The 72,089-nt window shown below is 40.8% G+C and overlaps 1 long non-coding RNA gene across 1 annotated transcript; it reads left to right on the top strand.

Moving 5' to 3' along the window:
• Positions 1-32,972: 32,972 nt before the first annotated feature.
• On the top strand, positions 32,973-53,034 carry LOC125691228 (uncharacterized). Its single transcript, XR_007376048.1, has 6 exons — positions 32,973-33,025; positions 40,795-40,897; positions 43,497-43,571; positions 45,007-45,210; positions 46,080-46,123; positions 52,394-53,034. It is a non-coding gene; the product is annotated as an uncharacterized LOC125691228 (long non-coding RNA).
• Positions 53,035-72,089: the final 19,055 nt, after the last annotated feature.

Here is a 72,089-nt window from a genome sequence, read left to right as displayed (position 1 = left end):
AGAGTCAATGATCTAGAAACAGAAAAAGATGTGGAGAAGGCCTCTGTGAAGAGCATCCTCATCAGTTAAAAGGTCAAATGTGAGCATGTGGCTGACATGATTAAAATCAGAACTTTCTTTTTTTTTTCCCCTAGAAATGGATATTTATTTAAGTTCATTTTTAAAAAAACCCTTTGGGTCTGATGAATTCTGTGTAGGACATTTAAAGAACTGGCTGAAACTGTCTCAAAGTCATTAGTAGCTTTTCTAGGAACTTGTGGACAGGGAATGAAGTACTGGATAACTAGAACAGCACAACATTGTGCTTTTATTTAATCAAAAGAAGGAACTGAGGAGTTATTAAAGAAGTCAAACTAATTTCAATCCTCAGGAAAAAAAAAAAAAGAAAAAAAGGAAGAAGTAAAGTATTTGGAAATCAATATTTCTTCATCATACTATGTGAAATTGACCTTATTGTCTTTTCTGTCTACGTAATGCACTTTTTTGGATAATGAGAGTTAACAGATTACATGTATTTTGACTTTAGTAAGATTTTGACACCATTCTACCTGATATGTTCATAAGAGATTATAGGGAAGACAAAAAATATTTTGGGTTGTAATTACTATTGTTTATGAACAAAACAAAAGTATGTTTCATCAAATGCTGTAAACATCTGATCCATCTGGGCTCCAGAGGGACTGGGGTTTCCCTGTTTCCATCCCATTCATATTAGGGGTGTGCAAATGCATGCTTTGGCATTCTACTGAAACAGGATGTTGTTCATTCTCAAGGGACTATACGTAGAATCAACAAACATGTTCCCTGCCCCCAAGCCTGTGCAAGTTCAGTGGACTACTGCCCTTGAGCAACCCAGCTGCACAGTGCTGGAGCAGAGGCCCTTCCAGAGCATGGAAGACCCTTTTGACCTGTATTAGGACTGTACAGCCTTTCCCTAGCTGATTCAGTAATAGTATGCTATGTTAGAGAAGACCTATTTAGATGTTATTAGCTAATGTGGCTTATTTGGGCTGAGGCAAGTCAGAGAACTGGAAAAGCAGATTTGCTGGCAGAGCCCTAAGGACAGAAGCTTCAGTTCTGGGCAGGCTGGATAGAGGAAGGGACAGTACCTGGTCTAGAAGTAAAATAAATCACTTTTCAAAAGAAGTCACACAGGTATCCTTTAACTCCTCTGGCAAATTACTATCTTAGCAACTGCAACTGGAATATTCAGTTTTTAGAAATTTCTGCTAAAACTTTTAGATAAGAGTTTGGTTAGAGCTACTTTTAACTAGAGTTTGCAGTATGCAACTCTAATTAAAACCCGGAACTGCAACAAGGGAATTACCAGTATGTATCTCTCCAAGCATATTGGCTAAACTTATGCATACTCCAGGCTGGGGCCTTTTAGGAAGTTTCTGTTCCATCAGAAAAGCAGTGCAGTGCAACTCAGTGATTGTCCTTTGGTCTTCAGGCATTACTGAACACATACATCTCATGGTACAAGTGCACAACGGCAGTGCAAGCAGTTAGCAAGCGTGACACAGAAAAGACAGATGTTGGGAAAAGACAGGCCTGAATGTATTTGACTTCTCTTCAAAAATGAAGTGTTTCACAAGGCACATTATCATTGCTCTATCAAAGCCTGCAGTTACACAAAATTTTTTCTTGGTATTATTGCTTTGGTAAGCAGCTCCTCCTTCTTCCTTCGACATGCTGCCCCTTTCTTTAATCTGTTTGCAAATCCCAGGAGTTGACCTGAGTTAAAAACAACTTTAGAATACAAAAGGGCATTGAGGCTGAGCCAAATGCCCACGAAAGCACAACCTAGTATGATATTCTTTACAAAATGGTGCTTGAGAACATAGACCTGGAGTAATTAAGAAGATGTGACAAAACATTCAAGAAGGCAGTTTTCTGCAAAAAATAAAAATAAAATAAAATAAAATAAAATAAAATAAAATAAAATAAAATAAAATAAAATAAAATAAAATAAAACAAAATAAGGAAATGTATAAATTTCAGTAAAATATGAATGGGAAAAATATTTTGGAAAGAGGAGAAGCAGAAGATAGAGAGGAACATTATGCCTGTCCATATATCCATATAACAGAATAAAGGCCATCTCATACGCAGTAACTCCCAGGTGGATATCATCAAAACAAAATAAGGACTGATTTGAATTGAAGTCAATCACAAAAAAAAAAAAAAAAAAAAAAAAAAAAAAAAAAAAAAAACAGAGAAGAGCATCATTTTCTTTGCTGCCAAATAAAATAAAAATTCAAATTTGAAATCTTCACATTTTTTCATAAATAATCCACAATTTTTTTATTAAGTCCAAAACATCCCTTACATGACCAAACTCAGCAAAGTGATTTTTTTATTTCAATGGCAGGAGATACACACATATAAGGTGAACTAGTCATAAAGGGTTTTTCATTCAGTCTGATAGGTATCAGTATTCAGAGGCTTTCCAGATTTGGTGATTTTACCATATTATTTGACAAATTAACAAATATCTAAATATTGTTAATGTGTAAAACCATGCACAGACTTGTGAAATACTTGAATGGTACAGTAAATTAGACATCATCTGATAAATCTGAAGATGACTTTGGGAAATCTTGTCCTTAAAAGTTATTTTGATTAAAAGCTGTTTTACTTTTTACTGTACTAAAAATATATAGCTGGTTGCTTGTTTCTTTTTAATTGAAGGACAGTAATTAATGCTTGCGATAAAAGGTACTGATTTGTAATTGCTGACATGAGGGGACAGCAGCTAAATGAAGTGCAATAACTTACAACATGTTTTGAGCTGGCATGAAAGCATTCATCTAATTATACCATTAATTTGCAAGAGTTTTTGTAGCATCATGTTATACTGTTGGGGGGGGGGGGGGGGTGAATTATTTAAGAATTATTAATATTTTATTAATTTTTGTTTCTGTTTTTCCCAACCTTTTTTCCATTTCTTTGCACAGAATTTCTTTCTAGAGAATTTCATGTAAGAATGAATTCATTTAAAGTTTCTTTCACATAACCTCCTACCTAGAGATTGTCATTTTCAGTGTCTCCTTGATTTTCCTACATAATTAGGAAACATTTTCATTTACTTTAAATTCTGGCAGCAACCTTCGGAAACCTGGAGTATCATTTTTCCTTTCCCTGACAATTCCATTGCCTGCATTCCAAGTCCATTTCTTATCGTTTTTATTCTTGTGTTTTTGTCATGATTTTACAGTTAGCCATTTTAAAAATATATAATTAAAATGCCAAAGCACCTGCTAGCCTCATGCATATGCATAAAATAGAATTATGTCCCCTCCGGGACACTGGTGTTGTGACTCTGGGGAAATGGCTAAGTAACCATGACAACGTGTCTCCACCACATCTTACTTCTAGTGAGGAAAGCATGATTTACCCTGTTAAACAAACCATATTACAACTTGCCCACAGCAAGTGGTGTCAGCTTTCCAGTAGAGGCAGCAGGTCAGGAGGGAGAGCAGCCCAGAACCATCCATCCAAGCCTCTCCAACTTTTCACTGCTTCATGGTTATGTTGATGTTCAGAGGCAAGATGAGATTCAGTGTGCAGTGTTCGCATTCCCATCTTGATAAGTGAGATAAAATGAGAGTAAGAAATGCAGTATTCATCAGCTGCAGGCTCCATCCCAATCCACAGCACTGCAGTGATGGACGGTGCAGGAGAACCCAAGGGTAGGATGTAAAGATTGGTGGAGCCAATGTGCAGTGATTCAGACATTTGAATGAGGTATTTTCTGCATCCTCCTTCCTGACAGTTTGCCAAGGCTGCCAATGCTCATTGAATGTCAGAGGAGGCTACCAGAAGTGGTTTTTCAAAGGCTGCTGCCAGAACAAAAGTTAAATATGATTTTTTTTATAATCTTGCTTATGATACTGATTATGTATTATCATATTTAAAGTGATTTTTTTCAATCGAATGTACTTTTCATTGCATATTTTTTTTACTTACACCTTACCTAATTAGAGAAGACACCTTGCTAATGCACTTTCTATAAGAATTTTATAGGAAAATTCCCATAATTGGACCTTTTCTTCTAGCATAATACAGCAACATTTGAATTGTAAGCGCTTTGCAGAAATGTTTAAATCAATCAAACTACTCATTAAAATTTTAAAATACTGCCATGAAAGTGTTTATGTTAACCCTCTTCTCACTATCAAATACTTACAGAAAAGCTTGAAAACTTAATTTGAATTCTTAATCACTTGAGGGCACAATTTGATTAAGAACAATAAACAGAGAGGTGAAAAAATTAAAAATATAAAAGTCTCCTAGAGAAAACAAAACTGGTGTTTAAAGGTCAAGTGCATACACATAATTAGTTCTACTTACATGAAGAATTGCAATTAGCTTTATGGATTGCATTTTGAAATTGCCGGGTGTTGTGAATCCTGGAGCCTTCTTTAGGTATCATCTGTCAGAGGCATGTGATTAGATCAGATTCTTAGTTAAGAATGAAAAAAAGCTAGATTATGCTTCCAGTGCAAAAAACTGCAAAGGCAAATCTGTCTTGAGCCTACCAAGAGGTGTCTATCAAATAACAACCCAGTACTCCTCAAATTATTTGAGGAGCTAACTTAAAATCATGAAATACTTGAGACTGCCCCTTTTCCAATTCCATGTACATGTACAATTCCAAATAGAGCGATTCTCTATTTACATTCTATGGTCTGATTATTTTATCTTCAGAAACAGCTCAGATCAGAAGTCACAGAATCAGAATCATTAACATTGGAAAAGATGACTAAGGTAGAACATCTAGTCCAACTAGACCTAGTCCAACTCCAAGGTCAAAGTCCTACCAGTGAGAAATTATTCACGGAAATACCACTCACAGAATCAAGTAATTCCAAATATCTGAATCCTTGAGCATGTTTTTATCACTCAGTATTTTGGACTATTTTCATTAGAATACCAATATATGCTTCATCAGGTAGACTTGACATTTGGACCATTTTCGTCAGTGATATAACAGTATTGGAGGTAAACCAGCTAAAGACAACTTACAGCTCTCACATTTCAGATTCTTTTGTTTTTAGAAAATAATTTAGTGAGTACTCTCTGTATGAGTCTCACCTTATTGCTCTCGGCTGTAATTGCAATAATATATAGAAGACAACCCAGTCCTTCTTGCAGGGTTTAGATTGAAGGCTTTTACTTCATAAAGAACATCCAGAACTCAGAGATATGAGCTCAGAAAATTAAACTGAATACACCAGCAGACTGAAAGGAGAAGGCAGTGGCTTCTGAAAGACACAAATTTTACTGATGAAGAGATTTGGTGGCTTTGTAAACACCAAAACTTTTCGACTTATGCCAATGATGTCATGTTTTCAGACACCTGAGAACATTCTTGGCTTAAAAATGCAGTGCAGACACAACAAGAGGCCACATCTCCAAGTGCTAGCAAATGATAGCTATTCCCCACCACTGCTAACATCTGGTTTTGAGCAATAAAGTTAGTGTTTGGCCTTTAGGGCTACTTAGCAGTGTTTTATGTTCTGAAAGATACGACACTCTGGAAAACTTTCAGAATTAGTTAGTTTTCCAGTATCCCAGTACCATCGTGGCTCTGAGCTTCCTGAGCAGCAGGTCAGCCAAGAAGCACAGCTACTGTTTCTTACTAGGCTCTCCAGTTGCCTCTGGATGCTTATTCAAAACTCACTGCACATTTACTTTGTTTCTTTTTTTTGATGACAAACCTGTAGTAGAGGTAGCAGTGTACCATGGCCTGGATCTCTGAACAAAGCTCTGGGTTTGGGTCTGGTTTGTTTGCTGTTTTCACGTGATTGCTGCCACATAACTGTCTCCTTAATATTCAGAGACAGGCTGTGGATGATGAGTGGAGGAATGAGAAGCAGACAAAGAAACAGAAGCCCAATTTGTAATACTGCCTAGGCCCGCAACTTAAGTAGTGGCTTTGGGCAAGTAACTTGCAGCAAACTCCTATGGAGGGTGTCTGGGGTTTTACAGAATGCAGCAGGAAAATAAAAGGGGAAAACACTGCATCTCAGTTTTCCTATCTGTAACATGGGACTAATACTTACCAACCAACCCACCTCACAAGGGAAATGCAATAATTAATTAGCTAATGCTCATACAGCACTTTAACTCTGTAAAGTGTAAAATAAATGTTAAGCATTATTGGCACTTAGATTCTGCAGTGATTGGTGCCCTACAATTCCCTAAGCCAGACAGCTAGTTATTGCTGCTCAGAGCAATGGTAGCTTACAACGCATCCTGCATTATCAGCTAGTTTCTAGACAGTTACATGCCAGTGGGCTGTACATACACCCTCTCACACATGCCAGCTGTCACAAAGGGGCAGGATGTGATTCTGCAGCACAGAAAGTGCACTCTGTAGCCACTCTGCATCTGAACATGTCTTTTTGCTGTGGCTTTTTTTCCTCCTCTCTGAAGCAGGGTTTAAGTTATTAATCGTTACATGCAAGCCACCTTTCCACTATGGAGATGGTATTTTACGTAATTTTGTGAAACAGTTCATCAATATTGCTGAAAATATCCAGAATTCCTGTAGATTCAGGGTCAAATGAACTAATTGGTGAAACACATAAAGGAAAAAAAGAAAGAAAAAGACTGCTCCTCTGTATTATTTTGTTTTAAAATTCTTTTCTGTGCTATGTTTTCTAGTGAACATGAAAACAGCAGCGTCTAAAATTATGTCTGAGAGATGGAGGTGTAAGTAATATTGTTTCATACTAACTGCTGCTTCATAAATCAGAGAATAACAGAATCATACAATATCCTGAGTTGGAACCTGCAAGGATTATTGAGTCCAACTCCTGGACTCTCCCAGAATACAAACCCTGTATCTGATAGCGCTGTTCAAAAGCTCCTTGAACTCCAGCAGCTCAGTGCCATGCCCACCATCCTGTGCAGCCTGCTTCATGCCCACCTCCCTGTGGTGCAGCACCTGTCCCCAGCCCCCAGCTGCCCTTCCCTGACAGCTCCATGCCGTTCCCTCGGGTCCTGTTGCTGTCCCACAACAGAGCTCAGCGCTGCCCCTCCGCTCCCTGCAAGGAGCTGCAGCTGCCATCAGGCCTCCCCTCAGCTCCTCTGCTCCGCGCTGAGCAAATCCAGGGACCTCAGCCGCACCTCACACACCTTGCCCTACAGACCCATCACCATCTTCATAGCCCTCCTTTGGATGCTTGGTAATATTTTTTATGTCCTTCTTATATTGTGGCGCCCAGAAGTGCACACAGTACTCAAGGCAATGCCAAAGTTCATGAATTTCCATCAGTCATGGGTTTTATGGGATTTCTAATGTTAAAGCATGGCACAGATAGCAGGAAGAGATTGAAAGAGATTGGTCTTGCAGCTCTGTAGTCCAAAAAAAGAGCTTTGCCCTCTCAGATATAGCCAGAGAGGTTATTACTGAAGCTTCTACGTTTACACTATATGCACTTGCAGGATTTTATTTCAAGTGAGATTCAACGTGATCCTCTGGGTTAAACATCATTACTATGCGTATGTTTCAAAGTTATTCAAAACACTGGTCAGTTATTCGTATCTTTAAGGTTTCATCTGAATTTCGAGCACATCTAGCACAAAACAAGTGGAGAGTTCCTTATTTAATATCATCCCAAAGAAATGTTACTCACATGAACCAAAGGCACCCACCGAACCACATCAAAACAGAGTAAAAGAGGACAGTTGTAAATTCTTGTAACAATTTACATACTGTTTTGAACCAGAACACGAGGGTAGATTTGTCTTCATATCTTTCTTTCTTCAGATTTTGTAAGAAGCAATCTGGACCATAAGCAAAGAAATAACTGGACTTTGGAGTTTAAAAGTGTATCCCAGTGCAAAAGGTGCTTGATTCTTTCTAAGTTTCAAATACTGTTTCCCCAAGCATCTCCTATTTAGTTTTGTCAGCCATCAGTTTGCAGACATTCAATCTGAGCCAGTCATTATGGTATTCTGATACCTGCAGCAGCATGAAAACTGTTCAAATATTAACACATATTTACACACTGAAGACAATTCCAGCAATCCAGTACTTTATTATGGGATATTGTACACCATGTTATTTAATTAGTAGTATCCATGGGAACCGCATGTTAATTTAATTAGTGAACAGGATCAAATTGTCTGGTTTTGTCGTCAGTCCTATGGAAGTAAGCAAGAGTACTTTGTGTAAGGCTTAGCTGGTTATCATAAGCACTGTATCAGTCTCATTTGAAGTTACTGAGAGTGAATGACTTAATTTATCTTTTTCCATTTACCATTCCAGCATCTGGGGCAATGCAAAACAAAAATATAAAATGTTTGTATGCCAGGGTAAAAATCAATTACAGTGATTTTTTGCTTTATTTCAGATGAGAAGATACATGAATCCACCCTTTCAAAAACTTGCTGAGCTTTAAGGCATGTTGCAAGCAATTTCTGTTTTTGATTTGCCCCTGCCCATGGAGAGAACGTTTATAAGCCAATACAATCTCTTTAGAAAACACTTCTCATCAAAATCCATGATACCGATCTTTGCAAGTTTCTCTCAGAAATGTCAGCACTGTCAGTACGTCTCTATTGCAATGTTCTTGAACTCTGGGACTAATATTCGTTTATGAATCATCAAGGTCAAGCAAAGTCAGACAAAAAACATATGGTTTTGTTTGTTTGTTTGTTTGCTTGCTTGCTTGCTTTATTCTTCAGTGAATGAATACCTGAGATATTTCTTGACTGGTAAACAAGCTAACTTGTCACTCAGTCCAGGACGTTTTAAAACAAGCCTAGCTCTTGTTTCCTTCCTTTTCAGCAAAAACTTTTGTTTTCCCATTTTGGCAAGCAAGTAAGTCTGCTGAGGAAGAAACTGAGTTTGTCTTTTTAGATAATACTGTACAAGTTCTAAATGTTGTGGTTTTGTACCTGGGGGATGCAGACTTTCTTCTCCGAAGATAATAACTCAGTAATGTCACGTCTGCAAAAACTTTAACAGGGAAGTAACAGATGCCAGAAAAATGCATAAGAAGATGCTGTTGCTGGAGGATAATATTAGAAAAACAGCAACCTAGAAATGAGAAATACTTTTTAATTAGGTGTTATTACATAACAATAACGATTGTCATGAAGTAAGGAAACATGCATTATAGGAACTGACTATGTCCAGTAAAAGCTGAAATTTTACTTCAACACTCCTCATCTCAATTATTGGTATCTGCTTTTCCTACTGAATCTTACAGTATGTGATAATTTCCGAAAACCATCTATACCAGGGCCAAATGATAACAGTAAGGTCTCAGTTCTAATTTAAAAAGAAAGATTTTAACTTACAGCTACAGAGGAAGACTTCATGTACACACCGTGTATTTTTTAAGTTTTATATTAAATACATACAGGGATCGGACATTTATTGTTATTATAATTGTATTATTTACATATTTCAGGATTCTAAGATTAACTGCATCTCTTGAGAGAGCACTGCTTGATGGTTTCTGGACACTCATGTAGGCAATTGCCATTTTACAGTGAAAACAAAAGTGAAGTTACAAAATCCTCTTAGAAGATCCTGACTTTGTCAATCTTCTTTGCTCTTTTCTGGGACACAAAGCATTGACTAGCAGGACCGATATACCTCTCATCTATTACTGAGGTGGTTGTCAAGGAAAAAACACTCTTTTTTTTTTTTATAATATCATGAGAACTTGACTTCTTGTAATTCCAGTCCTTTGTGACCTGTGCAACAACTGCTGTGCAATGTGCAGGGTCAAGGACCTGGAAGCAGGATACTTGGTAAGTACTGATGGAGTGATCTTGGGTAAAGTCTTTATCTCTTGACATGCTTTGTTTATCTCTCAGAATGGCAGGCTCTTCAGGGCAAGGCGTGTTGCTCACTGTGGCATTGTTCCTTGCCTCCTGCAAAAGATCCTCCATCTTCAAATTTTTAAGGCAAGTCGGTAATGTGTATAATAAATATTAACAGGAACATATTCTCTTCTTCCTATCCGTTTATGGCCCCCTTTACAATTTAATTATCAACGCCAAATGTTTAAAGTCATTAGAGACTTTTATTACGAATTTATGTCTGTAAATCAAAACTGGGCAATTTTAGAGTCTATTATCTCTAAATGAAAGTAAGTACTCGGTATAGCCCACCTTAAAAAGAACAGCATCCCAGTGACTTCTTGCAGTGCAGTGCTGCCCTTCTCTTACTGCAAATACTAAAAACACACACATACAAAAATTAAGCAATGGTTGTATCATTTATTCCCACTTATCCATATCAAGAAGCTGTCTGATTGCACAGCCAGGGAGGAAACAGAGCTCCATGAACATGACTTTGACTTTGCCTCAGAGAGTGCCTGGTACGATGCAGGGGCTGTGTGCTCCTCCCCAGCCCCACATGCCCTTGCAGTGTGGGCTTGTGTCCACACGGCACCTGCTTCTCACACTCCTGGCATCATAATAGCAGCACTTACTGACATCAAGGGAAAGACATGAGAGATGACAACAACTCAGCCTTCCTGTCACTAGATCAAGGCAAAGGTCTTCTGACCCGCTACAAGAGGCAAACTGCTTACTGAAACATCACCTCAAACAAGCATTTCCAGCTCACAGAGCTCAGCACATTACGTGCTCGAGCAGATCCCAGAACAGCAAAATGTTCTGCGAGGTCTTCAAGACCTTTGTCTCCAAAAAGGAGATGTTCTCCTGCTTTCTGAACAGTGGCGTTTTGGCAGCTGCTCTGGCAACTGTCCTTGAGAAGCCAATGCCAGAAAACCATGACAGCCATATGGGCCAAACTCTGAAATCCTGACTGATCTGCACACGCTCTTAATACAGACGAGGCCTCCATGAATTAGATGGAAGTTTTTTTTGGAGAAGGACAGGGGAAGGGATTCTTTGCTCTCCAAGTCAAACACTGAAAACAAATTTGCAGAGAAGGAGATTGGATTACTCTAATATCACTTAATAAGATGTAGACTAGTTCAGAATCATATAAAGGCTTCCCCAAAACAGTTGTTTTGTATTTATAGCATGCTTCTCATTCTAGAGATTGAAAGTACAGTGACCCAATAAAGAAGCCCTGCAAACAATAACCTGTTTTTCCCCAAACTAAAGGAAGCCATGAGATGTATCAGATTAATAATTACAACAACAGAGAATGGTTTAGGGTGGAGGGTTTTTTGTTTTTTTTTTTTTTGTTTGTTTGTTTCTAATTATTATTATTGGTTTGTGTTTTTCTTTTTTTTTTTTTTCTTTTTTTTTTGGCACTGTAGGGTGAATTCAGGGTCAGGGAAAATGCAATTTCCCCAGCTGGAGCTTGGCCAGGACACATCTTTTACCCTTTGCTTGTGCTGCACCAAATAACTGTTAAGAACAAAATAGAAACTGTTTCAATTCTTTGCAATAAATTGTATTCTAATGCTTACAATAAATCACTTCATAACAGATAGAACTGCAGTTTCGTTTGCACCACATCACTTCCTATTTTCCACCTATAGTCTGAGTACCTAAGCATGTCTCCTTTGTCTTATGCAGAGTTTGGACATGATTAAAATCTAGTGAAATCCAGAAAAAAATCTCAGTGACCTAGTGGGCTTTGGATAGCAGAGTAATACCATCTGATATCAATATTTCATGGATATTGAAAACACAGATCATTTATTTTGGTGATTTTTGCAAAGATTTCATCATAAGGACCTAGCATGCAATAAAAATAATTCCTTTATGTTACTTACAAAAGATGTTTCACAGTTGAACATGCATCAAAGTCAGTTGCTGAGGGCATTATATATAATATGCTAAATCTTCAACAGATGGGCTATAGAAGAGGCTGAATAAGTCCTTGATTAGTGTTGTGCCTCTATTCCTCTTCAAAACTTCCAGATGCCGTCATGTTGTTAATAATCTAGGGATCTCTCTACACCATATTGGACCTGCTTGTCAGCTCTGCCCAATTAGCAAAGATAGCTCCAAGGTAGGAGCACAATTCCTAGGGCAGTGGTTTTCAACATTTTTCAATTTGTGGACCCTTAAGGATTTATCGCTGGAGACACGGATCTCTGCACAGCAAATGAGAATCTACTGGCAGTGGACATGCAGTTTTTGCTTACCTTCTGTACTCCCCATAGTAGTAGTGTTGGGACCCTCAGGAGTCTGCAAATACACCAGACTGGAAAAGACTGTCTTAGGATAATGGGTTTCTCATAAAGAGATTTATGTTTTTCTTGGGTCTTGGTAGTGGAGACTTGCAGTTTTCTGCCACGTATGAGCAGTAACCCATCCTAGAAAATCAAACCCTGTGAATAAAGCAAAGCAAGCACTCTCAAAATATTTGGGAATAATATGTTCAAATAACAATTAGTGCTTTTTTTTTTTTCTTTTTTCTTTTTACTTTTTTACATTTTTGGCTTTACCACAGGAAACATATAGCTTCATTTAATGTTTTGAAAATATTTTCAGAATGTTCATGAATTCAAAGTGAAATAAATACAAGTACCTCAGCAGAACTGCCATTTAAATCACATTAACTTTACTAATTAGGGGAAAAAAAGAAGGCGTCTCAGTATCGAGCATAATTTGTGCTTATAGAACTTCACACTTCAGGTGATATACTCCGCCTGAGAGATAGCTAAGAGAGCAATGTACCCATCAAAATGGGAAATCAACCATGGCCACTAAATTTTTCAGTTCTCAAAGATTAAAGCAAAATAAAAATCCAATTTGCCCAGAGGAATTTTAAGTCTTTAGAAGAAACCAAAGTCATTATATTCAAATGAGTGAGTATATAGAATTAGCCACTGATATCAAAATGATTTCTTGTTGGATAGCTGGAAATAATAGATGGAAATGTGCTTGTCATAACACAGTACTTGAGCATGCACATTTAATTCACATTTGCCTACACTTTCAAGTTTCTTCCTTTTTGACAGCTGAAACTGTTCAGTGGCTTACCTGCTGCCAGGAGCAAACTTTCAGACATCAGACCACGGGGGAAGAGCTATGCAGCTTGGACACAACCAGAGGCCCCTGTCACCCATCCTCATCACAGGCATGTCTGCATCTGTGAGGTTTTCCAGCCCCTCTCTCTCTTGGGGCTGTGCTGTGTAAAGCACAACCAGTTGGCACCTCACGGCAACATGCCAAGGCATCGCACTGGGTGGTGGAGGTGGGGAGAGGTTGTGGGTGCTGCGTGTATTTGAGAGGTACAGGAGTAGTTAGTGAGAAGCACAAGCATGTGTGAGTCTTGCTTTCAGTGCTTGGGACTTTATGGGTTTTATGGCTGTGTGATAGCATAATGATGCTGTAAATCATGCATAAAGGGCCTCTCGGGAATTTACCTTATGTAAGAAATTTCTCAGGCAGTGCAAAGACATTTCCACCAGGCTTTGGCATATGCAACAGGAGAAAACAGAAGGAGCAGTATAGCTGGTAAGCCATGGCCTATGGCTGTCATTGTTCGAGAGAATCCTCAAGATGCAGATTTGCCAGAGAACTCCAGTAGCCTGAGAATATGGTGCAAAGGCAGCTTAAAGCCATTATTAACTTCCCTTCTTATTCTGCTCTTGGTCGGTATACTAAGTCCAGGAAAGGGGAAAAGGAGAATTAGGGAATCTTTGCCTCCATAAGCGTGAGCTGATAATGATTTATCCACAAGGTTAAATAGCACAGAAAATAGCAATCAATATTGGAGGGTTGTACCTTAAAAGTGCAAAGGCCATTCATGCTTTCTGGCCTGCCATGGAGAGGGTTGCAGCACCATCAATAATTGATGCATAAACTGTGCCTACTTATTCCCAAATGCTGCAGTAAGTACATACACGCTGAGGCTCAACTCCACACAGCCAAAATCCTTTCTTTAGCTTGCAGCTGTTTCATTTTGAAATTGAGCTGATTTTTATTTTTAATTCTGATGGTCTGCCCCTATATCCCTCAAATGTATTAGCCTTTCTTAAGAAATGTATATCTGCAGTAAGGAAAATTACTTGATTCCAGGATGCAAAGTCACTGCAGGTTACCTGTGCCACCCAACTGTGGAAGGCAGAAAAGACCGGAGCATCTCAAAGCAGTACCTTCAGCCAAAGCAATCCTTCTAACAACACACCATTAGAGACTAGATTTCTACTTCTTGTGCCAGTTACCAAGCATTTCATCATCACATATCTGGTAAGTGAGTTTCCCATTTTGACTTTTGATATTAATACATCATGGTAACAAAATTCAACTTTTTTTTTTTTTTTTTTTAACAGAAGTGACACTTGAGCTTGGCAGAGAATTTCAGTTAACAGTGTGTTTTTGGAGGAAAGCAAAAGAGCCAAGAGTCAGTTACTTATTGAGCTATCCATCACTTTGATAGCGAGACCTGGCCTAAGTCTTTCTTCTTCAAGACATTAATTTTCTACCTCCCCTTCCTTGATCGGAGCAGAACTGATCCTACTCTTGTGGAAATCAATGGCAGAAATCCCACTAATTTCAGTGGATTAGTTCCAGTATCTCAATTTACATGTGATTAACAGTAATTTTGTCTACTCAGTGCCTAAAAAATTCATAATCAAATTTACAATAAGCTGTGCACTGATTTTCTAGGGATCCCAGCTTATTTTATTGGCTTCTAATTTCAACATTTAATCACTTTTGGTTCTAGCCCAATATGCAATCATCTGACCACAGAATGTGTTCTTAAAAGCTTCCCACAAAGTTGCCGGATTTTTAGCTGATGGAATGTTAATTTGTAGGATTTCTTTAATATCGAAGTGCGAGCAGAATTGCTCTGCTCGACAGACAGATATTCATCCTCTGAACATCCATCATACTGAAAGCATTTTTGTACTTTATTAGTTGAGGTGAATGTAGAGCGATTCACAGCTATGGGATGAGTCCTAGGAATGTGGAGCAAGTGTGGAGCCTGGGTTTTAAGGGTATGGAGATTCTTTGCAAATAACACACATGCTTAAAATGAGAGATCTGTGTATGTTTATCTAAAATCATCCACTAGCCATCTGTCTGGGATGACCATTTCGAACCATGGCAGTCCAGTAAGTCTGTTGGCCATGTCACAGGAGTCCCAGTCATGGATGCAGAATGCTCTCTTTAGGAAGGTCCTGCCAGCAGCCTAAGTAGACCCTGAAAACTACCAGCAGGAATCCATTTAGACCATCTGGGAGGATCTATAGGATATATAGATCCTGTGAGGTGCTTAGTACACTTGGGTACTGCTGTGAGCCGATTCCTCACTGATCCTGCTGGTAGTGGGGAATTAGCAGCACTTCAAAGGATAAAATCACAAGGATAAAATCACAAGATTTAAAAAAAAAGATGTGACTGACTCTGTTACTCATTCAAATGAGGGACTAATTGCTGTAGTTCAACTCCAGTCAGGTTGTTTCTAAGCAGGTGTTGTGCATGCCTCCCCTGATATCTCAGGCAGGGCACCTGCAAAAGGACTGCTATTCCTGTCTTGTGTCCCTCAGGATTTACTCTGTGGGAAAGATCACTAACAAGCATTTAGCCTCCTTTAGGGTAGGCTCTTCAGAGAGGTCTGTCTTTTCAGAAACAGCTACCTTCCATCATTCTATAAAAGACTGCTTTCTTTTATTACTCCAGACATGATATGGACACAAGTTTCCATCAGTGAAAGGCTATTGAGCAAGGATCGGCAGTGAGCTATTTCATTAAAGGCTGTCATGTTAACACACCAAAGATTCATTTGTTATGAGAACTTCCACCTCAAGTTAGGAATTTTGGCCTTTCCAAGCCTCCCCTTTTCCTCCATGCTGAGCACTACTCTGCTGGCAGCCTTCCAAGCTACTGTTCCCAAGATGCACCATGCAAACAGTGAGAAACTTTCCAAATCTCTCTTTTTTTTTTTTTTTTTGCATATGCTTGCCTGGCTAAATACATTATTTGATACTTATTCTTTAATTTATGGTTGTGAAAAAATATACCAAGCCCTGCACAGCCGAGCTCATTGCTGTGACTCTTTCTGATCGCTTTATCAAATAGAACCCTTTCTTTAAGCTGTTAGCTAAATGTCGCGTGAAGTTCTGAGAACAAATTGTGCTGCTTTGGGACATTAACTTCACATTAATTTGGCTAATCACTTCTACTTGATAGAAGTTTGTTTGAAAAAACAGGATACTTGGGCTGCAGTGAAACCTGTGCAGAGTCACTTAATAAGAGCCATCATCCCTGGTAGCGGGCAGTGAAATCTCATGATGGGCAAATGTGGAGTTAAGTATGAAAACACCCAGGGAGCGTGTTTTACTGGGTGCTTGTGTGTAACAAAATGGAGGTAGGGATCAGCAGGAATTAGAAAAAACAGACTCAACAGAAAGAAATGAATGCTTCAATGAGGCTTAACCCTCACTTTCCTGTCTTATTCTTCCTATGGACAAATACATGCAATGATGCCCTGTTTTACAGTCAACTCCACAACACTTGATGTCTTTTTTTTCTTGCAGCCTAGACCCTTGAAGTCAGAAGACTCATGTGAGATTGTACCCTTTTCTCTCTGCCTTCTTCTCCAATAAAGTCTAACACTTGCAGGAGACGCCCCAGGAGACTCTTACTCCTGGTGGCTCCAGAGCCAGAAGGCACAAAGGATGTGCTATTTTTCATACCCTGTGATTTTACTGCCAATGTCATGATTAATAAGTTCCTGACACACTCATTTCTGAGCAGCAAGGACTGTCAGTGCTTTCCTGTCAGGGCTTTCCTCTTTGTCCAAGAGGGAGGCTAAGCAGGGGTGCAAGCTGCTGGGAAGGTGATATCCTGCAGTGGACAAACAAGAAGCACCACTTGCAGTCAGCTCCTCATTGCCCACATACTACACAGGAGAGGAAAGTGTGGCTAAAAGGACAAGGTGGATGTTTCAGAGGTTATTTCAGATCTGTATACGCAGCCAGGCACCCTCCACAGTTAACCCTCCACACTTCTTACCTAGAGGAGTGTAACAATTGGAAAGATTAGCAATGCAAGAGAACTATAAGCATGAGGCAGAAGAAAAATCTGTTACCATGCCCAATGTCTTCAGCATGCAGAAGAAAGGAACAGTTCTCCAAAGCATGAGAATGGCAGGTGACTGCCTGACTCCAATCCCCTGGCAAATCACTGTCAGCATGTAAGGGAAGGAAACAACAACAACATTTCTGTTGAGGTGAAGGCATCTGCCCTGAAGTGCTCACTTGCTGAACTCTATTTCCTAATAGCAACAACACTATGTGATATGGTGGATGAAATCCAATAGGTAAATGACTTCCTCAGGAACACCACCAACTGGGACAGTCTGAAAAAGAAAAGAGGCAGCCATAAAGAAATAGAATATCAAGTGACTGAATGCAACACCTTCATCCTGGGAGAAGGCAGCCAAGGTGCTCCAGAATGCTGGAGGCAAGAGGATCCCTTCCCTTGCCCTCCTTCATGACATGGGGAGCAGGCAGAGCACCCAGCTCTCTTCTTTGTGGTGGAAGGCATGGAGGAGCTGTGTTCCTTCTGCAGCAAATGTAAATGAAGCTGAACTCCAAGGCACATCAAGCACAAAATATTTTTGGAAATGTAGGGTGAGAGAGAAATTCAATTTGTTTAGTTCTTATTGATGTCACTTTCAAAGTCTTTAATCAACTTGCCAAGGTTTTGGCACTTTGCCTTTTTTTTCTTATTGCTTATCTTGTTGCTGAATGTTCTAGATGTTGCTGTTATATTTAGGAAAGTTTTGCTAATCTCCAGCCATTTTTAGTGGCATCTTCTGCACAACACACAGGGTTGCTTTTAATGATTCATCCGTAGAAATTTCCTTTGCCCACTCACATACTTTGCCCCAAAAGGCCTTTACTTGCAGTTGCTGTAGGTTGCTCCTGACTCAGCAGCTGTCCCACAGAGAAAAATGTAGACTTCTCCTGCTACCACATTCAGATCCAGTTAGGCCAATCCACTGCTCGAAGCAGAAGCCAGCATCCAGAGCACAGCCAAGGCTATGCAGCATCTACAGAGTGTCATCCAGCTTCTTTTAGAAGTGCCAAGGCTAGGCTCAGGCACATAATTAGTATATGTGAATGGCTCATTATAATATGTAAATGACACGCTAGGTCAGAACTGCACGCCCATTCAAACTAATGAACTGTGCACTTTTTTTTTCAGTGGCACTAGTAATTGGGTGCATCATTTTTCTATTGCTGCTAGGCAGAGAATGAGGAAGCCATCTGTAACGACAAGCCGATGTTTGTGGCAATCCCGTTGAGAAGTAAAGGAAAGGACTGCTAATTTCCAAGTGTCCAGCAGGGAACCAGTATTCATGCCTCCAGTCACCATTGCCACAATTCTTAGTATCTGAGCATGTAATTATATGGTCATATTTTTAGAAGGGATCAGCATTTAAGATAACTGTTGAAAACTCCTAGCCGGAGCAGCATGCAGAGATCTGCCTGAGCACCCACTGTCTGAAGTGCACAACACCTGCGTTTTGAAAATGCAGCTGCATGTGGCCTTGCTGCAATGAAGAAAATATTAATACCTCATTTGTGAGATCTGTTTATCCCTTCTAAAGATAAATTCTACTGTAGAGTTAAGCACTCCCTCTGAAAAAGACTAACACCCAGTTTAGCATCTCCTCCTAAAAATGGATAGACTATGAAGTCTTGGTAAAATTGATTTATTTCTACCCTCACAATTAGACTATTTATTTATTCTATTAATTAAAATTCTTGATTGGAATCTTTATCAAGAATTAGTTAATAATCAAAGAATGATTCAAATACCAGCTCACACAGGTTGTTTTTTTTTTAAACTTCAGATACATTTTACAGAGGGATATGATTATTCTTTTATCCCAATTTTAGATATGAAAACAAAGAACTGAAAAAAAATGTGTTAAATGTCACATTGTAGACAGTCACCAGAGCTTGGAACAGAATTGAAATCGCCTGGCTCTCACTCTCCAGCAGATATTGCCCACAACAGCACTAGAAGTACATTGGAGCAACGTGCTTGGACTCCTAAGCTGACTCTGTACAAGACAGATCTTTATATGACTCAGATTCAGTGCAGTGTCCATGCAAGATATCCCAGACTCTAGTCAGAGCAGGTAGCTCCCCACAACACTGCACTGTGTCACATGGAGTTGCTTATGCAGGTTTTTGATAGCTCACAGATCTCTGCAGCAGGCTCTGTTTTTTTGTGCAGAGGTAACTTCATGTTTATTAAAGCATCCCATCCCATAGAGTCATTGCTTTTGGGATCAGCTCTTAAACACAGTGATTTTCAGATTCTTCTTGTTTGTTATCTCTCTTCTACCAATCACCTATTTACATGAAGTCATCTGTGTCCCACTGTTACTCTTTTCCATCTTTCCTATGCTAGGGTGGCATTGTGGGGATACAGCCATGTTATAATGCCATCTCTATTACAACTGATTCAGAAAAATCATTTAAAATGTCAGTTAATCCTAATTCACCCACTCACATAGCCATTCTGACAGTGAAGGTATTTCCCTTCTGGCAATTTTATGAAGTAAGAGTAAGACAGCAGCTCTGAGCTTCAGAGTAGCTCTAGAACTGAGGAAGTGCACACCATCTTCACTAGCCTCAATAGCTTGGTTGCTTAGAGTACCCTCATGGGTGAATAGGTCAATAATGAGCCATGATGACAAAAAAGAGAAAAGGCTATTTTGAAAAAACTGGCTGTGTTAAAAGCCAGGATTAGCATTCCCAAATTCCTTCTGAGGATGTCCAACAGACAGCAGTGAATGGAAAGGGCAACAACTTAACTGCAGTGATTTACTGAGTGAAAACACAGCAAATTTGACAGGAATCTGCAGATGGAAGTGCTAAACTCTTTGCATATAGTTCTTGCTTTTGATGTCAACAGGAATATCAAAGAGATTAGGATAAGGTCAAACTATATAATATTTCTGGACGCAGAGTTTCAGTATTAGCATTATAAAAAATGTCTCATGTTCCCAAAACTTAAATACATAATTTGTGAATGGCATTATGTGTTTTCAGCTGGCAGTGAAGTGTGATATACTCTTAATGTCTTTCTGAAAATGTTAGATGAAAAGCTATCAAAACTATTGTCTTCTATTGGCATTCATATAGTACAGTCTAAAAACACTTCAATCTCTCTCTTTAAACTAGAGGTTTTACTATTTTTCACATCATTTGAATTTTTATTACATCTAAATAATAAAATCCATTATTAGGATCAATCTAAATCCACAGTATTTGCAATTTTAGGATTTTCTCCACAGATTTGGCTCTACTCTCCAGAATTTAAGCCTTCACTTTACAGAAGTGAACTTTCTCTTGCCCTTCTGGTTCCAAAGGTATCTTGGCAACATTTAAACGCTTCACCTTTCCAATATATGGCTTAGTGCTGAGTGCAGAAAGATTGAATTCAAACTTGCAAGCCACATTCCATTTATAAAATGAGGTCTAATAAAAACTGCTTGTTTGGCTGCAGATAAGGTAGTCATGCTAGCAATTATGTTTCATACTCTTTAGAACATTAGTAGGGCGTACTTGAAGGAAAATTAATAGAAAATGAATGCAATAGATGCGTTATTTTCCAGATTCAATGAATTTGAAAAATATGTAACAATGTATATGAAAATAATTGTTGCTCTTAATCACGGGTTTTGCTTCAGCACTATCTGCTTAAATGACCCTAAGTCATAGAGTGCTTTTTAGCGTTTCTTACCATTTCTTAAAAATTGAATTGCTCTTGCTAAATGACTGGTGGCTGTCTCTATTCCCTCCCCACAGACCACAGAGAATGAGAAAGGAAATATTATCTTGTTTCTATTTCAGAGCCATCAGCCAGCTTTAGAAATCTTTTTGACTATTTACCTATGAGACGCCCTTTTCAGAGAGGCTGTGCTGCACCTGTTGGGGTGTAGGAGCCAGGTGGGTGAATGATAAACTTTTAAGTTCTCTCTCTCTCACACAGTTCATTTGGAATTATTTGGGAGATGTGAGGGAACATTCTCCCCTTGGGAGCAAATTGCCCAACACCTCACCAGAAGGGACCAGAAGAGCAATGTCAAATATCCAGAGTGTTGTTGAATAGAAACTCTTCATGGCCATCAAGCCTTTGGTATCCAGACCTAAATCTTGACCAACTTCAGCAGCAGCCAGTGCAAGCAGAAACAGATGAAGAAAAGAATTAAGACATAGAGATTTCTCAGGGACTTTTGAGGAGTGAAGGGGGCTACAGGGCAGACAAGATTTCCTCTCACTGCAGATGCTGCATGGATAGAGCCATTCTCATCTCCATATGGATGAATCTCAGTCAGGTTACCTGGGGCAGGATACTGCCCTGCAGGGCTCATGAAGCAGAAGAGAGCACTAAAACACTCCCAGACCTCCTGAAAACCCATACCTGAGCCAATATTCTGGAGCCAAAAGTGGTAATTTCCCTAAAGATAATACAGTCCTAAGTCACAGAGAGGATAGTAGAAAGATACTACAAGGCTAGATAGTTAGTAGCAGTTCAGCAACAGCAACTGAAAGCCTTCAGCGGACAAATTTAGCTTACCTGGGTTAAGTTTTGCTTTGCTGCGTGAGTATAAGCACATAAAGCATTTTAGTCCAGGGTCTTTCTGCACCCACCACGGTTTTGAGTGGGAAAAGACCCCTTCCCAAACACCCACTAGTGCTCATACATCCTTCAAGATCTCAAGTCCAATGACTCTTAAGAGGATTTCAAGTTGCCTTACTCTCTTCTGAAAAGCTTTGTCTTGTGCTGTCACAAAAGCTTACAGCTTGCACTAAGGAAAGGATAAAGTGTAAACCAGAATTTGGATCTCCCATTTGGGAAAGTCTTCATGTGCCAGAGCTGCAGGGCTTGACTTGCAGAGAGCTACACTTGGGGCCCTCGCAAAGGCAATCCCAGTAGGGCTACAGAAAGCCTGGAGGCCTGGCAGACCCTGTTCATCCACAGCGTTGGCTTTGTCCCAGACTATTACTCTTGGCAGTAAAGCATGCTGTGTGTTTTAATGGGGAGTTTTATTTGTTGAAAGGATTAAACATTTGCAAAATATTTGAAAAAATCAAACCTTAATATAAATAATCAGGATACGATGGCAAGTGTACTTCATATATTCAGTAGTGTGAACTTCAAAAGGCAGTTTAGGTCCACAAAGACTGCAAGCTGACACTTTACTATTTCTATTAGCAGAGGTTTCTGAGGACTCTTAAGTGCATACAAGATGCCACAACAAAATAATACAAAGAGAACTGTAACCCACAGAACTTGCACATTAGAACATTGGCAATATTTAATAACCTAGTAAACATGCAAATGGGTAGAAAGATAATTGATCGAAGACAGGAGAGTCCCATAAATCAATAATTACAGAGGTATTGAAGTTTGCAGAAGACTGCCTTTCCACCAATCCTGGCCCGTCATGATTGCTTCCAGAGAAGCAGGGACAATTTTTCTGTGCTGTGTTTATCATCAATTTAGCATGACTTACATATTAAAGGGTTTGTATCATCTGCTGTGGCTTCTGTTAACAGACAGGCGGCCTGCAACCCTCAGGCCAAAGAAGTACAAAAAGTTCTAGTCACTGGATATAAAGTACAAATTGTTTTTTCTTTGTCTTGACGAAAGCTAAACTGCACTTTTAGATGCATTTTTTTTTTCAGTTACATTGCATGGAACAAAATCAGAAAATATGGTAGAATACTGATATGTCAAATTATCTCGGTGGCCAGATAAATGTCATTTACATTTTTCATATTTATGGCACATGCTAAAATTGGGAAATTATACAGATCTTTTGTTTTCTGGGAAAAGCTGTTGAGAGTATCCACTTGCCTGTTCCTGAGCTGGGGTGTGCAGTGTGTGCTAATTTTGAGTAAATATGGTTGGGACAGGTTAGATGCTGCTCATTTCTTCTTTGTTTTACTGTATAATTCTGGGGAAAAGTCAGGTAATAAATACATTGTCTAGTCATGCTTCTTACCATCTGTACAAAGTTTATTTCATTTTTCCCTCTTTATTGATTAAATCCCATCAGCTTATCCCCATCAGTCAAGGCTTATGTGAACTAGTGATCCAGTCAGCCTAAGGCTACGAAAAGTAGCCTTTTGGCCCAGCCTGACTTTGGTTGTATTGTGTTACCTCGGATATTCTCCAACCAGGAGAGAATTGCAGAGCTTTTGAGAAGTGGCACATTGGCTCATCCCATCACGGCAGGCTGCTTCCTGAGAAGCTAGCAGTTCTAGCCACACTGAAAGTGAAATTTTAATATGGCCTTGGCAGCACTCCATTGGCATGTCCCCAAATTTACACTAGCATAACCCAGATTAGCGTCTGTGCCAGTGTCTGTATTGTATAAAAGATAAATTGGACAAGATGTGTTCAAATCTGAACCAAACCCAGCAAATCGAAAATGAACTTAGCAAAATAAAATCAGATGGTCTGACTCATTCTCTTTGAGAGATCCCAACAAAACAAAGCTTTTCCAGAAGCGCTAATGTGATCTTAATAAAAGATGACAGTGCAAAAGGGCAGGCAGGGAAATTTGACAAAAAGAGGAGTTTTCCTTGTGACTGGATCAGTCCCATAGATCTGATCCCTTCTAAATGGAAACAGGTGAGATACCTCAGCTTCCTTCATTGGCATACACAGAATAAAATCATTATATAGGCAGAACACCAGAAGCATGCACGGTAGGTAGGTACCAGACTATAATTTCTTGTTCAAAATACCAAAATGCACCAGTTTAACTGAAAGAATGAGGACATGGTATGAAACAGGCATGAGCTAAAGCACAAAATACGAGGAATGGCTGGAGCCTGCCCCCTCCTACTTCTGTAAAAACTGCCTAATCATTAGCCTGGGGAGTCATGCTTTCACTCTCCCTTTCTCCTTCTCTCAGTGAATTCAAACTACTTTTCTGCACAGTGGTGTAGTTTCACGAGGAATGGCAAAGCGTTCCCAGAAAAACCTATAGTCTAATGACTGGAAGCGTGTTAGAATTCTTTCCAACGAGGACAGCAGCTGAATGTGGATTTCCTACTTGCTAACCCCTTGGCTGATGCAAGATGGAAATGGTGGTGGTTGCTTTTCCAGAAGTCTTATGAAAGAAAGTGAAGCCTTTAGATTTTAGCAAGGAACCCAGTCTAGTTAGGCTCTGTTGGGCATGTTCTGAGAGCATCTCCAGGGCCCCTCAACATGCTGTCTGATTCCCTTGTTTGTTCATTACTGCAAAGGGATCGAGAAGCCAGACTATTTTCATATCCTGATGTGTTGCAGGGATGGTAGTTAAGAGAAAGAAGATGTGAACATAACATTAAAGGGATATTTCATTTCCTGTCTTCAGAACTACACAAAGTACTTTTGGATGCCTGGTAAAGAGGAAGTCACAGCCCTGCTGTGCCACACTAGTTTACTTAATTGGATACTTATCAAGTACTTGGCCAAATCACTTGAACAGCAATATTCTTCCATGTCTTACTTACAGAGCTGTGTGTCTTCTGTATGGGCTGTGCACTGACTCCTAGGCTCATGCCATCTCTGTAGGGCACAGCCTCTCCCACAGCAAGACCTGTCTCCAATGGACACAAAGCCCTGGAGCAGCAGCTAGAGTAGGGCCACACCAGGCTTCAAACCATTCCCCTGTGCAGAGGCTGAACAGTGCACAAGGCACACAGTGCACAGGGTCATGGTACACACATGCCACAAGTTAGGGCATGTGCAGCCAGAGAAGCCAAAGGATCATTTCAGCTTGTTATTATAAGGAAAAAGCTACTTCTTCAATGGTAAGTACAGCCATGCCAGTAAAGACAATGTCCATTTAGAGCTTATCTTGATGCTGAATGTAAGGCTGGTCCCAGGCGAACTCTGTCAGCCCTTTATCAGGAAAGTCAAGGAAAGCAAGGCTATAACACAAGAAGGCATGAGAAGACCTTTGTAATGGGGTCATTAAGATCAACCTGAGAATACATTCACAAATATCATGACAACATTGTGGATACTAAGTGCTATCTAAAAAACACACTCCTAAGTGCTAGTATTAGACAAGGTGCATCCTTGTCAAATACTGTTTGGTCCAGTAATTTAAAAGGATCATTAAACATTTACTGAAAGTCAAACTGGAAACACATGGATGAATGGAGCTGTACTTGAATACTCCATAGCTGTCACTGATACTACAAATTAAGTGGCAGCACATTACAGGTTTCTAGGAGAAGAGAAACAGCCACTACTCCATGCCACCCCTCCCAACACAGCAAAGGGAGGCTACACTGGTGGGGACACTCATGCAAACTTGACCTGCCTCTGTGCATGCATATCTGCACTCCTGCTTCAGAGTGCTGATCATCAAGCTGCAGCAAAGCATGGGTGTTGGCACTTGCACTCCATTCATGAGACAAACCTACAGATTTATTGGGCATGAATATTTGATATGGCAACAGGTTTGATATCAAGTAGGCAGAGTTTGAATTATTTAATTGTTTTCCTAGAGTATTTTATTTTTATTATTTAATGAGTGCTGACTTTGTGATCAGCACTGGACAGCCATGAAGCAAACCTTAACTCCAATGTGTTCTTGGGCTGAACTAATAAAGTCCTTCATTACTTTGAGGAATTCCAGCACCCACACCATTCTGACCTTCTGCATGATGTTGTCTCAACACAGTCTTCAGGACTAACTGGGCCTTCATCAAAACAACATCTCTGCATTGTGCTGATCTTCTGGCTAAACATGCCATTAATCAGACTCACACCCAGGACCAGAGTTGAATTCTGCAAACTGCCTTCTCCCCATCCTTCTCCAACTCTGTAGCAGGCAGAACTTGTGTCAAGATTTGGTGTGGTATATTTAGGATATGAAAGTAACACAAAGACAAAATTAAAATGTTTGTGATCCATTATGCAGAAGGAGCATATTCTACATGAAAATATTATTTACATGAATTTTCTATTCTAAAACTTGATTTTGTATTCAAGGTTTAAGGTCTCCATGGATGTGGAAAAAAACACTTTGAGACTATGAGGCTTTGAAATGCTGAATTGCCTTGTATAAGATAAAATCGATATTTTGGAAAAAAAAAAAGTGGAAATTAATGTTCTTGTAATAGGTGAGTAGCTTTTACACAATTATTTCATGGTGATAGACTTGGTTTTGATGTAGCTTAATTAGCAGAATATAAATTATATATGTTTTTTTAAAGATGTGCATATGTATATTACAAGTTTTTTTTTTATTTCATTGTGGAGCAAACCATTTGATGTGGCTCTGCAAAAAGCTCTAATACACATCAAAAAGCAATCAACAAACTCTTTGAGTACATCAAGCAGGATAATTTAGATGGTTTTTAATCATGATTATGAAAATATAATTAGGTGGTTTCATGTTGGTTGGTGAGTGCGTAGGGAAAAGTGATTCTCCAAACAGAAAAATATGGATAACATTACCCAGGAGCCAGGAAACAACCACACACACATGCATACACAAACCAACCAAACAAACAAAAAACTGCTGGCCTGCTTCTCTAGTAGATCAGCAGGTAACATGTTTAAATAGAACGCTATCTCCTTTAGGATGCTGAGAATATTCTTATTTAACACCCAGACTACACAGAAGTAGCTTTGGAAAAATGCCCCTTTTTAATGTGCTAGAAATCATTAGTCTGTGATTTAATAAAATAAATCCTCTTTTCAGAATGTAGGCAATGAGCAAAAGATGCACTTTGGGTCTAATCAAACAAGACTTTTACTGAAGGAAATAGAGGTATTGCTGAGAGTGCTATAACTCTACCTGGGCCTCAAGTACTAGAGCCAATGCCGTGCAGACTTCAGATGAAGACAGCTCCAGATGCTTTTAACCACCTTAAATGTCCACCTGTTGTATAGCCCCAAGAAAGGCTGACAGAGGAACCCTTATTTCTGACAAACTCAGGTTATTACTATCAGCTTGCCAATATTACTAAATTGCCAATTTAGTAATCAAGAGCCTGATTCAGCAATTAGATTTTTTTTTCTTGCTACAGTGAAAACTGCTTGTTCTGTCCTTTCCCTTTTTCCTCCCTCCTCACTGGTCCTATCTCATGGAGGGCTTTATCTCTTGCTTCAAGGAGTGATTATCTCTGCAGTGATGACTGGAGATATCTCAATAACCTTCTCCAATCTCACATGGATCTCTAGCAAATAATCTCCTCTCTCCACTTCATACTGAAGGCTAGATTTATTTTCAGTAACTTAGTAGAAGTGTATTTCATACAGTTTTAGAGATAAAATAATAACATCAGATTCTTTTTAAGGACTTCGATCACTTTTCTTCTTATTATTATTTTTCAATGTGAACAAATAATTTTGATAGAAACCCCAGAGCGTTTTGGTAGGGGAAGAGAAAAAAGTAGCATGCTGGGGAAAGATGTCCAAAAGTGTCAGCTACACAAAAATGTCCTGTGTGTATTCAGAGACACTTGGAAAGGCAGGAGCAGAAGGAACAAGTGTGGATGTCAGACTCAACAGTTTTCCTGGGTGCAGTTTCCTGTGAGTAGAACAGCTGCAGGTTTGTATACTTGCAGATGTATGTGTGAGGGAGTGAAAGACAGTGAAAAAACTGAAGACATAGAGAAAGCCACCTGCTGGAGTAATAAGCAACATTGAATTGTCAGGTGGTGAAAACAAAAGATAGTTCTTCCTGACTTAATGCCCTTGCTACAACTGCACTTTGCATACATCCTCTAAAGAAACAAGCAGGATCACTCCAAAGAAATTCTGGGTTCTCCCTATCCTTTTTCCTTCCTAACACAATACAGGCAGCAAGGCCGGGATTTTGGCTAACTAGTTAGACCATGGGAAGAAAATATTAGCTGGCATTAAAGCCTGGGCTGTGCAAAATAGATCCTCTTATCAAGATTTAGAAGAACTATCGCTCTCTGCCCGCGTGGCTGGGGTCCATGCATTCCCACGTGCTGTTGCAGGCAGCACTGCCTTCTTTCCTTTGGAAGACAGCTACAAACTCCAGCCTGATCCTGCTACTGCTGAAGCGAATGGGAGTTCTGCCATTGACTTCAAGGACCAGAAGCAGGCCCTCAGCTCACAAATCCTTTATAGTCTTTTCCAGATACTAAATAAAAATGCACTTGGAAGTAATTTAGATGCCAGCAAGCTGGCCCAGTTTGCCATGAAATTCAAAGATGCCCAACAATGTGATGTGTATTAGGATACAATTAAAGTATCTTCTTCACAGTGCAATGTGCAATTTCCTTTCCAATAAAAATATAAGCTTGCCGTATGTGCAAACAATTTTAGCATTTCTGTTTTTATGCCATCTTACTGACAAGAAACTCCCAGCTGTTATAATTTGTCTCATCCTTCTCTCCCTTGTAGAACCAGCCTTTGTTCCTTTTTGCAGTGCCAGGGACTTGCTGAGCTCCACCTGATGTGATTTGTCCAGGCATTAATAATGCATCTTCAAGATGCAAGATGCATGAATTCTTCCAGCAGCAGATCCACCGACAGACTGCTGCACTGCCTTGTGCTGCTTCCTGAGCTGGGGGAGGCAGGAGGGCCACAAGGCTGCACACATATACGCACATAAAGGTCACAGGGCTGGGGAGCAAGGGATGCCCTGTTATATCATATGGGGGTCACAGCATCCTCCTGCAGAGGTCAGGCTGGGGATTATGGCTACGATACGAGCTGTTCCTGCAGCTGGGAGGCCCTTGCCCGCCACCCAACAAATCCCAGTGTTAAGACCCGAGAATGATACAGAACGTGTGCCCCATTGCCATCCCTACACATGAAGAAAACAAGTCGACTCAGTCTCCATGCAATCCCCATCGCCTGCCTGCGAGCATCGGAAGCTCGACAGGCTTGCCTGCCCTCGCAGCCCCCCACGCCCTAAAAAAAAAAAAAAAAAAAAAAAAAAAAAACCTAAAAAATTTTAAGAAATAATTCTTTATAAAAAGCTTGTTTAATCGATAGGATCGCTCGCAGGGCCGCGGCTCGGCTCTGCTGACGTCGCCATGGCAACGGCTCTCGGCTCCCGGCGTCAGGCCGCCCCGCGGCCCGGCCCTGGCCCCAGCCCCGACCCCGGCCCCAGCCCGGCCCTGCCGGTCTCCCCAACCACCCGGCCCGCCGGGCCGCAGCAGTGCAGGCCTGCGAGAGTGCCGGGTGGAGCCCCGCGCCGCCGGTGCCCCCCGCGGCCCGGCACGAGGGGCGTTGTGAGGAGCCAGGTGTGGAGCACCGGCTGTAATTATTTTCTTAACGTTTTCGCGGCTCCCGGGACCGGCAGTTGCTGCCGTTAATGATCCGCCAGGTTGCAGGCCCGAGGCAAAGCCCTGGGTCCTCAGCAGCTTTTGCTGGTCGTTTAGCGCCCAAACCCCTGCACCGTGATGGTCATTGTTGCCCAGGCCCTTTCCTCGAAGAAAGCACACCAGCAGGCAGAACAAAAAGCTATACAAAACATAGCTTTTCTGTATATTCCTATACTCGGACACTTGTGCATGTGTTGGGGTGAGTGCTGCAATACGCAGGTTTCTAAACAGCTTGTCTCCAAACAGTGTTTTCCCCAAATATTTCCCAACCTTCTGGATGGCAATGAGGAGCCATCCCCTTCTGCGGGGAACAACCTTATGGAGGGTCATCACACAGCTTAGAATTAATGCACTTAATACCAGTACCCAGCGCACGCTGACATTTGTACAAATACTTACATTCAACAGCATTTGCTGTGAAATGTAGCCGATGCCCATGCAGTCAGGGCAGGCAGAGCAATTTCAGTTGCAGGTTGCAGTCAGCAGTGACCTCAGGTTAATGGTCTTCAGCCCGGTCTGCTGGAGAATTTCTTGTTAGAACTATGCGCCCCTGTCTTTGAAAGGCTTTTAAACGCTCTGGGAAAAAATACAGGGCTTCTTTTCACATTCATCTGGCCATACAGAGTTTCTCAAATAACACTACTCTGTGGTTTGTTGTAATTTTTTTTAGAAGCTTAGCATTCCTCCACGCTGCATTTGGGAAGAATAGAAAAAAATATTAAGATGTGTCTAAGACCAGAGAAATATTGACAGATGGGTGTATAATGGGGGGACAGGGAAAGAAAAAATTGTTCTTGATCAATTTTGAGAATTCAGAGAAGACAAAAATTAAGTAAAAACCTCTACATATTTAATTGGACAGTTATTTCACCTATTTAATCCACACTGAACTCTATGGGATTCTTTCATATTTCACTGTGAATATGTCTGTAGATTTCAATAGGAGAAAGTTTTGTTCATAAATTTATATTAAAAAAGACAGTGAAATAAATCCTCCTGTGAATTTTGTTTCCAACAAGCTTCCAAACTGTATGCAGAAGTCATCCTGAAATCACTTTATATTTTTGAAAACTATTCACCTAGAGACCAGAAACAATAGACTGGGACTTCATGTACAAACCGAATAGTAAATTACAAAAACTGATACACCATCCAGTCTGTAAGCAATATGTAGCCTGAAATATATATTCACATGAACAAGTCGAGTAAGAATTTATACAGTGAATAGAATTAACAGAAATTAAAATGTGGTCGTTGATCAACCACAATCAGGAAGGAGAGCTAAATTCAACAAATCAGCTGTTTGCAACTAATAGTTTTCCTAGGTCTCATGATAGATGTGGGTAAATGTTGACTTTCTAATTATGACAACAGAACCAAAGAGAGTGTTGAGAAATCAAAATTAACTAGTGCCTTTCCTGAATTAGAGTCAGAACCTATTAGCACACATCTGCATTGTGGCTGTGAAACATCCCGAGTTCAGAGATAAGCCTTCTTGAAACGTATTATTTATGAAATAGAATGAGATTTTTTCTTCTTTTCCATGATATAGAGAAAATAAATTGCTCTTAGTTAGTGGCTGAGTTCCAAGCAATTGAAAAAAAGGGTCCTGTATGTACGGAAAGATGTCAGGCAATCTTCCTACCTTTGTCACCTACTGAGACTTGAAGAGCGTTGCTCCCATGAGAGGAGCAGTGAGGCAGCCTTCTAGGTCCTCCAATCTGATTTAGGAAGGGAAATTTTCCACCAGGCAGGGATACAGCCACAGTCTTACCCAAGAGATCTGGTATGGCATCGAGCTCAGTTTAGGTTCAGAAACCATCAACCCCCCACAGCCCCAGCTCCAGCTTTTACTTTGCAGAGAATTTCTGTACACACCAAGGAGTGTTTCGTCCCTTCCCAGCACACTGGCAGAAGTTTTGTAACTGGAAACCTAGATATTCTGTAAGACCAAAATGTGGTTTGACAGCCCACCCTGTTCAACATGATTTTGTTGTTTCTCTGTGAGACTGGGAAGGAGACTGCAGTATTCCTCATGATAATTCTAGTGAGATCTCCTTTGAAAAACTCTAGTATGCTTTGAAAAAGGACCTTAACTGGGAATGAAAGAGTGATGGAAAGTGCCTTGTGGTGTTCCTGTGTCACATTTAGAGCTATTTAGGAAAGGCTTTCTGTGGGAGATTATCGGATAATGTCCTTTCACAGTCAAGGTCTCAAAAAATAACCTTAAATCACTAAACTAAGAACAACATAGCATGGATATGAATGGAGCTGAATATTTTAATCCTGTGTTTATTTAATGCAGTTTTCATAAAACTTCAGTAGCCCTAATTTATTGCCAGTTCATTCATACAGAATAGTTGTCAAAACTTTCCTTCCAAAAAGCAATTTCCATAATGATAATTTGATCAAGTTCTTCCTTTGTGAACACTTCCTACTTTAACAAATAAGCGTTTTTCAGATCAGGGAGGAAATGTTAAACATTTCTTCCAAGAGCTGGTCACATACATACAAATTGGAGTTCTAGCAACTGGAGACAAGATTCTCACAGGATCCTCATAACTTACATTCTAGGAGACCTTGGGCCATGCTCAGTGAGTCCTTTCTGGTCCACTCCAGGAGTCTTCCTAAAACTGCAAAGTGTTTGCCTCCCATGGTCTTCTGTGGTCCTTGTGTCACTGTCCGTTGTGACCCACAAAATGTTTCTCAGCCCCTTCTCATGCTAAATTAATCCCATGCTCTCCTACTTAGGAGGTGCGATTAAAAATCCTCAGCTAATGACACTGGAGAATTCAGTCTTTGGGAGAGGTGAATTCTACAGGAGGATTCATTGCAAAGCATTTAGACAAGGGCAGCCCCACAGCAGCCCTACAGAAACAGCAACAAGGCACTGACCGAGACCTACAGCTCCTTTCCCCAGGATGTCTGGAGTATTAATGGGCAGTTTAAAGGCTGTCAGTATCCGCTTCAATTGCACACTTCCAGAAGAGTTAGACATAGCTGCAACTAAAATCAGGGATCTATAATGCTATTGTGGCAGCCCCAGCCTGCACACCGTTGTTCAAGCATAACCCCATGAAAGCCCAGACTTGAGGAGGCACAGCACCTCGCCTCCAGATGTTATGGTATCGATAGTCCCAGGAGCCACCGGCAGGGTAAGCAGCGATAAACTCAAAAACATCATGATCCGGGCAGAACACCTGATTACAGCAGCCTGCACCACGTCCCGGCGGTAGCAAAGTCGATGCACTCAGGCAAGGTGATGCAGGTCACTGTTGCCGGGGAAGTGAGGGAAAGATAAGAAATGAGAAGAGAAGAGCAGCTGTGCTTGCTCTGTGGGCCCATCGGGCAGATAAACTAGATGCACGTGTGTGGCTGGGAGAGCTCGGCTGGCCCTGGCTGAGGTGGTCCCTCTCCATCCCTGAGGCAGCCTGGGTCACAGAGGAAGGTCTAAGCGAGGAGGCAGCTGGCCTTAGCAGGCAAAAAAAGCCAGAGCCTGAGGCAGCAGCAGTGGAGGGGAGCTGGTCTGAGAGCTGTTTATACAGAGACACCACCTCCAACCCTTTCCCACAGCTGAAAATGCTATCTATCTGTGTAGGCGTGTGCATATTTAGCAAGTTCGATATTTTATCATCAAAAGTTGTGGGGCTTTATGTTTGCTTAACTGTGCTCTTCTATAAATATTAACAGGCATGCTGCGTGCAGTTTCACAACAGAGTCTATCCCAGCTTTGCAAAGTCCTAGTCATCTATTTTCCTAGGGTAAGTAATTTCTTTTGATAGGCAATGATGCTGAGGTTTGCTTTCTAAACATTTATTGAGAATTGGAGATATTTAGGTGGTTTGCTCAGGTAAACCTTCAAGATCTCAATAACTCTCTATTTCTCAGTATTTTATGAACTCCTGAATGTTTTTTAGTTTGTTGTTTGTTTTTTTTTTTCTTTACTAGTAACATGGCCCAGTATGGCATAGTACAGGATTTAGACAATTTTCTTGATAAATAGGATATTATACTACAGTGTGTACAAAGGAAGTAGTGGCAACAGCTTATGCTACCTATCCTGTACTTTACTCAGTTCTACTGAGTGCTGCATAAGTTTTTTAATCACTTATTATGTTTAATCATTTATTAGATGGAAAGAGTTAATTCCTCCTTTCTCCTTTCTCCTTTTCCCTCTAATCTTTATTTCAGGTATCTACAGGTGTATTCCACTTACAGACTGAGAATTTCCTTCAGCTGCGGATCTCAAAAGAGACTAGACTGACACAGAAGTTAAACACTGACAAAGACTTTAAAGTGTTTCTGGCTATGCAGAGAAACTGAGCTTTAGAAATCCACTATAAAGTAGATTTTTATATCAATGTATTTAGCACCTGCAGAATTACCCAGGAATTTTAGAATCAGAAGTCCAGACTTAGTCACCTGAACTTTTTTATGTATCTAACCCCAAAATACTTTTGAAAGGGTTGTAGGATACAACTCCACGTCTTCTGCCACAAAGCTAACTTAATAACTTCTTCCATGTCAGAGGCCATTTGTTCCTAGCCAGAATTTATCATTCCTGCAGTCACAACAGTACTACTGCCATGCTTCAAACTCGTTCACTAGAATTAAGTCTCTACTTTTAAAAAAAAATTTAAAAAAGAGTTATAAGCTGATTTTGCTGCCAAAGCAAATTTACTGAGTAGCTGAGTCCTTTGTCCCAAGTTGCTTGTGATCAAGTTATTCTTTATCCTTGAAATAATGTGAAGAGTGCAGGCTGCTTTTTCAGAAATGCGCACCTCATCCTCCTACTGTCTGTAGTGTCAGATCAGCAAGGCAGCCAAGCACGTGCTTACCTTTAGATTTGTACTTAGTACCCTTAACTTGCTGCTTTCACAGCGGGTTAGAAAGGCTAAGCACATACTTGAACATACACGTACACTTACCTTTTCCCCTTCTTTATTATAGCACTTGTAACCTGTAAAGAACTCTGTCTGTAGCCAAACTCCTGTTGCTATTAATTCTGAAAATAAGCACAAATATTTATGTAAAATATTAATATGTTTTTCAGATCTTATCTTTGGAATAATTACTTTAATTAAAGGAATTTATAAAAGCTAACATTACGTCTACAAGCCTTAGCAGTAGCATTTGAGAATAATGGAATGTAGAGTGGCTGATTTATTAGCCTTAAAATACATTCATGGAAATATACAGGTAAAACTTTAAGTTGGGAAACAATTCAAAGGAATATTATGTTTTATAAATTGGACAGATGAGTTGTGTTTACACAAATATAGGGCATACACAAGCTGATTATCATTCAGTATATTGCTCATGTTTAAATGTAAAATATAAAAATAAATGTAAAACGTAACTACTGCTTCTTAATGGCCATTTGTAATTTGAATTGGCCTTTGATATGGACACAACACAGGGAACATTACAAAGATCTTTAATACTATATATAGATACTAATATTTATTCTTTATACTGTATATTCTTATATCTGACTGCATCTGCTACTACTATGTCTCTACACTCATTGGATGAGTCCTACTCCGGTGTTTCCCTCCTCCCTTTTCTCCCCAGAAAACTTTCCTTAACCTGTCTCCAGTGCCTTGCTGTCTTCACTGACCTCTTCGTAGCCAGCTCTACCCTCCTTAACCTGTGAACATCTTCAGACACTGCTCCTGTACCTATTTCTTGAAATTTTATTTTCCTTTAGCTTCTCTGACTCCTTTTTCCTGTCCTTCTCTCTCTCCTTTTTTATTATATCATAGTACTTTGTGATCACTACTGACCATGTTATCCCATACCACCTCACTGTTAACTTTGACTCCTTTCCAGCACCCATCAGTCATCTCATATTTAGTGAGTGTATTGCAAACACAAGGAAAGATCCACCTTTGTCTTCCACACAGATAGAACACTGAATACTGATCCTATTAGGAAATCCAAATTGATGTTTAACTGAGGCTAAGTATACATTTTGCTTGTTGATTTGTTGAAAGAATTGGCAAAAGAACAGCAATGCATTGTTTACATGTGGTAATTTCAGTCATCTTTATGACATTATCTATCTAATGTGACTGCAAGCAAAATAAACCATGTCAAATCATGACTTCTATGTAGGGAAGACTAGTCTTTTAGACTAAAAGTTTGGCATACAAGCAAAAACCATATATAATTTAAAAATGCTTTAACTGCTGGCAGAAAAATTGTGTGAAATGTGTGAGCTTGAAAGGAAGAAACTACAAAGAGGTTAAGTGGCATAAGAAAATCTTTCTCTCAGTTGTGATCCCTTTAAAAAAGAAAGTTTTGTTTTTTTTTTCTCTTGTGCTTACGTGTGTGTCAGTTGTGTGTACAGCACACAGACTAGAAACATGTACATATTTATTTGTGTCTCCATCTGTTTGGTAAAGCACATAATTGCATTCTGAAGGAAATACGGTTATGTACTCTGAATAGAAATGCTTTCTGTATTGGGTTCCAAGTTAGTCAAGAATACTGCATGGATCATCAGTGTTCAATACTAATGCACTCAAATACCTTCAATCCTTACCACTCTGCTCTGCCAGGTGAAGAACTGCTAAACCAACTAGCTGCATGGCATAAAGGCAAATACAAGTTTGCTTGAGTCAGTCTAGACATAAGTTCATGGAGAAGTTTCATTTGTCAATCCGAGGTTTCAAACTGAGAGAACATTTTGCTTACATCTGTCCTTTCTGTTGAATTCTGAACTCAGGTTCATTACAGCATTAATGCTAATAGCAGTGGGAAAGCAGGAAAAAGATGCACATCATGGAACGTAGCAAAATATTAAGATTAAGAATGATTTAATGTCTGAATTGAACCTCCCTTATATTGTTACTGAGTTTGAGATGTGCTTTTTCAGTCTTCCATGATTTTCTATTTATTTTTTTTTTCCACTGGAAAACTTCCCCATCAATTCACAAAATATTCTGGTGCTTGGTATGGTTTTACACCCTGAGAATTTATTATTCATGAAATAGGTCTTTTGAAGTACAATTTCTAAGTACTGATGTTTTATCTTTAAACAGTGAACATGAGAACCGGCTTAAAGGCCCACTGACAATCACTCAGGAATAGTTCAGCTGCTTGTGTCTAGGCAAGGTCTTCTCCACACAGGGAACCTTTTGTAAATATTAGTTACTAGAATCACAACACTAATACATGTAGTTAATAATTATCACAATGTGCCAAAACTGCACAGTTTGCTCCCTGATTACAATATTAAATTGCTATTGAGCTGTGGTATTTGCTGCAGGCAATACTGCTGAGAAGCCTCCAAAGGCTTCGGTTGGCCTCCCCGCACAAGAACGAGAAATGTGTGCCTGCACAGAAAGCACAGGCAGCACTGGGGTTTGCCAGAAAACAAACAAAACTCAGACAATAGAAGGAAAGTTTTATCAGAACTGAAGTAGCCTTCCACTTGGGAACTGTCATCGTGTGAAAAGAAAATCCACACACACATGCTCGATTAGAGCTTCTGTGGCAGGCCATTACCACAGGCTCGGTGATTCAAGCTGTTCATGGAGGCTCTGAAAGCTTTGTTTTAGTTGCTTTTGATGACATCTAAAAAGGAGGTAAGCCACTTCAGAAAAGTTCAGAGGTTCCTCGTGACATGTTTGCACATCTCCATCAGTGGGAATTTTTTCCTGTTACTTTCGCCTGCTGCACTGTAGACTGAATAGCTGCTACCCGCGAGCTGAGTTGTAGATGACGAAGATGAGCCACCGTTGCTGGTACCATTTTGCCTTACAAATTTATGGTGATTCTAAACCTATACTCTAATCCTCACCTTCAGATCTTAATTCTTTGTATTTCTAAACCAACAAACCAAATGTCCCATTTTGAAGAGTTTCCACTGAACAGTGTGAAAGTCAGAAATCAATCAAACTGTGTCCATAGAAGTCAGGCATTTGGACTGGCATAAGCATCCAGGTGAGCTCAGGGAAAGGTCTGAAAGGTACAGTGATATCTGAGCCCAGAACAGGTCCTTCATTAAGAATTCTGCTTGAGGATGAGAGCTGGAAAATGCTTCCGCAGTGAAGCTTAATTAATGCTCAGTAATCTGATACACAGATATAACTGTTATTTGATGGGAGGAGAAAGTGTGATAATTCTTCCGGGAGCTGAGTTTCAGATTCAAGGTTTGTTCCTTCTTTCCCTGCAACCAAATCACACTGCTTTGATTTTTCTAAACTGAATGCATGTAAGATTTGGCGAAACACTGAAAGGTAGCGTAACCAGAAGAGAGATTGCAGGCATTAGGATATTAATTAGTAGGAGCAGTTAGGGAATGTGGTTTGCAGGTATGAATTCCAACCCTTGCATATACAAAAGCTGTTGAAAGAGAGCACGCAGGCTTTTGACTTTCTCTAAAGCAAAGCCAGGTGTCTGCACTTGGAAAGTGCAGGTGTGAGTTTATGTACTGAAGTTTATCAGACCCAGGCTGAAACCATATCCCTTATGAGATCATGTGCTATTGTCCAGCTTCTGCATCGTTAAGGCATGCTGTTCATGGAGGTTCTGGGAGTTACTCTTGCAGTAGGTATGCTGGATTTTCTAACTCATTTCTTTTGTGAGCTTTATGGTCTCCTTAAAAGAGCTGTGTGAGTTACAAGGGGCAAGGCTTCCATCTTCCTTCAGAAAACATATGTTGAATTGAAACAGTAATAATACTGTAACCCCTAAAATAGGAACCAAAGAAGAGCGGACAGGTATTTGCTGGCTGCTTCACTAAAACTGCGTGTAGGTACCTTAGCTGAATTCAGTATTTCATTTTGTATTTGAAGCTTACCTCAGACACTTCCTCAGAGAAGACACTAGTGCTTTTATTTATGCACTTGCTGAATTGCAGAGCATGTGTTTCAGGTCTCAGCTGTCAGCCTTGTACTGTGAGCCTCTTGTCCAGAAAGAAATGTCATTCTTAAATTAAATCACAAAGGTATAAAAGAGAAAAAGGAAGGGAAAAATTTCTCTCTAGACTGTTCTCAGGATTCTTCTGAAACCAAGGTCATAAAATCAAATAGAAAGAAACTGTTGTGCCATTAAATCTATCCTTCTTGTTTCCCAGTACCTATTTTATGGAGCATTGTAGTGCCTGATTTTAAGTGTCCCTAGCAAGGACTGTATCTGTGGGTTCTTTTGGCTCATGCACGAAACTGAGATTAAGGTGGTCAGATACTTCTGCCAGGCATCACTGAGATATTTTATATCCTGTCAACAGCTCCTCTTCAAGAATAACCTGAGAAAATGAGTTGGATATGACAAGTAGTAAGGGTCCACTCTCTTTCTTCCAGTTTCTTCTCTTATAGCAGCTAACATAAGAAAAGATCAAGGCTTGTCATAGAAAACAAAAAGGAAAGAGCTACCTGGTGCCGTATGTTATGGCAAGTACAATTAATTATTTATGCAGTACCATTGGTACGACAGCAGACAGGCCAGGCTCTCGATTATGCTGTCTGTGGGCATTTTGCTGATGTTTGTCAGTGCCGTTCTTGGTCAAGTATTACGATCCCATACCACTGCTGAGTGTGTCTGTCTTTTATTTGTGAATTACAATTTAAAGAACAGGTTACAGCTGACAGGAAAATGGCATTTCATGCAGCATAAATGTGTTGTAATTCCTGATTGTGCAATAATTTTGATCTGATCTTGCAGCCTGGATTCTGGACAAAATTGATTGGATTTGAAACTGTAACACGAGAACTTGAGTAACTGTATTTAGTGTATATTATTCCCGCTGGAAAACTGGAAATCTACAATCTTTAAAAGGTTAAAATGAAGAGAAAGAGCCAAGCTAGGCTGGTATTATTTTGGGGCTTGTATAAAAGCTTTTCTTCTCACACTCACTAATAAATCTCACTCTCCCACTAGCTTCTAGGTGAATTTAGAGAAGGTTTTCTACTCTGTGCAGGGCTGTACCTTTGAAACTCACCTCCTGTAATTCACAATCAGCCTACTATCACTGCAAGCCTGAGCTGAGATGGGCTGTGACTTCCCTACCTGCTCCTCCTAGCGAAAATTTGCCATCAGTGCTGACAAGACAGTAGCAGCCTCACTAGCTGCAAGTGACATCTCTCCTCACAGACAAAATATCCCATCAGCCTGTATTAGTCTGGAGAGCGCGTCTCTCCCAAAAAGCCCTCGTAGCCATGAGTCACAATGTGAAAGCCCTACCATCAGGGCAACAGTCAAAATTTATTCTCAGGCTGGCCTCACATGTTAACTTATCACCAAGCTAAGCTCTGCTGAAAGGCTGGAGCTTGTATTCACATAGGGTGGAAATTGGTTCCGCTGGGAGAGCTTCAAAGTCATTTCAGCCATTAAACTGTGGCTGGATGTATCATAAGTACAGGAGAGGTCGAGGCACTGCCTATGAACCACGGGGACTTGGTAAAGAAGTTCCTGGGAAATTGGCAGAGCTATTGTGTATTCTGTTTCAGTCTGGCTCTGCAGCAGAAGCGAGTCGCGTCTGTACATGAGACTCATTATGCTTCCTCTGTTTAACATACCAATTACTTTCTGTATTTACCATGTTTAGAGCGACTTCATGTCAAAAATTAATAACGCTAAAATAAAGAGCAGCGCTGGTGTGTGCTAAAGGGGAAGGAAAGCAGGCTAATAGAATGTGTAATAGAGAAGGAAGGTGAATTTGCAGCTGTAGGGATCACATCCAGATAAATTTCACGGTGTGCAATGGCAGGGGTCCCACTGAGGCCCCTGTGCTCTTTAAGGCACACTTCAGGCAGAGATAAGTGTATCTTGAGAGGTGCAGCGCCTAAGTAATTTCACCCTATAAGCAGTGTAAACAAGTAGCAGTGCCAGTCATCCCCTCCATGAGTTTCACTCCTCCAAATTTCTTACCTGTGCCTCAGTATTATGTAGAAGTGCTCGGGGGTCAAGTGGTCAAGGTTGGAGGACAAGATGACAGGTAAATGTTTTTGGGTTTTTTTTGACAGACCCTTGTACAAGCTTGAGCGAGTGAGAATACTTTGGTTCATCCTTGTTGATTCTAGCAGCAGGTCTCTGAGCTTCCTTTTCAAAACTCGAGAGCCCATAAAATATTTTACCCAGATTCTCCAAGGAATCTGTCAATTCTGGTGCATAGCATTTCCTTAAAGTACCGAGTTCAGCACCTGTCTGGTAATAGGACTTGAAGTGCTGTCTAAGTCTCTAGTAGGCAGCATACCATCACACAGAGTAGTATTCTTCATTCTAATTGATCACGACAGACAATAAATTGGAAGTTCTCTTGGTGGGAGGTAACTGAAAAAGGACTTTATTGATCAGTGGCATTGGAAGAGTTATCATTAACAGAGATCACGAAAACAGATGTAATATTTATAACCAAATCAGATGTTTTATGTTTTCATTAAAAGAAAGCCTCTCTATACCTCAACCTCAGTAAACCATAGAAGACCTCAAGAAACTGCAGGCATATACTGTTATGCAGTGTATGGTATAAGGTATGCAGGCATATACTGTTATTTGTACTTTAGTGTGCTTCCAATTTCAGCAGGACACCTTCTCCAGGCTGGCATGAGAAGTATCCTGGTTTCTGCATCCCTTCACTCACTGTCACCGTTGATTCTTCATGGGACATTGTGTGAAGGAGAAAGGTGAGAAGCTGTGAATCTATCTACTTGTTTTGCTAGGCCAAAGGAGTGTTAAAAAATTTACTTTATTATTTTCTCTCAATAGGCAACTGATCCATTATAATACAACACCTTTGTGCACATCCTTGTGGTTGGAGAGACACAAATTCTTCTAAAAGACAACCAGAAACACACTTCTTATTTTACCTTCTTTTGACTTTGTTTTCTTTTCAGTATGGGCTCAGTACTGCTAAAAGGAATAAGGATATAGGGGTCCAAGGGGTCCAGCAGTATGATAGCAAAGGACAGGACCAATGTGATTCCCTTTGCTTGCTAACTCCACTCAGGTAGCAAGTTCAGGTGCAGATACAAAGTAATTCTATGTCATGGCACGGGTGGCATGATGTTGGTGCAGGGACTCCGTACAAAGCTCTGAGTCTGTCTCATACTCATACTCATATCCCTACTGTTTTATTCCTTAGCGTTCCTGAAGGAGCAGATTCACCGATATGATAAAGTGCTTTTTGCACCAGTAGTAATATCTTAACATGTTTTTCTTGCTTTGGAAAGATAATCCATAGCTAAGCAAACAAGCTGTTCTGACAGTAAAAACTGTACACACTCAGTGCTGAGAGTTTGCCTTGCATGTTTGCCCTTTTGTAAAAGATGATCTCCATTAAGAAATCTGTATTTTATAGTCCATTCAGTAAAGGCTTAAGAGATGGTTCTTGTGAATAGACTTTCTCAGAGCCAAATCTTTAGTTCTTTGTTTACTTCTTTTCCATTTAAACTCCATTTTCCTGTAGTGGAAGTTTGCTTTTCACCTATTTCTGCTGTTAACTCATCATTTCTTTTCCACTCAAACTCCACTGTGCTCTGAAGGCAAAGCAAGATTCTTTCCTTATAATGCATCACTCACAGGTAATGAAATCTCTGCCAGCAAAATATGCAAGAATTATTGTTGAGCAAATACCACTGGTCTCTTGTACAAGGAGAAATTCCACTCATGCCAACACTAAAGGTAATAAAGGGAGAGATCTTGGAACACTTGTTAACAATCAGCATGTGCACTGACTGGTCTGGTAACGGGTAAGGAGAACAGAGTTTTATTAATAATACAATAAAGAGGAACCAGCTCACTTGTCTTGAAGCAGGTTGGTTTTTCTGGGCTAAAAATCGTAAACTTTTTAGTTTTGAACGCAGGCAGCAATGATTCTCAGTACACAACAGGAGCAGATCTGCTGAGTAAGAAGGTACAATTTTTATAACATTGCTTGCAGAACAAGACATACATCAATCTTTTACTCTTAAACAAGCTCGGTGTTATTCTTCCAACAGAAAGGTCAAAAATACATGGCATGAAATCTAAATCACTCTGTTGCATTCTGCTTGGACTGGTTGTAGGGCTGTTTGCCTCTCACTGACTGTGTGTAAAGAATATCTCAAGTTTAAATATCTTCCAGAAAGCTTTCTTCTCAAGGTACAGGGAGAAATGGAGTATGACAATTACCCCCAGCCAGGGGCTGTAGTCATCTTTCTGCACCTAGGAAGGACTAAAATGAACCTCAATTTCATGCCCAGCCACTCTGCACAGCCATGGAAGACACTTTGCAATGCTTGGTGTGCTGACATCCACCATGCAGAATCATAGGAAGAAATTCAGCAACCTGAATATCTGGTTTGGTATTTGTTTGCAATTAAAGTACTGTTATTTTTGTTAAGCACTTTCTATACTCAAGACACATCAAAATACATTGCACAGAAGGGGCTCTGGTGGTTTCAGCATAGATGTGTGGGTGAAAGGAGAAGTCAGTCTGTACTTCTACATGGTGACAACACATGGCTATGGATGGTTTGTGCTGAGGTATTGCTGGAGTCTCTTCTTGCTCTGTAGTACAATATACGAGGCCAGTCTCTCCCAGGTTTATCTCAAAGGGGTTTTCTAGAGTCAGTCAGCAATTTCTAGATGTGACAGGGCAATTGTCAATGTACATTTTTTTATGAAAGACCTTTACAGAGGATCTTCCTCGTGTCATCGTGAAAAATAGTCCAGCCAGAGAGAGCATTCATTTGGGCTAGAAGACACCATTCCTTCACTGTTTTAAGCAGAGCAGGAATCTTTTGCTCATTCAAGGTGAAAGTTTTCATTTTTTGTGACCTAAAGCACACCAAATGTTTTTACAGGATCAAAACAGCCATTTCTCTGTATGCTCTAAATTTCAGTTCCCCAAGACATGCACTAAACTATCCACACCAGAAATTATGCTATAAGACCTAGCTTCTGGCTGTAATTACAGTATTCAGTTAATAGCAGTAATTTGTAGCTGCTCTAAGTTATGAATAACTCAATAATTTCAGGGTTGCTCATTGTCTACACCTGTAGAAACCTCCTTCTCTGAATCCTAATAGATATTTTAAAGTAATCTTATCACTTGCCAGCGGCTTAGCAAAAATTATATACCACTGAATGGTAGAGCAAAGAGTTCGGAGCATCACTTAAGAATACCAAAGGTGTGACTATTTGGGATTCAAGAAAAGAGGAAAATCTTACACCTAATGTCTGGTAAATAACTGAAGGACAAATCACATTCTATTAATTGTAAGTGTCCTATAATTTGCGTAGGTCATAAGTCACATCAGGAATGTACAATGGACTTCATGCAAGTCAAGATAATCAAGGAGTCTGAATCTGTCTCCAGTAAGTAATGTGCACCTTCCTATGTGATAATTGTGTAACTCGAGGCCATCTACAAAATACAAACAGAATAATTAATATCTTCCTCATAACATAAAATGGTGGGATGGACTAATGTTGTTTGATCTCCTTGAGCCTTCTCCTTGTAATAAGCTCTTATTTCATATTGCATTATGCATAGTATATTCACTCACATCTCACCGTTGTACTGTTTTCCACCAAGACAATGAAAATACTGGGCTCCTTTTACATGCACCCACACCACATACTGCCAGAAGTAGCTTACATCTAACCTGAGGCCAACAGCTGCTGGGAAGTAATTAGTTGCAGTGTGCTGCTGTAATCCCTTAGTAAATGTAAGTGTAACTCCTATTTGTGCTGAAGGTGAAATGTTTGTGGTAACAAATGCCCTTTTCTCTGAATAAAAATGTATTTACTTTTAATCAATCAGGGACTCATTATCAGCGTTGTCTTCATCTCCCTAAACCTTGGCCTTTTGTGTATGATTTCAGCACTGGAGGAGAGCGTTTGCAGGTTATTAAGAGAATGTTGCAAAATAACTCTAATGACCTGAATCAGCTAGGGATAGATGGTCAGAAATTACGAGGCAGGCTTATTATCTCCTGGTACCTCTAGGCTCTCACCAGACCCTTACAGTCCTCAAAACAGGAGGAGGAGGACATCATTGCCCCTATGATTTAATTAGTGAGTAGTTTATACACTGCATGATGTGTGTATGTGTGCAGATAGCATGCATGAAGAGCATCCACTACATTTCTCTGGCAGTGATGAGCCCACAGCTCACCACCATGCAGTGGACAGGGAGCCACCAGCTGGCCTCTTCCCATCAGGCTGACCTTCATCCCATGCCAGCTGGGCAGTTGTTTTCTTTATTTCCAACATCCTCAATGCATTTATCTTGGCCAAGCCTGGAAATGAAAGTTGCAGGTCTCAGCAACCATGGTAAGAAATTTCCCGGAGGAGGCCCAGCAGTGTGGTCAGGCAGAGGGACTTCCAGCAGGATTCTCCAGATCATTTGTGAGGAGGAAGGAGGGCCCTGTGCAGAAAGGGGTGTGAATGATGCTCTGCCTCACTGACCTTAATGTTCCTCTTGTTCAGCCCCATAATGGGGCAAGACAGGAGTGCCTAGTCCAATAGGTATCTCATTGGAAATGTGAGACTATTGCAAGAAATGAGAGGAAATTCACCGTGGCAGTCTTCGGGGAAAAAAAAGATTTTCAGGTTTCATGACCTCTTCAGCTGACTGTACAACAGCCCCTTCTCTTGGGTGGTTAGTTTGGTAGGTCTTTTCTCCCTCCTTGTTCTTGAGTGTCCTAAACCAAGTATTGCTGGATGTCAAAAAGTGGCACTGACTTCAGATATGGATGACAGTAGTACCTGAAATATTTTTGATACATGTGTTTTTTAATTTGTTCAGATGCTGACATTGATTTTGAAACATTAAGACCAATGAGAAAGAGAAAATCTTGACAGAAAGCTCATCTTCTAGAGGAAGTACTTGGAATGAGTCTTTTCCTTGTGGACTTAATCCGTTGTCCTTCAATATCAAGTGAGGCTTCCACAGACAAATGAAATGGCAGTGCGGCGCATCTGTTTGCTATGGAAAGAGCACGAAGTTGTGGTAAGAAGTACATGTACTGCAGGAGGAAATTTTTATTCTGAACATGTGCAGTTAGCTTTTGAAATAAAACTCCACTGCTACAAACTGCAATCTGGACTCCATTATTACCTGTTTTAAAGATCGCTTTCTATAACATCAGCAGTGCTGAATCCAGACAGAATATTTGACTTGCAAGAAGAGCGCTAGCAAAGGGTAAATTGTGACAAAAATGTCTCCTTCCTTGTTTCTTTTTACAGTGCAGATCAAGTGATACACTCTCAGCAGTAATGCAGTCTGATCATTACCGAGCACTCTCCCTGGCATGCCTATGAGCAAACTTTCTATTGTTTCAATTAGATGATCTTGGGCATTCAGGGAATTTAATACTGATCGAGCTCAGCTTCTAAAATCCTAGAAATTAGAGCCTGAAAGAACCTAGGGAATCATCTTGTCCATCCCCTGACAATGGAGATTATTTTCTACTGTATTTTTACTGTGTTTTTTTCCAGTCTATTTTTAATGATTCTAGCAATGGGGCTTCCATCGTTTTTCCTGGGGGACTATTCTACATTCTAATAGATCTCACTGTTAGGAAAATTTTCCTGATATTCAGTCTAAATTTTCCTTTGCTCAATTTCATCCCATTACTCCTAGATATGCCCAGTAGAGGTGGGTGAAAACTGAAAGTGAGTAGGCAAACCTGACACATTATGTGTGCTCAGAGCCAATTTACAGCAGCGGGTAAAGTGATAGAGTCAATTTGCAGTATTCTGTAAGTGACAGAGAGGGTCTTAGGGCATGCACTCTCTGAAAATGGTTTTGAATCTTGATGAAAACCCCAAAGTATAAAAAAATATCCAGAAGCTGTAATGACTTCATATTTTTTACAGTGCTCGGGCTGAACACAACAAGATCTTCTATGAAAAGATAACAGGTAGGGCACCTTTTTTATACTAGTGCTACCAATAAAACTTAAGTTCATACAGGCATCTGAACATCACACTTTTCCTTTTCACCAAACACTGCAAATTGTCATTTACTTCTTTTCTATGCTAGGCGGAATTAAAATCCAACTTACATTCCTTGAGCTATTACCCACTAGATAACGGATAATGAAACCCAAGGCTTAAAATTGCATTTATATTGTAAATGTTCTTGTGTAAGTAACTTTATGTGTGTATAATTTTCTGATAGCTTGCTAATAAACTTTCTAAATCCTCTCTAAATCCCTGCTGTATACACATGCATTGCTCTTTCTTCATTTCTCCCTTTTTTCCTTTCCATATTTTATGTGCCGTTATGGGGCATTCAACAGTTTTCTTTCTTGCTGCTAATTCATTTCCAAACAGGCACCCAATCTTGCCACCACTTTGCTGTCCACATTGCTAATCCTTTCAGACCACTTACCTACTTTCTTTTCTCTTGCTGTATAAAGACCATATATATTGTCCTTCTCTTCAATACCATTTATCTCTTTATTCATAGACATACATGTGTCATTTCCACCCCCTCAACTTATATTACTAAAAATTGTTTTGCATCCTGCTCTTCGTTTATATCCTTTCTTATAGTCACCACTTCCCCAGTGTGTTTTCTGACACTGCCCCAATACCTACTTCCATCAGCCTTCAGCCAGTACTGTGTCTGATCAAAAATGCAATGCTCCCAGATACAGGCATTTATATTGATTGTGAAAGATGGCAGACAGTGAAGTAATTCAAGTGGGATGGACACTGCAAGAAGAAAGGAAGACAATTTTAAAAGCCTCTTGAGCAGCATCCCAGCCTCCCTTTACACTGTAAAAAGTTTAGCAGACAAAAGAAAACCAAAAGGTTGTGTTCATTTTGCTGTAATATGAGGAAATCCGCAAGGAGGTGGCCAGAATTGTATCCAGATGCCTAGGTGGTGGTTGAACTGGGCAAATATCAATAAATACATCTGGAAGAAAAAAAAAGGCACAAGCTGGCTGAGCCACTGTGCATACACTACAAATTCCACACTTGGGGAAGAATTCAGCAGTAGGGACAGGCAAGGAAAAGAGAGGATGTGCCATTATTTAAGAAGAGCCTCTGTATGACAGGGTAAGGAGCAAAAGCTGCTTCTCAGGCTGGTGGAAAGTAGAGAGGGTGATGGATGCCATGGGAAAGGGAAAGATGTGAGGCATCAGAGAAAGAAAGTTCAGGTTGGTTGTAGGGGGATACTTTTGACGTCACACTGTGAATAGCAGGGCTCCACGTGTCCCTCGTGGTGCTGTGTTTCCAAGACAAGACATCAGAAGGGCAGGAGGGTAAGTCATCTTTCCAAGCACTCAGCACAGCCTCAGAAACCAGCTGTTGAAGGATGACTGTGTGTGATGTTAAGGCTTTGCCCAAGAGGAAGGTTTCTAGACAGGATTACACCCATTCCTCCTGGCCTAAAGTTTTGTTAATCCCAGTGAAGACTCTTATGGTTCCTACTTTCCTTTAACAGTCAGTCCAAATACTGCTCCAGATGTCTTTTTTTTCTCATCTGCATTTAATCCTATAAAACTATCTTACATCCAATCTAGACCATTTAGCACTTTTTAGCCTTGTTGTTAGTTGGAACTCAAAGCCAAAGATCTCTACATCAATGGGGATCTATTAAACCAAGTTTTTGTCTCTCCCTCTAACGAACTGCCATAGATGAGGCCAGCAGATGCATATCAAACTGATATCATGTCAATGACTGACACAGCGATCCCCTCCTGCAGGAGACTTTTGTTCTTAAAATTTGCATCTCAGCACAGTTCTCTAGAGCTCTATGCATGCCCTACTAGTACAACCCTTTGGGCTTGCCTTTCCCAAGGATGAGCAATGTGGTAACACTGTTAGCAGTACTCTTCTGCAGCTGTCACTGTTCAGGGCAGACACCAATCTCTAACTGTATTTAGGAATCAGAAGAAAATGTTACACCAGTATCAGCTGTTTTCATTGTTCCTTAGGGGCCTTGCACAACCTCATCTTTGTCTCCTTTCATCCTATTTCCCTCATTGATCCCATATTTTTCCCTCTTTGATGACTGCAGTACTCCCTGTGACCCCTTCCTCCACTCTGCTTTCTGCCTCCTTACACGCCATTTGAGTTAGCTTTTCCCGTCTGCTTCCTATGTGCCTCGCCTTAAAACCCACAGGAGCATTGTGCTGATCTTCTCACCACTTGAGTTCCCAAGCCCTCTTTCTTCTCAACATTGATTGTAATTTGTTTTGTTCTATTAACTGATAAACTCTTTTGGACAACAGTCTTGACTCCTTGTTTCTTTTGCAACCGTATACATGTATGTGACTCTAGATACCGAGCTTAAATTTACTTGAAAAGGATTTGTTGAGGTACAGCTCAAAGAGACAGAGTGCAAGGAGAAAGATGCAGCAGTTTGAGCAGAGCTAATGCACAGTCCTTTCAGCAATGTTGTGGCTATGCTTTAGCAAAAAAAAGAGCCTCTTCCATGGCTGTTATTTTATGAAGTGTCTCACTAACATTTGCAGGAGATTTTTAAACAGTTGTGAAAAGCAAAATGCACTTCCTCAATGAACATGCCATAGACTGGCCTACTTCTTTTTCTGTTGGCCACCACTTTTAGAGCATTTCCCACTTGTCCTGCCTGTAACTCTCTGGCATGGCAAAGCTCTTTCTCCATGGTACCGGAGCAACTTTCTCCTTAAGGTGCTTTTTCCTTCAATGTGAAGACCTGTGACATTCTCACAAGCCCCATGGGAAGGCTTGAAGGGGGAATTTTTGGAAGGGTTGCTAGCAGAAAGAGCTGTGGGCAAGAAATCTGTGCATGATAACACTTTCCCTAAGAAAGCAAATTAATACATTATTATAAATAAACAGAACTGTATCAGAAGTATCGCATGCATCAATTTCTCCTTGTAATTGGAATAACCCTATCAGATCATAAGATAAAAACTGTGGTGTTGACACTGGGACCCCTTTCAAGTAGGGCAATTATTAGGTTGTATTCTTGAACCAACAACAAATCTGCTCCTAGAAAACAAAGCTAGCCAAGAGAAATTAAAACAAGACCAGAAGGCGCTAAAACAAGAATTGGAAACTTTACAAAAGGAATTACAGCAGCATCTGGAGGTTTCCCAGGAATGGCTGAAGTGATTTGCAGGCAGAGGTGAACTCTCTGTTGTGGTAATGATTACAAAATGTCTTAACAGACTGAAGGCCAGCTGCAAAACTTCCAGTCTGAACTGATAAGCCCAAAAAAGTAAATGGCAAGCATACTGCCACAGATCTTTCAGGGTAGGGAGACACCAGCTGGGAATCCACTAGAAGGGATGAAGTAGAACAAGAACACACTGGCTAAATTTCAGCTCCACGAGGAAATCTCTGGTTGCAGACCCATGATGGTAGCCAGCCACCTGGACTTTCAGTTGGGCCAAGCAAGAGCTTAGAAAAAAACATTTACTGCAGTTCTGCGTGACTGGCAAGACACAGAGTCCCATTGGAGAGGCTGGGTTTTCATACGTCAAATAATGCAAATATCTGATATCTTTTAGGGGAAACTGCACTGGAGATTTACTTTTTTAAATGTAAATTCAGGAATTGAATGAAAGTTGGTGAAGATGGAGATGCTTGAATAGCCATGCCCTGAAAGTGTTGTGGCTCTGATTTACCAAAAAGAGACTTCATGTAAACAATTTATCTGGATTAGAATCATCCATAAATACAAGTCAATACAGATGCAGCTCAAAGCCAGAACAGAAAAGAAAGGGGAAATAAAAGAAAATCCCACCCGAACAGCAAGAGAACCTCCATGCACAGATGTGAGTGAAGGCTTTCAGGATAAACTGGCAATGGATCAATTCAGAGGTGCTCAACTGGACTTAAGCTTTAACACTAGGGTCAGTGAATAGCAGCCAAGGACACTCTACGAGGTCTCTGGGGTTTGCAGAGGAAATTGTGATTCTCCTGTTGCAGCCATGGACCAAAGGAGGAAGCAGTTTCTGATGGCAAGGGTGAAAGACCAGTTCTACAAATTCCCTAAGTACAGTTCTGTATCAGGGAAATAGGATACAAATCTGTCCTGCAATGTTATTGAAGAATAATAAAACCAAAAAACTTGGCCCAGTAAAATAAAAGTGAGAACAGTGTCAACTAAACTTGAAATCTAGCACTGTCAAAAAAAAGTTTATTATTAATACAAGGCTGCCACAGGCAGATCATCTTTACTTCCTAGAGAACTCTTCTTTCAGCTCAGGAAATGGAAGGACACCAAACTGAAGAATCAAAACTTGGGAACGTATCACAGGACCAGCACACCGGTTTTATATCAGGCTGGACAGCTAACAATAAGAAGGGGGATTTTGGCAATTGAATGTGTAATAGAATCAGTGAAATGTGAAAGAATTGTAGATGTTGTTTCAAACTTTATATTTATTAGACTAGACAAGTAAAAAAGACTAGGGATTTGGAAGATCCAAAACGGAATGTCTTAATTGATTTCAAATGGAGAGAATGTCTGGGGAATGTGAAAACATCCAAAACCTGGGAAAACAGATTCTGCAACAGGAGGACCTCTGTAATGTGAACAAGAGGTATGAGCAACTGAGATAACAGATGAGCTAATAACTGAGTTAAGAGTTTATCATATCTAGTAACAGTAGGAAAAGTTATCTGCAAATTGGGTGATTGGAAGATCCTTTTGAACATGTGGACTAGCTGAAACAAATGAAACAAATTTGCGGTAGTTTGCGGTAAATAAGCTGTCACGTTTCCAAGCTTAGAAGCCACTAACACAACTGCTGAAAATTCCTTTATACTGGAAAAGGTGAGAGTGGCTTCTTCTGGAAGACTGTATAGACCCAGGATTACAGGATACAGGGATTATACAGGAAATTCTTTAGAGATAACCTTCCTCTTGGCAGCTGGGAGAAAACAAATCAAACTTATTGAAGACACTGGGAATGCCTGGTGATGTGAAATTAACTTAATAAAAACTGTTTAAAAATGCAGGGAGACTTAAGTACTTACTTTAATTTTACTCTTAAAATCTGAATAATCTTTATCTTGACTTTGACTGAAATAGGGTGACAGTTTCAGTGGATTGAGCTGAGGAGAAGGACATACATCATGCTAAACCCATTTCAGACTGATATGTCTAGCCATCAGCCTTGAAGATAAATATAAGAGATAGGTAACCATGTGTGTTCACCAACAATAGAGAACAGACAGCACAGAGAAGAGGGCCTTTTCTTGATATAAAAAAGCAAAAAACAAAAAACATGGGGGTGGAAGTGAAAGAAGGTAGAAAATACACAGATTGATATGAAAACAGAGGCATCAGCCACTTTTGAAAGAACATGTATGCTATGACAGCAGCAGAAATGACAGAAAGCTGCAAAGGATCTTCAAGCAAGAAAATTGCCTATCTCTGCATCCTTCTTGCATCAAGAAAGTAGAATTTGGTACATTTCTGTAAACAGAATCATAGAATCGTAGCATGGGTTGACCACAATGATTGTCCAGTTTCAACCCCCCTGCTATGTGCAGGGTCGCCAACCACAACATCAGGCCACCCAGAGCCACATGCAGCCTGGCCTTGAATGAAAAATAAACAGAATTTTATTAAATGCATTGTCTCCATCAGCAATTTCTCCTCCTAGGTGGAATAAAATACACTTTTGGCTACCTGCTCACATTAAAAGTAATTAGACAGCTTCCTTTATTATAGATGCAGTAAGGTAGAGAAGTTGGGTTTAGGAGGTAATGGGTCCATGTTTTCTGGCAGACAACTCAAAATACGAAGATGCAGACTCAATAGAATCTTCTGCCAGGCTTCCTACAAATTTCTTCCATGAGTTAATTAAAAGTTTAATTCTCAAGAGGTTAATCCAGATTTAAACACGTTTTTTCCTAGTTGCAGAATCTAGAGAGCAATGTGTTAGTGCAGGGAAAAAGTCCCAGACACAGGAAAAGTGAACTACGGCAACAAGGTAAGGAGAGAGAAGGAGAGAGAGAGGATTTTGAAGAGGAAATCATCATGATCAATAATCAGACACACTTCAAACCGAGTGTCTGTGAGGCATATTGAACAAGAGGAGCAGCACTTTTTTTGGCTTGTTTTCTTTCCTGCTGTATTGCTGGGTTTGCTCTTTGTTTTTAAATTTTGGATGATATCAGCCTAGTTTTAAGAAGGCTTCCCCAATGTCACACCTATTTATTCCTTTACTTCACAGGCAGTCTACAGAGAGCAAGATCTGTTCCACAACAGAGGATCCTTAGAGTTGTAGTGTTTGCCATGCTATCTCAAGCCCTAACCACTTCATTCTCTGTAATTTGATTATTTGGTCATGCCCTGGAATGCAAAGTACAACTCTGATGTATTTGTATAAGCCTAGGCTCTTCAAGTACAGTAAGTAGCTGAATGATGTATGTTAATGACATGCTCTCAGTAATTTTTATAATGCGAGATCTCTGCCCAGATTTAATGTTTAATATCCCTGGGATTCACATTGAAATTATTACACACATTATGTATTCCATTCCTTGGACTTAGAATTAATTTCAAAACAGAGCAAAAGTGCATCCTATTTGTTTTCTTGAGGGACTTTGCATCAGTAACAGTCTATTTATTCTGGAGTTTCTGAAGTTAGAAATACCTTTTCCCTTTGCTATCTTTGATCTATCCTGACGAACTGTGCAGAACATTTCATTTCTTTGTCTCATCTCAGTTATGCCATTTCCTCATTCACTTGAAAAATATTTATTCTAGCAAAATTTACCTCCTTGAGTAAACGACACAGGTTGTTAGAAAACAGTTTCACAGAATCTTTGACATAAAGCTGTCTGTAAAAAATAAACAAACAAACAAACAAACAAAAAACCAGCTGCTTCTCTAGACTCTCTTTATGGAAGGGTGCATAGGAGAATTCATAATCTGCATCGCTTTGATCGATCATTCAATCTTTGCATTGGTGATGTTTCTAATACAGGGGCTTAGCCTCTGGAATGACTCCAAACAGGATGGAACAAAGCAGCTAAGCCTATGTTAGGTTGCGATCTGAGCACTCTTAGGCAATAAATCTTTAATTTGCAAGACTGCCAACTAACTGAAAATTAGAATTAAAGGAACATTTAGCATTAGTGATGTTCTCAGTGTTGTTAGGAATTGCTTTCCTAGACATTTTTTGAAAGGCTGGGTGTTACTTGAAAGTACACTTCCAACATACCCACTGAACACGATAACCTTTCATTCCCCTCCCTCTCAGAAATCAAGCATAAAAGGCAGCAGGAAGATGCGGAAGAGGAAAAGGAATTGAAGCTCCTATGTATTATAGTCCCACCAGACAGGATGATTTGCTATGTCTGGGCTTGTATCCATCCTGCTGTCCCCAAGCAGATCTTTAATTTTACCAGCGCGGAAGGAAACCCCTAGTGTGAGCTTGTCTGCCTAGGCAAAGGCAGCTTCCCCTCCAGCATGAGGACAGCACGTGGTGATGCTATTCAGCTGTATGAGGGCAGAACCATCTCCCATCGGGGTAAGGGGAAGATTACCCACTTACTTGTGCAAGCCCCAGGTGCGAACAATTGCTTGGGCACAACGTGCACCTTGGCTGGAACTACAGAGAATTTCTCACTTGATTTTTCCTTTAGGTGTGCTAAAGCCTTTATGCACATAGCACAAAGCTGTGCAGTTCCCAGCTCTTCCCATTTTGCACAGCACATCCCTGTGCAGAGGCAGGTGCCATGCAGGTGGAATGTTGAGGCAGTGCCACATGTCTCACAGTGGGTGCCAGCATGCTCCTCAGGACATGTTTCCTCCCTAATGAAGGATGCTCTGGTGGGCAGCCCTGAGCAGCCCCAGCATCACACCAGGTAGAGTGAGCAGAGGAAATGATACCTCTTCTCATCTCATGACTCTTGCAAGTTTTCATGTAAAGCAGCGCAGGAATTGCAACATCTCAGCTGAATGCCCTAATCCCCCTGCCATGCCTCCATACTTGCTCTCCCTTGCTACTTAATTCTCTCTTATAAAACGGAGATGCTACACTGGAGAGAAATTGGGAACAATCCCCTGCAGCCCCCGCCCTGTTAGTTACAGTATTCCCCCATGAGATGTAAGCTTGTAGGTTTTTCCAGTGCAGAAGTGAACCAAGGTCTCCTGCAGCCTGACAGCCATACAGACGCTGAGATACTTCTCCCTACCATGAAATGAAGCACATCTCCAAAGGACTGTGTTCCTGCCAATGTATCTTTCCACATGCAATTACCTTCTCCCTTCTTCTGCTTTGGGATGGGGAAGAGGTGGGAATTTGGCCCTGAATGAAAGATTATTAGCTTCTCTCTCAGCAAGGGAAAAGACAGGGACATACAATAAGAATATTAATTTTAATGAGAAACTCAGGCTGGCAAGAGAACTTTATTGTCAGAAGTGAAATTAGCTCTTCTACATAAACAGTTAGTGGCATCAAGGGACTAGTCGTTCATTGCCCAGAAGGAAAAAAAACAAAACAAAACAAAACACAAGAGTCTTTAAGGGTCCTTACTCTCAAGAATGCTCTTCGCTGCTTAATGCAGAGAGGATTTGCTTTGTACTTCAACAGACATCAAGTATGAAAGATATCATCCCTTTCCAGTGTTCTGAAGTAGTAAATATCCAACAGGAACCAAGGCTTCTCTCTTGACCCTTCCCGTTTCCCCCCCCCACACACACACACGTTCTCACATGCTCTACAGATATTTTTTTTTTAAGCTGTTTCTAAAATCAGAGGACCATTAAGTGAAAAAACCCTCACATTCATAATCCCGCTCAGAATTCCTTCTCTTTAAGCTGTCCTTGCATGACTCACCTTTCCCAGTGCTGCTTTTCCTCCTTCCCCTTCCCTCTTGCCACCCTGCCATTGGGTGACAGATCCCATGGTGACCATTCACAGAGAGTCCAGAAAAAAAAGACAGCTTCTTACCATGTTATGATAGGTGCTAGAATAGCTTCTTCCCTGCTGGGGCACAGACAGCCAAGCAGCCTCCCAGCATCTAGTTATTAGAATGGGATTTAACCCAAAGGGTAAGAAACCATGTTTCTTGAAAGAAACTGTTACACAGATCACAGATTCCCAGAAGGAAGGTGTTGTTGTGCTCACATCTGATATTGCAAAATAATAACAATAATAATAATAATGTTTTATGTTTTAGAACTAGAATGCAGTCAGCCTTCCACAGAAAGGTGTTATTTGGTGGAAGTGATCCTATTCTACTTTTGAGAGTAGGGCCAAAAGAAAATATCCACTGGAGCATATTTCTTCACAGAAACTGTCCACACCTCGTAATGGTTTTTTGTTGTTGTCGTTTTTCCCCCTAGCACAAAAAGAAGCAAATACGTGCAAATCCTGTTTCCACTTCCACGCTGGCCAGAAAGGATAGTGTGGAAAAATCTGGCATCCCTCTGCCTTCCTTCCCATTCAGGACTATTTGCCCTGTTGTGCTGCTGTGTCTCATGGGATGTGAAATTAAATAACACACTGATACCAACTAAAAAATGGGCTTAGCACGTCCAGTGACTCATAAGAACATGCTCTGCCAATGTGAGGTGGCACTGAATGGCACGGAGGGACTGGGGCTAGTGGGCATGGTGGTGATGGGTTAACCATGGGACTACATGATCCTTTGGTCTTTTCCAGCCTTAAAAATCCTATGACAACGTATTCTTAAACATTCACAATGTTTTTTTGGTTTTTTTTCTGAGGATAAAGAGCAAATATCTTAAATCATACTGCCATGTCTTGGTAATTCTGACAGCATTCAGTTTACATATAACCTTGCTCATCCTTTTCCCCCACCTTTAATTCAGGATAAAGAATCTATCTTGAAATACATTCAGCTTTAATTAAACAAAAACAGACAAGAGTCAGAGCCATCTGCATTTTGTACCATACTCCATAATGTCTCAATATCACAAACTCTAAGGAGTAACACTATACATTAATGGGAACATGTGTCATATCTACTTGCTCTTTATGACTTACGGGCTATCTATATTATCCCCATGTCTCCCAGTCTCTGAAAACAAGTGTAAATAGTAATTCTTATTAACTGCAGAGACACCTGCACCGATATGGACAAATCTGGTCAACAGCAGGTTCCCCTGCTGTTTTACTAAGCCAGCAACATGCTCCTGTCTCTGGCAGATGCTCCTGTTTCGTGTTACTTGTAAGCAGATACCAACTTTATGCACTTTTTGAAATTCCTTTCAGGAACCAATGTCCTTCTGGCTATCAAGGGCCTTTTGTTGCAACAGAGCAATGAAGAGATCAGGAAGGTACCGGGAGACTGAATTGGTCCTCAAAATTACTGGCAGCTTCTGTTAATCTTTCCATATCCCTTCTGCTAGGGATTAGCAGCAGCAAGAAGGATAGGTTTACTGGGAAAGTCTTGTAAATAAACAAATGTTTCCAATCTAAGCATCCACCCCATTAGATACCAGTTAAATTACCACTTTAAGCACCTAGAACTACTGAATACCTTTCTTGGGCATACTAATCGGTAATACTTCTCTTGAAAACTCTGGGTATTTGTGTGAAACAAGAGCAGTGTTAGGAGGAAAAGTAACATAACATCAACTGGAGAAAACACAGCAACAAACAAATCCCAATGTATGGTGAGTGGAACAGTGCTTTCTGACTGTTCTGCAGTCTGTAGAAACCGTGGGCTATGGGGACCTCTGGAGCCATTTAGTACAAACCCAAGTGGTGGCAAGCAACAAATTTATGTTATTCTCTTCTTAAAATGGAGAAGTCCCATGTTAAAACTTTCCAGGGCTATGTATTTTATCTACAAGCCATGTGTACTCAAATCCTGCTGCTATTGGTTTGCCCCACGCAAGTCTTGTGAGGAGCTATCATCTCCCTTGCAGAGACTGAGTACTTTGTTCCCACATTTCCCTCAGATTCCAGCTACTTTGCAAACCTTGCAGTTGTTAGAAGAGGAACAGATGCCTGGAATCAACATCGTATATGGGTAGGTCCTCAAAAATGTAGGAACTCATTGCTTCCGATTCAGTGCCGCATGAGGCAACTGGGTTTGTGAGCAATTTTAAGCCTTAAGCAAAGAGCTGCACACCACATTCTGAAATACCTGAGCGTGTCCTGCACATGGCACAGCGCTGCATGTGCCACCCAGCTGGACACTGCAGCCCTTCGGCACAGATACCCACAGCTAAGGCTTCGTCTGCCTTGAAACCACCATGATTACGTTACAGCATGGCATTGCTGAGTGAATTATTGAGAACTGAGGAGAGATGGAGTTTGTGGAGCTATGTGGAGCTTTCCTTTGTTCAGAAGCAAGAATTGATCGTACATAGATATATTGACTAGCTGCCTCTGTATCTGAGTACAAATACAGACATCTAATAGAGTAAACTACCAGAGGCATGCCAGGGTAGCAGATTTAGAGCGTACATTGAAATGAATATGAGCAGCAAAATTAAAAGGCAGCATTTTTAGAATTGTTAATTTTATGGTAATTGTAAGTCAAAGTAAAGTCTGTTTAAAAATCCAGGATGTCTATTAGGAGTCCACAGACCAACAGCACATCAACAAAAATTAGAAAAGGAGTCCAGATTTTAATTGTAAATGGGATACTAATCATCAGCAACACAGTTTCCCAAGTGTCAGTCAGAGATGGTTGTTTGACATTTTACATTTTACTCTTCACTTTAACAGAAGCTCACCAATGACCTCTATAGTGGTAACTGGTACTGTAACTGGCTACCATAACATAAACTACCTCACATTGAACTAGCTAGCAGGAGCATTCATTTGAAGTGTCCAAAGCCTTTCCTATGAGCGCCTGTATCCCAATTTTGTAACCAAGGATTAGCAATCAGTGGTAAAGAAGCAGCATTTCTTGTAGCTATTACTGTTCATTTTTTCCTGCACTTCAGTTTTGCTGAAGCACAGGCCAATGGACTGTCTTTGCAGTATTTCTTGGGAAGCATCGCAGCTAAACACCATAGCTAATGTGTGCTGTGCTCAGGGAGGCAATATTTTATCAGTTCCCAGATAGCTTTCTTGCATATACAAGGGATGTACAGCACGTCGTGCCAGGGTCACCTGTAAGGATTTCACTTATTCCTTGGGATGATGTTTGGCACACCAAGAACATGTCCCTGGACACTTAGTCTGAAGTCTCCAGTACACTCTTAACATGAGTACACTCATTCTAGCTGAGAAATTTAGCTCCAAGTGGAATTTTCAACCAGATGAAGATTACCTACATCAGAGGTAATTTCACAAGGCAAGCTCCCCTACTGGCACTGAGATGAATGTGTCTAGTCCCACCAACAGAGTTCAGTGCACAATAACTCTTTACCTCCTGGAACAGGTAGGACAGCATTGAGCACTTGTGCAGTGATGACAGAAAAATCATTTGCAGGAGTACAGCCTTCCCATTGCTGAGTGCCATGCAAACAATTAATCCAGTCATTTCTTCTTCACTGCTGCTCCTCAGCCCTGGGGAAGCTGAAGGCTCTGGCTCCGCACACAGGGTGAGTGTTGGTACCACAACCTCAGTCACTGTGACTGAGTCTCAAGAAAACTGCATCAGCTGAGCTCGGACATCCATCCTGTGGGCATGCCAACTACTGTCAGCCTGCATTTTAGAGGCAATAAAGATCATAATAACTGTTACAGTGCAAAGTTTCACCAGCTCCAAACCATTCCAAACCATTCCAAACCAGCATGAGATATATCTGCTAAAGATTTTGCCACAAAATATTTAGATAGTTTGAGTTTTTTTCAGAAGATGACTTTACGGGTATCTCTTGTACAGCCTGGGGTAGGCACTCAAGGAGGGTTTGTCGGCAGTCATTCATTCATTTCAATTCCAATTGGCTGTATACAGCCATCTGGCTATGTATGTACCATTATTCTATACCTATCACCATGGTATCTAAGTGCCCTCTTCATGTCCCTGTTTATATTCATTATTCACGAGCCTTTGTGCAAACAGGATTGTGTTCCCCTTGAAGGTTTGGAGAACGACTGCTCTTCATACAAATGGCCACATTCATATGTTAACGTGGGCGTCTGTGCACAACAAAATATTCATTACAAGGCCTGTCTGCTATGTATCATTCATTATTCTTCCATCTCAGATGTTTCCCTGTTCCAAGCAAGAGACTTCAGTGACCTCTCACTCAGCACAAATAGTGAATGGTAAGAAGGAACAACTTGTGAAGACCCTTTGTAATCACAACACTCTTTTATGACACTTAACTAAGTCCTGGTCCTTTGAGGCCATATCCAAATGCCACAGTAGCCACAGTAAAATCCTGACTAAGCAGAAAACAGGAAAAAAAAAAAAAAAAAGAGAAAAATTATTCTGAAAGGAACTGATTCAAAATATGAGAGAGAACCAACTGGCACCATTTTTGCTTCTAACCAGGGCTTCTATTTTGCCAGTCCATGCCTATCTCCTTCACTGAGGGAAGCCCATGGAAGTGGATACATCCTTAGCAAAATGCACACTGATGGTGAAGAACATGCTTTGAGTTCAAGGCATTCAAATGATATTTTCAGAATGAAAGGACTGGAGCCAAGCCTTCAACAGGGCACAAAGACTGGAGATTTTGTCCGCAGAAATGCAGAGTATTCTGCATCTCCTCAGTCAAATTTATAGGATCTGCTCTGCCATCAGAACATTTGTACATAAAGCATCAATATTGGCTTTCAAGACTAATTTTTGGCTCCCGTTTGCAAAGCATGTTTGAAATGTATTCTAGAAATTGACTGCATAAAATCTAATAAGTAAACAATTTAGATTTAGGTTGGATGTAAGGAAAAAGTCTTCTGCAGTGAGGGGTGATGAGGCACTGGAACAGGTTGAACAGAAAGTGGTTGAAGCTCCATCCCTGGAGACTTTCAAGGCAAGACTGGATCAGGCCCTGGGCAATCTGATCTATCTGTGGTGTCCCTGTTCATAACAGGGGAGTTGGACTAGATGACCTTTAAAGGTCCCTTCCAACTCTAAAGACTCTGTGATTCTATGATTCTATGAATGAATGAGTGACAAGGTAAAAAGTGTAATAAAGAACAGAAGAACTCTTCTGGATGCTTAAGACTGTGTACATCCTGTTTGGTAGTACTGCACCTCAGTCCATGTCATTGCAAAAAAACAAGGTGCAGTGAAACATGGTCTGAAGTATAACAGGAGCTTAAGGGGGACATAATGTATTTAAATTCCAGACAAAACTGTTTATCACTTTGAATAACCTGCATAAAATCAGATCAGAGAGGAAGAAAAGCAAAATGCAATAGGAGAGAGCTAAAAATTGGCTTAGATGTCTTTCTTTATAGTAAACTTACTGCCACCTGTTTGCTTAGTATTAAGTTGAATCTACAAATTAGTTTAAAAGGTGACTTTCAAATAATATTTAGCAGGAGGAGATGCTGTGGAAAAAAAATCTTAAATCTTTCAGAGTTATTATCTTTCTTGTGTGAGGGTGTTGTGTGGCCTCTGCAGCCATTCAAAGTGGCCAGTGGTTCCCAGCATGCTCAGGGAGAGCTGACACACTGAACTAATCTTTAATTTATTGATGCTCTACTTCGCTGAGAGACGTAGTATATCAATAAATGGCTTTAGTTAAGAAGTGAAGGTCTAAGAAGCAGTGGTAGGAGCTTGCAAAAGTACATCAAAGCTTACAGAAAATAAGATCGAGAGCTTGTGGGAGAAAATTGATGTCTAGGAAGGACAGAAAGAACAAGCAAACATCACAAACTTCTAAGTAAGACTTCTGTACAAGACAGTGTTGTTGGCCATCTTAAACACACAATTTGCAAGCTTTTGTGTACTTCTTGGTTGCCCAGCAGCTTATAAAAATATTGTTATGAAGTACCTTTCAGTGATGAACAGTAACAAAAACAGTAGACCTAAGCTGAAGGAAGAAATCACTGTCCTGTCTGGTAACTGATGGGTTTTGTGAGATGATATACCTCGAATCACTTAACCTGCTACTGCAACCAGCAGCACTTGGAGGTTTGTTTGCCTTGATGATAATCTCAGCACACATAGAAAGAAAATAAAAGCAAATCTGAGTCAGTATTTGTGGCCTTTTTCTTGTAACTCCTGTCATCTTTTTTTTCCCTCTAAAACAGTTAAAAATACAGGATGTGCACATCCATGTCAGCTGTAGAAGCAGGTACCTACCTGCAGCTGGTATCTCTATATATAGCTGACACAGCCCTATTTTCTGCGTGTGTGAGCATTGCAGATCATTCCCCATGTCCAGTTTGTGAAGAACAGAGAGCCAAAGAAGTCAGAAGGACTGGACAGCAGGTGGACCCAGCAGGTCCCTCTCACAACCCTGGGCAATTGAAGGTGTGTATCATACAGACATACATCCTTCCTGGCACAGAGAGAAAGATCTCTCTTTTAAAGGTTGTTACAGCATTGTTTCTTAAATCATCATCTGCAGATGTCAGTCCTTGAATAATACCTCATCCTGTCTGGGTAAAATGCATGATACTGAGTGGTGAATGGTTCCAAATAGCAGCTTTCCAACAGATGCTGCTGCCTCTGAAAGATCCCTTCCCATCCTGGGGAAGAGGACCTGATGGAAGAAGGTGGTTCATGGAGATTGCCTTGCCAGAGAAAATAAAAATGTGGTAAAATCAGAAGCATTGATTGTCCTGGGGTCCACTGGTGCTGCTGCTGTTGGCATTGCATGGAATGCCACTGGAGATAAAGGGGAAGCTGCCTCAGTGGAGGAGCTGGGCCAGGGCACTTGAGGAGACAGGATTTACTAGGTCTCAGGTTCTACAATGATTTCAAATGCCCAGCAGTTGGTTCTTCATCTTCTTGAGGAACATGTTGGTGTGTGGGACAAGCAGGTAGTAAACAAGCTGGAGAAGCTCCGGTGTTCCGGTGGAATTCAGTCCAACACAGCCCAAGTGACCCTTCTGTTTTTCAATGGAGATGGACCCCTACCTGGGGACAGGAACTCCTGTGTTTGTGGCTGTCGTCAGCCCAAAGACACCTTCGTGAAGATGCCAAATGTGAAGAGCTCACACCCTCATGCCACATCTGTCTGTGCTTTTCGTTAGTCCTGGTTCAGTGTGTGAAGACACTGAGATGGTTTCCAGAAACATTTAAATTCCCCATACAGCCCAGATAGCAGGGATACACTACACAGTTTCATGCATAACCATCTCAGTGATGAGATCTTTGATTTAGCAAAAAAAAAAAAAAAAAGAAAAGGAAATAGTGGTTGCTCTTGGTTTCTCTTCTCCTTCTCATACTTCAGTGTCCTCTAAATGTTCTTTGAGTTTCCCTTCCTTCCCTCCAGCTTTTCCCCTGACATAGCACTTTTCCCCCAGCCTGTGCCATCTGGAGGATGTTCTGTGGTCTCTTCTGGGCTTCCTGCTGCTACTCCAGCTCTCTCCCTTCAGCTTCTTTTTTTGGTAGTTTTTTTCTCCAAAGGAGCTAACAGAAGTGTCAGCTGGGGGAGTGAGATGTATCTCTGTTAACAGCTGCTCCTTAAAAACCTTCAAAACTGGTTAGTCTTCAAAGGTTGGTGTAGGTTGTTCACCCAAGGATAGCAGCTCTGGAGAAGCCCCAGCCCTGTCCTTTTTCACTCTAATGATTTCTTGAACTCCAGAGAAAAATCCTTCACTACATTAATTTTCTATGCCAGACACATCCCAGCTGATGCAAATCACTTATGCCCCAACACATTGTTTTACATTCAGAAATGCAAAGGCACTCATTTATTGCAGATTTCACCTGTGCACTGCCTGTGTTAATGCTGCAAATTCATTCAACATGTAGCTCTTAATGTCACAGGCTTCCCTTAGCATTTTAGGTAGGACGCTGGATCAGACCTGAGGATGCTCAGCCATGCACTCATCTGACTACAGAGGTCTTGGCTGTCTCGGGCTTTCAGACACACTGCGGTGTCGCTGCTCAGGCTTTCACTTTGAATCAAGTCAGCAGTTATAGATTTCTGCAACGTCTTTGCAGTTTCAAAGCTTCCTCTTGAATTTCATACTCAAGCAAAGCTGCCAGTGAAAACAATGAGCCGATTGCCTGAGTAATGAGCATAAAATTGGAGCCGAGGTCAGGAAAAATTACTGTGGGAGAAAGGCTGCGATGGCTGAGTGTATGCAGCATTCCTGTTAGCTCCCTGTCAGAAGACTAAACCTTTCATTCCATAGATCTTTTTATAAACCCCCCTAGCTTACAATTTTCTCTATAAAACAACCACGGATTAAATGTGGCTTTTAAAGAACAGAAGGAAAGGAAACACCCAGTACCTGATCCGTGTCTGAAAGGCAAAGAGGGAGTTTTATATGAAAAAGAGAAAGTAAAAACTTTTTTATTTCGGTTTTTACTGGGGTTCTGATTTTAAGTCATAGAGTATTTCAGAGAATCTCATATTCAGCTCTTTTTTTCCAGTGGTACCTTTTAAATCCTGGATTTCACTAGTAGTTCATCACTCCTTCTCTCCCTCACTGCCCACCCCAACTCACTGTCAGTGCTTCTGGCTGACTGTTCACAGCCCTCCCTTGCTAAGCTCCATTCTGTGCTGAGACTTCTCCCCACTGCAGCAGAGCCCAAAGCCTTAATGTAACCTGGAAGCCAAGCAAAGTCAGCTGCGAGAGACCAAGTGGGAGAAAATAAAAGGCACAGGCCACGTGCACTGAGCACTTTGCAGATGGTCATAGCTGGGGTGCCAGCAATTGGAAAAGCAAAAATGCACCTGAAAACAATGTGGTATTTTAATCACTACATACATATATATATATTAGTATATTATATATTATATTAATTACACAAGATCTGTTGTCTGTATTAACCATTATCATAGAATCATTAAGACCTCTAAGATCATCCAGTCCAACCATCAGCCCATCCCCACCATGCTCACCAACCATGTCCCTCGGTGCCACATCCACGCAGTTCTTGAGCACCTGCAGGGATGGTGACTCCACCAGCTCCTTGAGCAGCCTGTGCCACTGCCTCACTGCTCTTTCTGAGGAGAATAATTTTTTCTTAATATCCAACCTGAGCCTCCCCTGGCACAACATGAGGCCATTCCCTCTCATTTTATCGCTGTTACCTGGGAGAAGAGGCCAGCATCTGTCTCACCACAGCCTGTCTCACTGAGTGGTAAGGTCCCCCCCTGAGCCTCCTCCAAACTGAACAATCCCAGCCCCCTCAGCTGCTCCCCATAAGACTTGTGCTCCAGACCCTTCACAGCTTTGTTGCCTTTCTCTGGATACACACTGGAGCCTTGCTGTAATGAGGGGCCAAAAACTGAGAACAGTACTCAAGAAACGGTCTCACCAGTGCCAAGTAGAGGCAGAAGGTGATTCTCACAAAAAATTCTTGCTTTCTGTTCTGAACGTTTAATCGTGCCTTGACAGAATTTCCAGGAGCTGACTGAAGAGCCTGCGTGTTTGTCAAAAGTAACATGAAATCTAAACCTGAAAAAAAATGAATGTCCTTGTAGTGAAGGGCTTTAAAACCGTTACTGTCCCCTCACAGTAACTGAAGTGTCCAAAACGGGGAGGGAGAAAAAAAATTTCTTTGTTATTCCGCATCTAAATTAGAAGCTGATAAATCTGATTGCTGCAAACCATTCACCTTTACACAGATGAGATGATCTCCAACCAAAATGAGGAAGTTATTTATTCTTCTCCTTAGGAGCCAAGTGAAATGAAAGACAGATATTAAGAAAAACTGGAAATTCACACCTCCTATTTCATTATGACAATAGTCCATGCAGTCCCTTCTTTCCCATATTCCAGGGCACTCCCTAGAATGCCATTTGCAGCACTTTCTGAAGAAGGGCGCACAGATTATTATTTTTTTGCAAGAAGACTGGAGGGAAATAATGCCTCATTTCAATAGTAGCAATAATTATAATAATTAATACCAATAATGATTCAGAGCAACTCCAGCAGAAACGCCCAGTGTAGGAAACACAGGAAGCCACACTCACTTTAGAGATCCATGAAAAACCTCTGCTGAAAGTTGGTGCAAATTTGACTTACAAGTCTCAAAAAACTCTACCTTTTATCCCTGATAATGTTTTCTGAACAGCTGGAAGATAGGCTGAACAGGCTGCAGATTTATGTGCAACTAATCTAACCATGTAATAAATGTCTGTACTCCAAATGTGTACATTAAATAGGGCAGGGATCCCAACGACACACAAGCAGTCCGTATCAGAAGAGGTGACAGAAGCTTTCCCACCACCTCATTGCTTTCAGCGGAGTTCCAGGAGGAAGTGAGCTTTCCACAGTCACATTGTCTGTCAGTCAGTCCTCCCCTAATAATTCTCCAACCCATTAGCAAGTTTCAGACAGATATGAAGAGAGCCATAGAACTCTCAAAGATATTAAGTTCCTGTGAGTTTCATAAAAATGAACTGCTGGATGGAGGAGAAAAACACTGCCTCCATCTCTGCAGGAGGACATGCAGTGAGCACAGCCTCCTGAGCCAGCCTCTGCCCCAAACTCAGAGTCCTCCCTGAGCTGGGAATCGTTTGACTTGGAAGGGACCATGAATGCCATCAGGACCAACTCTCCTGCAATGAACAGGGGCGCCTACAGCTACATCACGTTGCTTATAGCCCCGTCCAATCTGACCATGAGTGTCTCCAAGGATGGGGCATCCACCATCTCTCTGGGCAACCCGTTTCAGTGATCCACTGCCCTTATTGTAAAGCACTTCTTCCTTATATCCTATCTAAAATCTTCCTTCTTTCAGTTGAAAACCACTTCCCCTTGTCTCTCACATGGCATGGAGGCCAGCCTGCCTGCCTTCAGAAACACCTGGGCAAAACTTGTTTTTTTAATTCCAGTCCTATTCAGCTATATTCATGCAATGAATCTCAGCTCTGGACAGGCCATAACAGCATTTTGCAGTGAATAAAGTGGATTCAACCAAAAATCTCTCTTAACTTTTCTTATGGTACTCGATATTTCATGCGGAAGTCTATAAAACAACGTTTTACCCTAATCTTTTCAGAGCCACCAGGAAAAACAGCTGGGACATCCAAAGCAGGCATACAAGAGGGAGCTAGGGAAATTCTATTAAAGAGTTCATTAATAATTGATACGTAAGAACATTTTCTTGTGGAGGCAGATTAATCTTAAATTCCTTGCAGGAGGAGCACAATTCTGAAGAACGATGAGAACGTTTAGGTGACTTCCCTCAAAAAATGCAAAGGGCAGAGTATAGGTGCCTCACCATAGTGGGTTTTATTAAGAAGTGGAAAGGAATAGAAACTGTTTTTCAGAAGACAGTTATTCAATATGTCTCATGCAAACAGTTGCTGTTACAGAGGAAGCCTTCGGAGAGACGAAGGAAGGCGAAAAAGACCAGCAGCAGTGGTACTGGCAGCAACAGGCTCCCTCTGTCTGGCTGACAGTTCTGGTGAGGCAGGAACCCCACTGGGGTTAGAATGTCTTCAGCTGTTTATGGGGATTTGCTAATTTATTTATTTCTTTTTTGCTCTTTGAAGGGGGTGAACTGCACTCTTTCACTGTTGACTGTAGGACCCACTTCTTTAAACAAGCCTAGGCAAATTTTGATGCCCTTACAGCCTAAGCAGACAATTAATAGGACGTGTAAGTGTAAATTCTTTTCCTCATTCCTCATTCAGATTCTGATCCCTTCCCTCAAGAAATGTGATTGCTGAGAGGTAAGCGCTATGTTAGTGTTTTCTTTCCAGGTAAGACAAAAGAAATATTCCAACCTGCTGGCTGACAGGCATTGTCAGCCCCTCACTGACCTCTCTGCTGTGGCATACCCGCTGCATGGAAAAACAAAGCCACCTTCTGAATCAGGGCTGCTTAAGGATCATGTGTGGGAAAGGGGACGGGGAAGGCTCTGAACGGACAAATGTTTGTTCCTTTCTAGAGATCTCTGTGCTGCTCTCATCAAAACCAACTGCGTTGAGAAGGCTGCTTTTTTTGCACCACAGGAGGTGTGGAGTTTGCTTGCTGCTGCTCCCCATGAACAGCATCACCACCACAGAACAGCTGGCTCCACAGCTGGCTGTGTGTAGGCTGCTACTCACACCTTGCTTCTCTGTGGTGGCACCTTCAGTGGTCACCATGTCACGGCTGTACCACAAATGGCCAAAAACACTGGAACAGGTATGAGAGTGCTATCCGTGCTGATCCTGCACTGCCTTCTCTCACCTTCTCTGAGAACCCAAATTCGTTTGTATGTCAGGATGGGGAACAACTAATTTTATCACATGCAAATGTTCGCTTACAGTGCTAAAGAAGGGGGGGGGGGTGGGGGGAGAAGATGAAATATTAAAGGTAATAAAAGGGATATAACCGGTTGGAAAGGGAATAAAAGTACAGAAAGGAAGAGTAGCACTGAACAATCAGGGGAACGGCTTCCCAATAGTGAGCTCTAATAGGCCATGAAGGCCTCCCACAGGGAAAGGCTAAGAGCCATATCGCCTGGGACATTCAGAAGAAGACGTGATGAAACAGCAATAATTATGCAGCCGAGAACAATGCTCTGCAGCTAAGGGAGCAATAGGCAGAGATGATCCAGGAGATGCATTCCACCTTCAGGATCTCTGATTCACCTGTGTTTTGCTTTTAAAGAACTCACCTGACATGGAAGTGCTCCCTGCCGCAGCCTCGGACTGGGATGCAGAGAGTTTGTGTAATGCCTTATATTTCATTACCATTGGTTATAATTTAAATGCTGCATTGTTCCATAGTAGCTATGTGATGTATGACAGACTAATAAACACAAAATAATACAAAAATGAGTATTTTATGTCGTATCTTCCTCCCTCAAAACCTTGCAGATGTTTGGGTCCCAGTGATATTTCTTAGAGGATGGAGCTTGCAACTGCTATAATTAAGCAGTGCTGTACCATTAAGTCACTCGAGAGGAAATTAGGAACTAAACTAGCGCTGTGTGCCGAGGAAGCCAAAATTGTAAGCTGAGATCTTTATTCAGTGCCTGAAAGTCTGCCTTTTTCTAGCTTGCTTTCAAAGAGGTGTTATTCCTATTGCACACCATCAGAAGACGTAAAAAGTGAATTAAATCTGTATTCAATGTTTATTTTGCATGTAAAGTGGGATCTTAGATGGTGGGAAAAATATGTTTTTGTCAACAGCACTTTGTTCTGGTATTACTGTATTAGTTTTTAATGGGCAGAAGAAATGTGCTGATTTGGAGGCTTTCCAGGGGTTTGGCAGTATTCCATTGTGTCAGCACTGAGTAAAAAAGATGTTATTCCTTCTTGTTACAGTAAGAACTGGGTAAAGGTAATGTCACTTCTCTGAGTCATGCTGGCAGAGCTCCATCTGCAGAGAGGCAGTTTGACCAAAACAACCAGAGTGTGAGATGTAGAAATGATACGTGATGGGAGTGAACTCCCAGTAACCTGTTTGGGACAGATGCACTGACACAGCTCATACCCACTGGCAGAGGAAAGGGCTATCTCCCAGACAACACTGAGTGATTAGATCTTGGATAATCCACTGTCACAGGAGCCTTGCTAGCAGAGGACTTGCTAGCACATATGGAGGCTTACAAAGCAGAATAAAGGTTTTCTGATTGCTGCCTTCAGTGCTGATTCTAAGGCACACGAGGTGGCCTTTCTTCACAGAGTTCTGTTTGAACATTCACTTTTGTTTCCTACCACATCTCTGGTAGACAGCCATCATCTTTATTATCCATTACCTGCATCCTCACACAAATTTTTACTTTGTCTCTTTGTCTTTCACAGCCTCCACACAACCTTTCAATTGGACCCTTGACTTTGAAGCTGTGGCCGTCACCCAAAGAACCATAGTGCTTTTCTTATTTCAGAAAATCTTTGTAGACCCCAACTTGTCAGAGCGTTGTCCTTCATCTCTCCTTTTCAGGTGATGCACTTTTTACTCACTACATAGAGGAACACCAGGAAGGTATTGATGTACGTTTTCAATTTAGTTCTTGGACTGATCTTTCTGCACCTAAATTGCCACCTCAACAAATTGCTCTTCTCACTGCTGTTGACATATGTCTCTCCTGATCTTGGACTTGGCTATGGTTTGGCAGGTTTTGTAGATGCAGCTATGTATTCTGCTGGTTTTCAGGTCTACAGGCACTCTTCTTTCCTCTTCACTTACCTACCTTGACTGGATCAGATTTATGTAAAGGGGAAACCACCCATTTGTCAGTGTATACAACAAATAAATAATTTTACCTTAATCTAAGTGATCTCAAAGCTTTGTGTGTGCTCACAAAGCTACTCATGAATAAGCCAAAAGAAATGGAAAAGGTGCCACTTCTCTGTCACAGCACTCCTGAGACCATATTTCAAAATGGGATTTTATAGAGCAAACTAACTGCATATCAACATCAGCTTCCAGCCACCAAGAACATCATCCCATTGTGTACATTGCTGTGCAAAAATATAAAATATAACATAAGAGAGTCCTCTTATTCAGTGCTATATAGATTAAAAAAAAAAAAAAACAAAACAAAACCAAAAACACTTAACAGACAGAGATACAGCAAAGAAGTCTTATTCAGAGGTTGAGTCCACACCCAGATTAACCAGTGTATACTTACCTGCTCTGTCTTCCCTTACTGGGAAGTGGCACTGTCATTTTGATGTGTTTCACTGACATATCAGCACAGTCAAGTGATGGTGCCAAGTAAGTAGTTAGAAAACTAAAGCAAGAAATGAGAGGGGGAAGGTGAGGACCTGGACCTCTCTCTGACAAGCAGTGCTGCAGGCCTTCCAGCCCTCTCCTCCTAGGACGCATGCATTTCTCCAGAAGGAAACAAGTCTTTGTGTAGTTTACAGCAGGACACAAAATACTCCATTATTTGGTAAAGTCAAATTAATCACACCAGTGATTAGAATGCCAAGCACTGCTCAAAGAGTTTTGAAAGGCAAGAACCTGCTTTGTCTCATACAAAGTCTCTGCATAACGGGGGGAGAAAAAAAAAAAAAACAGTTTGTCAGCTGCTTCCTTGATTATGTTCAATAAGAGTACACAGGGCTGGTTTTATTTTCACTTGGCAATTTCTGTGTTGCTATGACTTCACTAATCTCCAGTCCATAAATCATTTGAGTAAACAATACACCAGCAAGCTCAGATCCAGAGGAAATTTCTCCAAGGCAAGTTTTTCATCTTTCTGCTTTTCAGGAGAGAGCTCAGGAGACCCTCCTACATGGGATGTCACCAGGAGAAAAAATTCCTGACATTCTCGAGGTTTAGCTTTAAATCATATCATTAGGTGTAGGTATTAAAGTGAATAGAGAATAGCACAGTATGGTCAGCTGTATTTCTTTCTCACTCTGAGTTCTGCTCCCTCTTGACCCTTACATGAGGATCCTTCTGTTGACTAGAGGGTCTCTGTTTCTCTTCCCACTTCAAAACCCTTCCTCCTAGCAACAGAAAAACTATCGATGTGTGCAGGCTTTCAAGGCAGCCCGTAGCTGTGCTCCCTTGAATGTCAAAAGGGGTTGGTCTCACAGCTACAAATCAAATGTCATTTTACTTAATAATGTATTTCATAGCGGTCTGTATCTCGTCCGAGTTATTTAGTTCCACATCTATCCTTTGAGCTTTCTCTACAGCTGCAATCCAGTGCAAATAACCCTGGGATAGGGGAAACGTGCATCAGCTTTATAACACAACACAACTAAAAAAATAATCCTACTGGGAAACACACTTTATAGGAATCAGAGGCAGAAAAAGCAACATGCAGAGATGCCTGTACACGAACAGATACTCAGCTGGCCTAAGTCTCTGCTGCCTTGTATCTTCCTACTAACACAGTGAGAATGAGCACAGAACACACAGAAAACCATGAAAGATCCAGAAAGGGACATTCACACCATTGCCCACTTTGTGCAAACTTCAGTGGCTAAATGATGTGAAATGTGGAAACAAATGGTGTACCCACTGCTTTGTTCACAAGAGAGCTACATAATGAGAGAACTCTGGGATATAATCAGAATTTGAAAAATCTCTCTTGCAGGCTAGGAACGAAGCTTTTCTATTCCAGCCTTTGGAATTCCTCACGTGGATGGACCAATGGTGCAATGGACTGACTGGAGAAGGATGGCATGGCTGCTTTGTAACCATCTTCTGTTGAGTGAACTGCATATCTTTTCTTTATAATCAAAGTATGCTCTTAATAACTGATGTGCAAATTGACAGGGGAGTTACTTAGTTACTTGATGTATACAGATCCATGCTTTGTTATGATTGGTATATAATGGGATGTCAGCCAGAAGCTTTAATCTCTCAATATTTAGTTTGCCCACCTGGAAAACTTGCTTTTATTTTTCTCATAGTCGGTAGTGAAGAAGTCTAAGGAGCTCTTGACACATTGTACATACCCTTCCTGCTAATAGAGATGAAGTAACTTTTGTTTCTAAATAAGCACTTTGCCCTTTATTCTCAGTCATTTCAGTAGAAAAAATGTCTTAGGGTTATCATGTCAGGATCAGTGGTTTCTTTCTGACCACCAGTTTTCCTAATTCTCTTCCATCAAAGGATCTGCCTTGATTTTTGCAGGGCATCCTGATTGTTCCTGGCTGTATGCTGCCTCTTCAGTGCAGCAGGAGGCAGACACCAAGACAGCCTGTGTGCGGTTCTGTTTTCTTCTCGTCTGCCTGCATGCATGGCTCAATTTCCTTCCTTCTCGGCTCTTGGCTCTATTCAGCATTGCTCAAGGCTCACCACGCACAGGAGCCAGCGAGGCTTTCTGGCCTGTCAGTTTTTGAGAGAGTTTGCACAGACGTTTCCTTGGGAGAGTCTTCACTTCACTCTAATAACAGTGAGAAATCCCCTGTACGGAGCAATTTAAAGGATGCTAAGAGGGTGGAGACCTGCAACTTAGAAGTCCTCGCACAGAACAGGAAGCCCCAAGACGCAAATCTCTGTT

The sequence above is a fragment of the Lagopus muta genome, chromosome 3 (assembly GCF_023343835.1).
Source record: "Lagopus muta isolate bLagMut1 chromosome 3, bLagMut1 primary, whole genome shotgun sequence".
NCBI lineage: Eukaryota > Metazoa > Chordata > Aves > Galliformes > Phasianidae > Lagopus > Lagopus muta.
This window is presented reverse-complemented; position numbering and strand designations above follow the sequence as displayed.